Raw genomic sequence first — 72,089 nt, forward strand, 5'->3', positions numbered from 1 at the left:
AGAGCATATAGAGAACCAAACAGAGCTGCAAGCCAATCTAGACGCGGCATTACAAAGATGCCAGGAAATGGAACGACAGAATCAGGCAGCCGAACACAAACGTCAAAGAGCAGAGGAAGAATACAAGAAAATCAGTAAGTCATTGACAGAGGCAGAGAGAGAAAGGGACAACCTGACTCTACCACTTGTTGAAGAGTCCAAAGAGGTGGAAACACTGAGGAATGCCAAGGAAAAGGCTGAGATAGAGCATGAGGTAAGCCAGGATGAAGTGATCGAGCTGAAAGATCAGATGAAAGTAAAAGATCAGACCATCCAAAGGCTAAGAGCATCTCCGGCCAGAGTCCGAGCTGCTAGCTCGACTGGCACGACTTCAGAGACTGAGCTGTATGAAGAATAAATGAAGGAACTCCAAAAGGAGTTAACACTGGAGAAGAGGCAAAGACTGATGCTAGCCAAGGGGTCTCTGGTAATGCAAAACCGTTTGGATAAAGAGAACCAGGCCATGAAAATGAGCTAGAAGCCATAAAAAGAAAGATGGATGAGGATTTTCAGAGATGGCAAGCAAATAACGAAGGCATCAAGAGAAAGCTCGAGGAGGCGGAGAAAGTCAATGCCGATCTGAACGACCTCCTAGTGAATATGGGAGATCAAGCGGAAGAAGCAAAGAAGGCATTTCAACAGCAGATAGATGAGCTAAAAGGCCAGCAGCAAATGGAAGAGCAACAGTTTAGCACCGGGCCAGCAGCAATGGAGGGGATCGACATAGAGAATGTGTCAGATCCAGTGGACTCCACCATGCAAGAGGACATCCTGGTGGGACCCTCACAAGAGCCCCAGGATCTGACACAAGAAGAGGAAGAAAAGCTGTTGAAGGCCATAGAAGCGGCAGTAAAAGACACAGCCAGAGAAGCACTGGAGTGGGAGCAGAGAGTGTTTAAATCAATGACTATTTAGAAGATAGATGCCAATGTCCTTCGGCGTGAATGGCTATAGCCTTCTCTCCCATATCCTCCGCTAAAGTATGAAGCTGCTAAAATCAACAAACGGATAAAAGAGGAGCCAACAGTGCCACTGTACAAAGCAGATATCTCCAAACCTGAAGGGGTCAAGCTAATAGTGGATTCTCAACCCAGGTGGAGAAAGGCATGGCTCACAAAATATCCTCAATATTTAATCCATCTAGTAGAGGCACCTAAAGTCATCAGACACAACCTCAGTTTCTACCCTCTACCAAGAATGAGGACATGGAAAGCCCAAGAGCTGTTGTTGCAGAGAAGCCAAGCCACTTGGCTCAATTACCCGAAGCTATCAGGCTTGAAGGTAGGTGAGAGAATGAGTGAGCAATACATGGTGAAAACCCTAACGGACGCCATCAAATTATTCACTGGCTCGTCTGACCTATCTTGCATCATGATGAGAAAAATATGTAAAACCCTTCTAGCAGTCTTCGAAACCTTCAAACCAGGCCAGATGACAGACAATATCTTTTTCTTTCAAGATACATACAGATATGCATACGATCTATCTGCCCAGCCTTCTCACGAGGTGATCCATGCACTATATCAGAGGATTATGTTTTTGCCTTCTTATCACCTCCAAGCCTTTGAAGAAGCCTTCTACACCGGCTTCTTCACCCATCAACATAGATATATTCGACCGGACATTACTCGCTCAGCATGCGCGCTACAAGTCCCTTCTAAAGATGTGCGAAAGCCTACATTAAAGAAGCAGCTCAAATGCCATGTCGGGGACGACATGAACTAGGAGGGGGGGAGTGTTAGCAGCTGGACACACCCTACGGAGAATGATTGCTCGGCACAATATTATTTTTTGTAATTATTCTTTAATTGAGAAAACCCGTCATTTCACCTTTGTAAATAGTGGGGCTTACAGAAGCTTCCAGATTGTATCTCATTTTTGACATTTAGATTGAGTAGATGGTTAAATTGGAACATTAGGGTTTGAGATTGTAAGGTATTTATACCACTTTTGACCTTAATGAAAAAAACCTTTGTCAATTTTAAAAAGTTCTGTCTGTGTGAGTGAGCGTACTGTGTACGAGAGAGAGTGAGAGTTTCATCTTGACGCTACGCGCGCACCGGCGGGGGTCCAAATCGAGTGTGGAGAAGTGCAGCGTGTTGCCCCCGACGAGAGCTACACGCCAATACCTACATTGCGGGTGTACGGTCTGGTTTTGCGAACTCGACCCACGAGCTACATCTGGTGATTCGGTGAGCATACGTTGTCTGTTTTTTCATTTCAGCATATCCACACAATCGCATTGAGTAGAGCTACACATTAGGCACTTTAGTCTTTGGAAACGACGACTTGCAAAATTTCGACCAGACATCCTACGTGATTTTGCACCAGGTGTTTAGGGTTGGGATTTTGGTTCATGGACCTTAGGGAGAGCGACCTATTGGTGTTAATAGGGTCTCCTTCAAGTTCTGTGGCGTTTTGAGAACGTTTGATGGGTATTTGGCTATTGGAAGCGTTGTAGGAAATCTCCTCTTATGCACTCCTGAAGGCTGTAGCTTAGACATTGGGTAGAGACCTCTGTAGGAAGTAGTCGAGAGTCGGTCGAGTGTAGGTTGTCACCCTATGCTTGCTTCCACGCGCCTGCGGGTCGAGCTTCGTCCTTAGCTAACAAATCTTGTTAGGTGAGTTCTCGCTGTGCTGACGTCCGTCGCGGCGTATCCGCTAACAATCTTGTATGCGTCTAAGAACCAAAAGAGAAGCCCTTGAAAGAGGCTCTATTGGTAAATACAGTCCCTGATACAAGGAAACAGCATGAAAGAGGCATAGTTAGACATGTCTCAAAAATTTAAAATTCTAGAAAGGATATTTCATGAGAAGCTGAATCTAAGAATTTTTTTAGGCAAGGAAAGCATATTGTGACAGTGTAACAGTGCAGTATTTTGGCATCCTCCTTCAACCGGTCAAAAAACTATCATAAGGATCGTGTGAATCTAGCCCCTTCTAGCTCAGACTGATTGTTCCAATAGAGAAACCTGACCTAATGCAATACTGGGAACCTAGTCCTGATCCAATTGTAAGACTATATCTAAGTGCAATTATGTGTGTTTTTTTAATCTACAAATATTACCCACAAACGAACATTTACATGTTCAAAGACCAAGCTTACCCAGATAAAGACAAGGTTTTTGTACAAAATAAACTTAGATAGAAAATTTTTGTACAAATGAATAAAATCAAGTTGGTACAAGTCACCATCCTAAAGGTAGAAATTCCTTCACAAACTTCAAACCAGGAGCCAATCTTCCAAAAAGTAAAGTAACCAAAAAGCTAAACCGAAGAGAGTAGCCACTCGCCTGCACCCATAAAAACAACACAACATTCAGTTAGCATTGGCTCTATATGCAGGTGATGCATGGGCATCCTAGTTGTTATCCATGTCACAAACGGTACAATTTTTTTGTGAAAAACTATCATTGAAAGATAATTTTCATAAGACTTTGGTAGACAATTACACCAAAATAAACAAAACCTTAAAAAACTATTGATGAATAGTTTCATGAGAACGTCCTAGGATTAACACTAGACTTGTTCCTGTGCTAAAATTCTTTATAACTAATCTCCTTATTCTTGCAAGTTCTCTTAAGAAAGACTCTTTTCCTAGTACACGCCATGTTATTAGCCGCAAATGAGGCCATATATTCAGCCCTAGCTACTTTAAGCTTGTCAAGATCTGCGCCCTCTTGATAGGATCAACAATAGTACTCATCCATGCAGTCAGCTTATATTTTTGGTACTTCATGGTAAAAATAGACAATCCGTTTTGGGCATTATCAGTATCAAAAGCCACATATACACAATCCTGTTTTCAAAAAACTCGAGACTGGTGTTGCCTTTATAGTGAACATTGCCAGCAAGCATTATGTTGGATTTCAACAAAAGTCGGAGAAGCTTGTGATCCTCAACAATTAGAAGCTATACGCAATTATCATACAAGCTAAAGTAGGAAATAATCAGCTGAGACAGTTATGTAATATCGTAACATGTAATTATAAAAATATACACTCCGTCAGGCTGGTCCTGTAATTTTTTTGATAAGGATCCCTCTGACCTCTTGTAATAATAGAAAATTGGAAGCAAAGAAACCCCTTATTCAACTTAGAAATACACCAGAACATGTCCATGTACCCGGAGCCATTGACTGTGCATCAAACACAAGCAGATAATGTAGTAAATTAGGTGATTTTTGGGAGTCTAACTCCAGGAAGAATCAACATAGGCAATAGATATAATACACTCATTGGAGATATCCTACATATCTAAAGAAATATGCATAGACTAGTCTTATAAGATACAATATCCATAACACATCATCGGTCCAGTATTCATCAACACTAGCTCAACTGGATCAGCCACCTCCTCACCAAAGTCAGCACCACAGGATGGAATTCTCTATTTTTTTCCAAAGAGGTTCTATTCAAACATGAAGTAAACCTATAGAGTCCTGCAAAGTTTAGGTAACCATGTCATACCAGCGATGCTCACAGGTTGCACTTTCTTACAGTGCAAACTATGTATGATTGTGTGGGGCATTCTAGAGAGCGGTTTTAGCATGGTTTTCTGTAGTCTCATGCAATGTATGCATTTGTGGATACAACTTGAGCTAGGTATAGCTCATAGATAGCAGGTTCATAGGTTTACAACTGTTTTGGACAGGTACAGATCTATAGAGCCACTCGTTCATGAGTGAGCCAGTTTGCCAGGGTTTTTGGCAATGTATGTATACCATTTGTGGATTTGTTTACTGAGACATTGAGGGTGGAATAATGTCACCAAAAATCATTTCTAGTCTTAGCTTAAATGAATTTTCTCTTGCTAGAATTGGCCATTCTAGTGAGAGAAAATAAAAATAGTTAGAGAAGGGCCAATTATGTACAACGGACAAAGGAATGTTTTTGTGAGCTAGAGAGTTCTAAAATTTGAAAGGATTCTTCATAAGAGCCAACAAAATTCTATATGGATTCAATAGGGATCTTATGGGGCAAAGACAGGATATGAGCGAGTCCAAAAGAATCCAAAACGGATCTCGAAAGCCTGCAAAATGAGAAGGATAACAAAAATGTGGGAATGAGAGCCATTGTGCTCTTAGCCACACTTGCCAACCTAAAGCTATGTGGAGATAAGGAATGTGGTTCACAAGCCTCCCATGCAAAAGATGAGATGAGAGGAGTGGCTCTAAAAAGACAAAATTGTTTATTTAGGACCTATGGTGAGTATTTTTTGAAAAGTTCAAAAAAGAAAGCATTAATGAAAAAAGGATCGCTTAGATTATCAAAAACAATGAGATGAACAACCTTGTAGTTCAAAGTTTTTCATTTGAAGACTGCAAGAGGGAGTTTTATGCGTTTTTCTATAGGATTGTGCTGGAGAGAGAATAGAAACTTCTGTGTTTCTATCTCATGAAGTTCCATACAATCCTCACCCAAAAGAAGCTCTCCTCAAAGATCATCATCTTTTATCTCCCTCTTCCACACAGTCTCTATAGCTATGGCTGCTCAAGTTTATACTATTTAACTATACATGTTACCACCTTTTGAACTCATTCCACTTCTCTCTATGGAAACCCCCTCTTGTCAGCAATTCTCAAGTGCACTTTGTGGTGTGAACGACCACTTGATGATCAAAATAAATAAAGCTCCTGTAAAAGCTTTCACTTGAAGCAATCAATCTTGCATGGTAAGGAGTCTTTGTCTCCAAGTACCGGCGGAGCCACTAGAAATAATCTCCCCCTCCATTTTCTCCTCATAGGGCTCCACTTTCAAATTATTAGAAGCTATATATTAGTAAATAAAAGGGGCACTCAATGGATTGTACAACCATGGACCACCTATCTTACAAAAGCAAATAAAAGGGCCTCCTCCTCATTATCACCTCTCCCCACCTTGTCCTCTTCCATCATGGAGCCCCCCCCCGCCCCCCTTCCTTGTCTCCTCTCCCTCTCTCTCTTCCTCAGCCCACCACCTTCTTATCTCTCTCTCCCTCGCACTCTCTCTCTTCATGGCTGAATTCTCACTTTTTTGTCCCTTCTCTCTCTCTCTCTCTCTCTCTCTCTCTCTCTCTCTCTCTCTCTCTCTCTCTCTCTCTCTGATGAACAAAAAACCTTTTTCTCTCTCCGACACACACATACAAATATCTATCTAGATGAAATCTTAGTCCTTCTCTTCTTATAAGGCACTAGAATGTGCTAGCTTGGCTCACACCTAGGCCTAGCTTGTAATTGCTTGGAGGTATCGGTCAGCCCTAGCCTAAAAGCAAGGCCCACATAATAACACACTGGTAAGGGGTCTTTTGTGATAATAACTTTTGACCTCACGTGTTTAAAAAGACTTTGATGCTTAGTACAATTTGGGTAAGGATTGATCTTTCTCTTTGATAGTACAGTTATGTATACTTATCTGCATAATATCGTTCGATGATTTTTGTTGCAAGTGGAATGGATCTGCCTTATTCTAAAATGCATATGTTGGTAGTTCACTTGTCTTCAATCAATGCTAGTGCAGAATGGCAACCTATTGTGGATATTGTGTGGGCCGCGGTGGTGTTGCGTGTGCTTGGATGTGACATTTACTCACTACTTTGCAGATTCAAACCTTTTTAAAGGTGAGGGTTTTCCCTCACTTAGGGGGATTTTGTACTTTCAGTCTTTGGTTGAGTTGTAGTGTTTGTGTTATTTAAGTGACTTTACTCTGTGTGAGATACACTATCGCTAAAGGGAAAGAAACGCAACAATCTTTGAAGGTTCATTCCCTGGCTTCATCTCAGGTGGAGTTCTTTTGCTTGGTGTATAGATATTTGAAGCTGATAACTTTTTGCATGATAAATGATAGCATGGATGTGATCTCTAAATGTATGTGGTTATGAGCTAATGCCATTAGGCGACTCTAGTCTGGTAATGTTATTCTGGATAGAGAGATTGCGATTGTTTGTAACTACCTGAGGAGGCTGGAGCCTCAATTGGTTGAATGTTTCTTATTGGGACTCGATCGGTTGATTGCTTGGTATGTAGTTAGGCTTGTTGGAAATAATATTTCACTTGTTATTCAAGGGGTTATTTGATACGTGCATCTTTTATGTTGAATATTTTTCAAATGGTTTTATTATGATCAAAAGGCCATCACGACAAAAAATGTTTTTTATGTTGTTTGATATCTTGGTTTATGGATGTCTAATGGAATTCTTCTAACTGGAAATATCTCAAAACCAAGTATTTAAATAATTCCTTACCTTTATATTTTGAAGTATTATATGTATCTCTTATGTATGCATTTTTGTTAAAAAAACTAGCCCTTATGTATGACAATTTTCACTTTCTCAATTTTCACTGTCTATCATTCTAATGTTTTTGTACAAGCGATAGTCAAGATACAATGGTCCTAAAGTAGCGAAAGCAATGTTCTTTAATGACAGACAGTAACTAAGCCAAAACATTTCTAATTCTCACTTGCATCATGTAAACAAGACAACAAATTCGTTAGCTTTGAATACGTATTACATGTGTCAAAGAACCTATCAATTGTTATTCATGTCCTATTCAAAATCTTTTTAACTTAAACCTAATATCCTTTAAATAAATTAGAGTATTACATAATGCAAAGTATCAATATCCCTACAAAAATAAGTGGTTAAAACCTAAAGCCATATTTTTCAAATGGTTTTATTATGATCAAAAGGCCATCACCCCTTTTGATCCAAGTGCTTACTAAAAATTATTTAGAGTCTCTATTCTTTGTTATCTCTTTTTGGTTTCATTTTTTTAATTTAAAATTCTATATGAAGTGTGAAGTGTCCAAAACGGGAGACCTTTAAAAAGTAGACCCACCCTCTTTTTTAAAATTCATAAAGGCATCAAAAGGCCATGACCCCTTTTGATGCAAGTGTCTTGAAAAATATTTGATCCAAATATTCAGATTAAGCAATCACACTATAAAATATTGTTCATTCGACACAGCTGGTTGAGCCCTTACTTTGCTAAGCCCAAGAATGGTTAGCATTATGTTTTGAAGCAAAATTACATGTAAAGGTTTTTAAGATATTTGAAAGATGACATGTAAGTCTACCAATCAATCCTTTTTAATGGCCAAAAATAGCAAGCTTTAGACATCTAGCATCATCCCCAATGGCAATACAATAATGAGAGTCCAACACCATATCAAACTTTCAAAATATTTTCTTCATAAGTTTTAGGTTAATTTCAGTAATACACAAATAATTGCTTGGACATTCAAAGCAAATAACCATCACTGAGCCAACCAAGGGAAAAGTGGATTTTACTTGCATTCGATTACCACCGATAAATAATGTATGGCAATGAGAGGCAAATATGTAGGTTAAATGAACTATATCAATGATTACAATCATCGTTGCCACAAGAGATCAGTGAAGCATAACTCATTTAAACCATTCAAGCTAAAAGAGCCACTGTGGATCCATAAACTAATAGTCCGACAATATTACCCTGAGTAGTTTTAGCCTTTTTAGCTTAGTGTACCAGTTAAAACTTGTTTGAAGAATTTTCCACAAAAGAGTCGGCTGCTACAAGCGATCTCACACATTTTTTTGAACATTCTTAGCGAGTAGCGACATCGCATAACAGTAGATCATCCAATAGCTTAATGCAACAAGTTACACATAGTCATGAGATTACGAATGTAGTTGTATAATCACTTGCAGAAACCAGAACCGGGAGTAGAGAGGTACTGCATCAAGTATCAAAGAACTACACTACGACATAGGAATTACACAATGGAGGCCTGTATCTACTTAGCCTGGTGAATCATTCATTTAAACTAGATTTATGTCTAAAAATACCAAGCAACAACAACATTGACATACTCAAAAGGAAAACAAGAGAGCACCTAAGAAGGCGCAAGCTACTCCACAATATTCATATGGAAAATAACGACGGAGCGGTGATAATACCGCGTCCCTCACTCACTTTCAAATACACACATCACAAGCAGAGCAAGGGTAAGTGAGGGAGAAGAGAGACCCTCACCAGGTTTAAATAGGTAGTATGTCTGCACAAAGGAGTCCAATCAGCTACCCTCGAGCAATGAAATCCACATAATCAACTTATAGAATCAACCCGCAATCCAAGTCTGCAGGCACCGCGGCTCCACAAGATTTACAAGACTGCACAGTAGGCCATCCTCAGGATGGTGGCACGAGAGAGAGAGAGAGAGAGAGAGAGAGAGAGAGAGAGAGAGAGAGGGGGGGGGCAGCAGTTGAAAAATATGCAGCAAACGCTTTGGAGAAGGGAGGAATTAAAAGCAACGCAAAGGCCGCATACCCCTCAACGAGTTCGGTGGCGGGATAACTACCCCACTACATTTTTAGTACATTTTTAGCACCAACCAAGTCGCAACACCTACCACGAGCCAAGGTTTTTATAATACGAGATCAAAGGGCAGATCAATCCACAAGACACTAAAACAATCCTCTATGGCCAAGCACAATTGTATAAGGGAGAGATCCCACCCACGGGAGGTAAACCTAGTCCAAGGAAGAGGTCACATTCAAGAGTCAAGGAATTATTCCCAATCAGGGTTTTAGTCTTGGGGAAAAGTAAAAATTAAGCCCCTAGAGACTTGGTGCAATCGAAGTGTTAGTGCGAGTAGATGGCTTTTTTTGCACTAAATCAAAAAATCCAAGTAAAAGGCAGAGGAACTTTCAAGAGATAAATCCTGCCAACAATCCAAAGATTAAAAGTGACCTGTGTGTATGTACACACATACAATTGAGATTCCTACTAATAAAAAGAAAAAAGAAGAAGAAGAAATGGCATACCAACGGATGAAAATTTGACCAAAGATAGTTATATTTTCCAAGCTACCATTGAGAACACTTGATACCAAAAATTTTGGAATATCCTAGCTTACTGCAGGCAATATGGCTTGTGTGTCTGCAAGTATCGTGGAAAACACCCCTTCCTCTGCCAAGTAGCATCAAAAAGATCATTGCCATGATAGAATTTAGCATAGAAGCTCACATATCTTAAAGCCTCCTATTTCCCTGCAGTGTGATGTTTGGCAAGAGACGGGCATTGATTTTGATGAGACTCCTGCTCCCACTTGTCATACCACAACCATTTGTAGCATTTGTGCATAGGCAGCTCATAATGGAAACTTAATGAATCAAGTAATGAGCATGTAGTAGAAGAATTTTAACAAGCCAGCCTCGTGAACATTTGGGTAGGCTTCTTTACATTTACTCCAGTCCCTGCATTTTCATTGCTGACGAGCCACACAGCTTGTAGAGCTGTCATCATCTATTTTCAATGAATTCATCGACTTATGAATCAAATAAGAGCATGTATACAATGAATCAATAATGTACAGCTTGATTACAGAAGGCTGATATGAAGCGCTCTGTAAGAATCCGAATGTTACATCAAAAATGGGGGCTGGGCCTGTCATTGGACATATCTGCGTCGAGTGAGCCTCAATCAAAAACGCGCTCCCCTGTGGAGAACAAGTTCCACACTACAGTCCCACAGAGATAAAGACCAACTGCTACCTTGAACACATCGTCCCAGCATCCTGTGGAAAATAACCTCAAATTTCAAAAAATCCCAAATTACCCTTGTACCAATTTTGGATGGATTGCTCCAATTTCCATATACTATATACATTGTTTATAATAGAGATCTAGCTTGAAGCATAATATATATAAACTTTCATAAATGAGCTTACAAATAGTGGAATTTGTGTCTACAAATAGTGAATTGTTTCATCCTGTGAGCCCATAATGCGATAAATAATTTTTTTGGAGATAATTTTCCAGATTGATAAGGTGGTATTCAAGGAATTATGGGAAAATTTCAAAACATTTTGGGAATTTTTGCCAGAATATGCTGAATATGACAGGTATATTGGGAAGTTTTTTAATTAGAGGGGTATTTTGCAAAATTCCAAAATTTTCAGTGGCATTTCGGTAATTTTCCCAAGATTAATACATAAGGTACACGAGATGTGCATGTAGTTCAGGGCCCCTACACTCAGTTACCGATGTAGCTCACCCTAAGTTAAGATAGAAGAGAGCATTGGAGATAAAGGTGTACCATGCTGGAGTATGTAACCAGTTGCTGCTGTGCCAATAACACCTGCTAGGACACCTGCTGTATTTGATAGACCAAGCAATACCCCCTGTAATACCCCGAAAAAACACGCAGAAAAACTTGTTTATGAATGGAGTACTCGAATTATTTTCTGACACAAAGTACAGCTCAAACCAGATATTCATAATAGAAGCATGCTAAAAATTTGCTGAAGTATTTCACTATCTCCTATTTGAAGAAGAGATAAGACACTCATTTTGCACGCACAGTTAATGTAAGCTCAGTGCTTCTTACAATTCGCTGGCTGGAGGCACATCGCCATATGCAAGGGTAGATTGTTTGTGAGCAATGATGACTGATGACATGTTTCGCTCATCAACATTTCCTCCTACTGCTCTACAATGTCGCATGCCTTAGTGTTTCTTATGTTGCCAAGAAACGCATCTAACTATATTGAAACATACACAAGAAATGATAGTATCCAAAGAACATAACCGGTATCCAAACCATCAGAGTAAGAAAACTAAGCGAACTGAGGCTGTGCATAGCCGTGTTAATCCTGAGAATTTCCCAAAGCTTCAACCTGTAAACCAATCCTTCACTTCTGTTGTCCAATGCCTACCAAAGATGTATCTAGTTAGCGGTACAAGACAAGGGTGGACTAAACAGTCACCCTCTTCCCTCAAAGGGTCGATAGATTAGCCTCCTGTCTGAAAGTGCACGTATATGATAATAAGTCAGAGCCCAGATATGGTAGTTGATAGATTAGCCTCCTGTCTGAAAGTTCACGTATATGATAATAAGTCAGAGCCCAGATATGGTACCCAGTTATCCACGCCAGCATACTAAAAACCTTGGAATATGTTAAAGAGTCCTAGACTCCATCCAAGCATGTAGAGCATGCTACCAACATCCTGTGGCACACAAGACCTGCCCTCACAGTAATTAACAACCACATAAAACAAGCAAAAAAAATCACTGCGTAAAACATCCAGTTTTCAACACTGGCCCCTGGAAGATCCTACGGGCTCCTCTCCAAGCAAATGTTGCAGTCTCACAAGTCCACTCTTAAGTTTAAATGATTCCCTGGCATTCCATCTTTGCCAGCCAGCTTCCAACCTCTAGAGCATAATGTGCAATGAAATCCAAATGTAATGAACCTTATTTACGAGCACCTTGCTTCATGTATGGGTGCGTGAGTACACATTTGTACCTGACCCCTGGTTGCTGCAAACCAGCCTTGCACGGGCAAATCCACTAAAGGGTTTGAGACCCATCCCCTCTCTGATATGGCCCCCAGAACTATACATATTCATCTGAAATACATATTTAGAGAAGGCACCAGGAAAAATACACCTCCTGGTGACACACCCCACCCTTGAAATACTGCAAGCGACCTCGCTTGCATGCCAATAATACATGCGCATATCTCCTGATATCACATATATTCTACGATGGGAATTCAAGATATACATGCTTCCGGAAATGTAGCGTTGGACGATTAGACAATCCCACCAACAAGGCAACCACACATATATCAAGCATAGAAGTATTCTAGTGTAGTCTCAAGCACAAACTTCTCTAGCCAAATTCTGTATGGAAAGAGTAGATACAATTGCTTAACTACTTCTTTGAGCATCATGAACCATGCCCTTACCTTGCTCCATAGGGCTAAATCAAGTCACTGCGGGTTCCATCTGAAAGGCTTCAAGATATAATTGCAATTGCTGAAGCGAATTAATCAATTCAAACTCTTCTATCCATGTGGCATCCAAAGATGGATAGTTCTTGAACTTCACCAGGTAGCGTCTTGCAACCTTTTCTCTAACCTTCCTTTCCTTATGTGCCAATATCTGTTCAGGAACAAGGATCTCATCCAATTCTTCCACTTCGGGTTGTTCCTCATCAAGCATATTCTCTGGCACATCACCGACAAAGGGTCTAAGAAGGCTGACATGAAGAGCATTATGTATTTTCCAGCCTTTTGATAGCTTCAACCTGTAAGCTACATCGCTGATCTTTTCCGAAATCTGAAAAGGACCATAATATCGCATACTGAGCTTAGGAAACAAACGTTCCTTGCCTTTCCTTTTCCTTAACATGGCCTTTTCAAAGCGCAAAAGCACTTAATCACCAAGTGAAAATACAAAGTTCACGACGGTGACAATCAGCAGCTTTCTTTTGCTTAGCATGAGTCTTCTCAAGAGCAATCTTTATCTTCCTGTATGTTTCATCCACATCTTGCATATACTTGTCTGCCTCAAAAATCTTATCCTTAGTGTGCAAAATGGGGGACTTTCTTCCCTCCTTCACTATCTCAAATGGTGCCTTACCTATTGACGTATGCACAGTGTTATTGTAAGCATATTCAACCGGCATGCTTCCTGGAGAAGGTGAAGAGTCTGGAGTACCGGCTTGTATTGTGCTGATGCAATATAAAGAAATACCGAAAGGGGCGCCAAGATTTGGGGCCAATACTCTCTGGGTGGAATTCCACCACTCCGTGTCGTGTGTGTCTCTCTCTTTCAGTTCAGTTGTTATTGAAGTGCTAAAAGTCTGTTCAGTCTGTTCTCTTCTATTGGCACGTGGTGCCGTCTTGTGACATCCGAAGATGGTTCCAAGCGATTCGTATATCCCGTTCGTACTCCCGGGTCAGCAAAGAAGAAATAAAGAGCCTTTTGAATTTCAACCACTTGACTGGAGCTTCTTTCCTCAGAAGAAGAGTGGACCACCATGTTCGAGCATTTCCTTTGAGAAAAGATACAGCCCTCCTAATCTTGGAGTGCTCTGAGTAGCCCCTCCAGCGAAGGCTATGTCAAACTACTCAATGATGGCCAAAGCCCTCGGAGCATCTTGGAATTCAGAGAAGGATTCAAATTTTATCGACTGTCCTCCTCCACCTTCTTTAAATTCTTTTGCTTTCTTGCTCCCGTCTTCAAGGAAGTCACATTGGTTGGCTCTATAGAAGTGCTTCAACCTTTTTCTAAAAACATGTGGTCATCGGAGTCCGAATTGTCAGAGGATGACTCTTCCATAGAGCTATCAGAAACTGGGCGAAATCTGAATTCTTTGCCTTTTTCTTGCCCTTCCCGAAGCTTTGCTTTTTGCTTCGCTTTTTGCCCTTTCTGTCCTCCTCGCCTCGAGTCAGAAGAGCTAGAAGAACTATCGGAAGAAGAGGAAGAAGAACAACTGGGTAGTTCTTTAAAGCATACACGCTTCTTTTGCTTTCTTGCAGATGCAAAAGAAGATTGACGGCCCAAATAACCAGGGTAGTCAATCCCCTTCTTGCGCTTTTTCACTTGCTTTTTGGATTGATTTTGCATGTCCAAAAGCTGACCGATCTGAGTCTGAACCACCTCTTGGAGTTCTTGGTCTGTAAACATCCTCAAAGAAGGAGGTTTCTTGATTGCCGGTTTGATTGGTGGTTCGGTGGCTTCCTGCCACTGAGTGTATACTTCAGCAATGGATTGTTGAGACAAATTTTACAAACTAAGGGTCTTTCGCAAATTTAATCATCTGCATTGTGCACTCGTCAACCTGCTGTCAACGTTCCATCTCTTAAAGTTCGTACTGAGTAGGCCGAGGTGGCCCGTACTCTTCTTTTGTTAAGTCATTTAAATCTTCTACATGATCTCCTCCCGCATCAGCAGATGCAGAGGAAGTCGATTGATTCTTTCTGGAATCCTTGAGTGTCCAAATAAGGGATCAGATTTTCCGGTAGAAGAGAAGTCGGGCGGGCTTTGATACCACTGTAACAAACTTGGACACCCCAAGTCAAAATTTTGTCGCGACACAGCAGAGATTCACTTCAAAACAATTCACAAGAGACAACACAGCCTGGCTTAATTCCGTGCCAAGAGGTATTGGCCCCAAAGACTCGCACTCCTTTCGGTATTTATTTTTATATTAATTTGTGAGCAAAGAACAAAGAGCCCGCATGTGCTCACTCTTAGTCTCTGCGCCCAGATGCCCTGCACAGTGAGGCCCTGGGGCTTATTTATTCTTACAAGGGATGCCCAAAAGCAAAGCCCCAAAAGTTTCGACTCAAAAGCAAACTGTCCAAAAGCAACCAGAAGAGAAAAAGAAGTTTGACCCCAGAAAATGTGGCCGAGAGGCGTAAAAGGGGCTAGGGATTAAAAACCTAACCCCTAGGGACTTGCAGAACTTAAGGAGCACTGCTGTACGGATTTTCACATTTTGCGCTGGCAGGCAAGTGGACAGTTTTGCGTAAGCTTTTGGTTGCAGATGCTTTTGGGTTAAAGTGCTTTTGAATCAGATGCTTTCGGGGATCTGCTTTTGGGCATCCCTTGTACTGTTTATAAGGACCCTTAGGGCCTCACTCTGTAGAGCATCTTGGCGTAGAATCTTGAGAGCTGAGGACCCTCGGGAATTGTACTTTGCGGTGATCAATAATAAAGAAATACCAAAAGGACTCTGCCATGCCGTGTCGACTCTCTCTCCCTCTCTCTAGTAAAGTTCAATGATTTGCAGTTTCTCTTCGTGTGTTGCTATTGATTCCTTGCTTGGAGTGTCCAAGCCTATAACACCCCCCGCCCCTCCCATCTCCCCCATTTCCCCCTTAGCCTCCTCTCCTATATATACCTAGATGAATCGAGGATAAGCCCAGATTCACCCATAAAGGAAAGTGCAAGGTATAGACCCATGGTAGTCACCCACAAGACAATATAACCATCAGCTTCATCATGCATAGTATTGACTAGATACCACGACATCCCCACTAACGTCGTCAGTGCCCAATAGTGGGTGTAGAACTAGGTACTAACATATGCTCCCAAACACGACACCACACACACACACAGACGAGCATACATCAACACAAAGTTCAACGTACTGAGTTTTTGTCATGACTCCGGCGATCAAAGGCAAACTCAGCCATAATGAAGCCTAGCACTAAAAGAAGCATTATATCGGAAAAATTAGCACAAAAATGAGGTAGTTGATAGGGCATACGCAGCACAAAAGATAGAAAGAATTAGCACAATATCAACTGGTCGTAACTCGGACGAAAACTTCACAATGTGAAGTCTGCTTGTCCTCCTCTCCTAGCCCTTCTCATACTCCATCACCAGCCCAGGGGACAGGAGACTCCTCAGCAGCTCGGAGATCTATTGGCAGTGCTTTCGCTATGAGTTGGCTGGCTCGAGAGGGACGACCCTACTTGCAACGCCACTTTTGGTACCGGCTTTTGTCACGGCGACGGGCACCACGTGCCAATAGAAAAGAGCAGACTAAACAACTTTGAGCACTTCAAATAACAACTGAATTGAAAAGAGATAGATGACACATGAGACACGGAGTGGCGGAGTTCCACCCCAAGAGAGCACACCCCAAACCTTGGCGCCCCTTTCGGTATTTCTTTATTTTGCTTGAACTCAGTCCAATGTCGGTACTCGCGCTCTGCACCTTCAGTGTGCGAGAGACTGAGCCCTATGCACATATTTAAAGGCACTTGGCCTTTGGAAAGAAGGTACAGAAAGCTTCAAACTCAAAAGAATCTAGCCTCAAAAACTGGCGCTAAAAGCTGCCAGCACGTTTTGCGAAAATCCGTACAGGCGCTACGTCAGCACAACCAGTGTAAAGCACAGAATTCCATATTGTCTGCCACGTCAGCAGAGCCAACGTAAAGCATAGAATTCCGTACTGTTTGGCACGTCAGCACAGCCAGCGTGAATTACGGAAATCTGTCCATACAATTGCCACATCATCAGCTATTTCGCCTTTATTTTATGCTTTAGGTTCCCTCGGCCCCATTGGATAGGGTCCCATAAGTTGGTGGGAACTCTTCTTTAAAAATAGGCCACTCATCAAGACTGTGCAAGTTGGTGAAACTTCTTCCGCTGCTTCTACTTCTTCTTCAAGGGTTTAGGCCCCTCAACCGGGATCTGTAGATTGGCTCTGTTCTTCAGTGGCTTGACATGTCAGGAGTTTGTGACAGCTTCTCCTTTTGCGACAGTCCCTCGTAGGCTCATCAGTTTCGACATTTGCCGAAGATGAGACTTCTTTGACTACGAATTCGCAGTTTCTTGGTGACCCATCCCCTAACCTCAAAACAGCTTGTTCAAAGTACATGTTCTCTTATTGACAGGTAGAGATACTAAGGCCTTGGATACAGCGCTTGGTTTTTCTTTTCCCCTGTCTGGCACAGATCACACAGACTAGACTCTACATAGAATACTCGATTGGCTCCAGGTCCAGGCTTTTGAGTTCTCACACCACACGGGGAGCTTGAAGTGACAGACTTGTTACAGAAACTTTGGCCGTTAGCCAAGTTTAGTGTGATGCCACCTGATGCAGTAGGTTGTACACACATTGGGATATACTCTTTTGTAGATACCTAGAGAGCTCCTTGCTATGTATTTATACATGAGGATTCCAAGACAGAGGATGTAGCCCTACGGACTGCACGCTCTTCTTGAGCATGGGTTGGAAAGTCACTTCAAGAGCACCACCTTTGTGAGAGCCGTATTCGGAATTGTAAACAAATCTTGCGTGGCCGCTATGAGACTTTTGGTCAACTGCTTATGGGACTAGTGGCATTCATGGAGGTGCATGTCTGACTATTGCAGACTCATGGCCACAAGCCATTGTGGGCAGAGGTATTCTTGTGCCAAGCATGACCCAATAGGTCACCATGCAGATCACTGGTGCATTGGGGGGGATTTCAACATGCTAGAGGATCTTTCGGATAGGATTCGAGGCAGTCATGTTACTGTTCACGATGAGAGCTAGCTGCTTGGGAGCGCCTATGTATGACTTTCAAGATTTCGGATGTATGGCAATATGCAAGCTTGGTATGGCCTTCTGATAGCCTCTCTTTCTCTCGATCTGACCGCAGAGTAGGGGGCGTGAATCTATCCAGGCTAGATTGTATCTACACTAGTGACCACATTTGTGACATGGGCGGTTCAGTATGCGTTTTGGCAAGGACTACTTTTTCAGATCATGCGCCAGTGATTCTTACTATGTTAGATAGACAGAGGAGTTGCAGTGTCATGCTACGAGATCCCAGTGAGGATTTTGATGGATACAGAAAAGGTTGTGACACTTAGGACGACGAGTATGGACACACCAAGGGGACTCTGCTACTAGAGCGGCCTCTAGCCTTGTGGAGCTTAGTCTTTCTTCCTCCAAGAGTCTACCTTTGGTTGAGACCACGAACGAGAAGCAGCAGCTCCAACCGGGCATTGCTTCCCTATAAAGGATGCAGGAGCATCACCCAGGTAGCCCTTGGATGGAGTGGTGGATGCAGTAGGCTCGGCAGGAGCTGATCATCATTGAGGGGCAGCGCCATGAGTTTGCCTCCATCGTCAGAAATCGCACTGGACTCAGGTGGGTGACAAAATTACTAGTGAGTTCTTTGGGAGGGTCCTTGCCATGCGCACACCAGTGTTTGCCAATTGAGAAGGCCCGATGGGTCTATTGCTACAGAGCCCGAGGATATGCACGCAGTTACTACTGACTTTCACCGTGAGTTGGTTTCAGCCGAGCCACAGTCAAAGCATCGAGATGCATGCAGAGAGAAAGTGTGGACACAAATACCTTGTTTAGTTGCTGAGGAGATGCACCAGAGGCTTGAGAGCCCTCTTAAGCCAGAGAAGCTTCAAGAGGCCCTCAAGACATTTCCCAAGGGTAGCTACCAGAGGGAGGATGGTTTGACTCCCCGCTTCTTCTTGAAGTATTGGGAGTTGCTTGGTTGGGACCTTTGTAGTGCTTACCAGCACATTCTGCACACAAGGCCCCTTGGATGAGATTCAGCAATGGCGACGCATCACCATTCTCAACTCAGCCTATAAAATCTTAGCAAAGGCCACTATCCTCGCACGTCTCTGAGGAAAGGATCTCATGGTACTCCTTGATTTTGAGAAGGCGTATGACAGATCCAAACCAACCTGGCAGTCCGAGTAGTGTTCTGAGTCCCTGGGACAGGCTTTGTCAAGGAGCACAGCATCCTTGACAACATTTTCACCTTTTGGGAGGCCACTATCCTCGCACGTCTCTGAGGAAAGGATCTTATGGTACTTGATTTTGAGAAGGCATATGACAGATCCAAACCAACCTGACAGTCCAAGTAGTGTTTTGAGTCCTTGGGGGGACACACCTAAAGCCCTCTCCAGGCGACCAATCGGGTAGGGGAGCACTACCAAACCAAAAATCCACTGTCTTGCGCCAGTTGATCGGTGCTCTAGACGCACAACAGAACCCCTCAAGAGACTACTCACACCTATGCAAGTTGGCCTCTCGGCCCTCCAGAAACATGCCCCGAGTCAGCAGCAGCAAACTCAACAACCAAAAGCTCATGAGACACAAACAGGCTTTGTCAAGGAGCACAACATCCTTGACAACATTTTCACCTTTTGGGAGGCCACTATCCTCGCACGTCTCCGAGAAAAGGATCTTGTGGTATTCCTTGATTTTGAGAAGGCATATGACAAAATTGACTTGGGTCTCTGGTGACAGATCCAAACCAATCTAGCAATCCAAGTAGCATTCTAGAGTCCTTGGGGATATCCAACTAAAGCCCTCTCCAGGCGACCAATCAGGCACGGGAGCACTACCAACCCAAAAAGCCACTGTCTTGCGCCAGTTGATTAGTGCTCTCGACGCACAACAGAACACCTCAAGAGACTGCTCACACCTATGCAAGTTGGCCTCTCGGCCCTCAAGAAACATGCCTCGAGTTAGCAGCAAACTGAGCGTCCAAAAGCTCATCTCCCCCTATAGGCAGCTGCAGTCAACGCAAACCAAACCTCCTGTGAGATCAAAAACCTGTTGATCACCCAACATAAGAGAAATAGGAAGGGGGCAAGAGGGCAGCATTGTCGAATCGATCATGTGAGCATGAAGCATTTTCCTCGTCCCTTTGCCAATAGATCTATCACAAACTGCTAACGTGTCAACAAGCCACTAAAGACCCACCGGGTTAGGGCTCCCCAAGCCTAACCTAGCTAACGTGTCAACGAGCCATTGAAGACCCACCGGGTTAGGGCTCCTCGAGCCTAACCCTAGTTAACCATATCCCGACCAAGGGGCCTAAACCCTAGTAAAAGTAGCAGAAGGAGAAGTTCTCACCAACTTGCATATCCTCACCGAGTGCCCAAATATTAAACAAGGTTAGGATTAAAATCCTAACCCCAAACAATTTCGGGTACACCCATCTGTTGGGGCTTACAGAAAAGCAGGCACACACACAGACACACATTTGTGTAACAAGGTGAAGACGTGGCTGGTAGGCTATACAAACGTCCAGATTTAACGCTGACAGCGACGTGGCACTGTACAGACACCTCTGCAAAACGTGTTGACAGCCTGTACGAATTTCCGCGATATGCATTTACTGCTGACGTGGCCTTGTTGTACAGACAGCCACCAAAGGCCCTAGCTTTTGAAAGACGAGATGCTTTTAGACTATTTGCTTTTCATGTAACGTGCTTCTGAGGACCAAGGGTCTTTAAATATGAACTATGGGCTCTCTCTCTAGCATTCTACCGCGTGCAGACGCAGAGTAGAGCCACACGTGTTGTACTGAGTTGAAGCAATATAAAGAAATACAAAAAGGGGTGCCACAGTTTGGGGCCATTGCATTCTAGGTGTGGAACTACGCACTCCGTGTCTCGTGTGGGCTCTCTCTCTTCCACCTCAATTGTATTGAAGTGTTTAAAAGTCTATTCACTCTGTTCTTTTCCGTTAGAACGTGCTGCCCTCCTCCTACAACACCTAACTATGCACACACATGTAGAGAGTTGACACTCTCCTAATCCATGTATCTTTAAAACCCAGTCTTGCGCATAGTGCCCTCTCTCCTCCTCCCCATCAAGAGGAAACTGCTCCATTGGAGCTCAGCACATCTTTCTCTTGCTGGCAGGGTAGTAGTGTCTGTCACAAGACGGGCACCACGTGCCAATAGAAAAGAACAGACTGAACAAACTTTTAGCACTTCAATAACAACTGAACTGAAAGAGAGAGAGAGAGAACACGCGACATGGAGTGGCGGAATTTCACCCCAGAGAGTATTGGCCCCAAACCTTGGCGCCCCTTTCGGTATTTCTTTATATTGCTGCCGATTCACAAAGTACAACAGCCGAGGAGCACCTGCTCTGCAATCTGCGCGCTAAAAAGTGTCAGAGAGGGCCCCCAAGGCTCATATTTAAAGGCCCAAAGCCTAAAAGCATCAAATATGAAAAGCTGACCCCAAAAAATCACCTTCCTAAAATTTCGGGATTTCCCTAAAAATCCGCCGCGAATTCCGGGACGTCCGTACAGCTGCCACATCATCATATTTTGATGTGCAAAGTCTTTTGAGTGTGTTCTGCTTTATTTTTAATGTCTTTATGTCACTTGGGGCCCCATCGGATGGGGTCCCCATAGTTGGTAGGACTTCTTCTGTTGCTTGTTCTTCTTAGGGTTTCTCGAATTAGGGTTTGCAGGTTTTAGGGTTAGGGTTTCCAGAATTAGGGTTTCAGCATTTAGGGTTTCTGGCAAAAATTAGGGTTAGGGTTTCTGCTCTCGGGCAGCCACATCATCTGTAAGTTGGCTCCATTCTTTAGGCTTTGACACGTCAGCAATTTGTTACATCTCCCCTTCTTGAAAGAGAGTAATCGTCTGCGATTACAGCATATCTACAAAACAACTCAAGTTAGCTCAAAAATTTCCGAGGGTCATTCCGAGGGACAATCAATTTGCTCTTTTTATTAAGGAGTTAGCGTCTCCTTTCTGCTCTTTTGATTAAGGAGTTAGCTGCTACTATCGGCTGTTTTGATCAAGGAGTTAGCTTCTCCTTCCGTCCAGATCGGAACTCTTGATATTCCGGCGTAGTAAAATTAGCCATCACACCCAAACCGTACTGATCTTCCACGGGTGTCTTGATGCACTAAAATTACATACCCAAGCAATCTCATCCAATTAGGAATATTCAGTGGTTGGCACATCACAATGCAACACAAATGCTCACATATGCATGTTACAAGACATAGAAACATAAAGCCGCCGATGAACACTCCCCCCGCAAATAACCATCCAGGTCCGGGCCATGAGCTGTTCAACGACTCCCTCATCACTCCTCCCGCAAATAACCTAAAAAGGTCCGGGCCATGAGATATAGAGGCCTTTTACAACCAAACGCCCCCTAGACCGCAGCGTGCGTCGTTTGGAGGTGCTGAGAGTAACCACTGCTCAGACATCTTAAACTCCTCTCGCATAACCATCCAAGTCCGGGACATGAGTAACAACAACAATACTCCCCTCGTAAATAACCACAAGGGTCCGGGCCATGAGTAACAACAACACTTTTCAATCATTCAATACTCCCCCCACAAATAACCACAAGGGTCCGGGCCATGAGTCACAACAACACTTTTCAATCATTCAATACTCCCCCCGCAAATAACCACAAGGGTCCAGGCCATGAGTATGAACAAGCATTCTCAAACATAACCACAAGGGTCCGGGCCATGAGTAACAACAACACTTTTCAATCATTCAATACTCCCCCCACAAATAACCACAAGGGTCCGGGCCATGAGTCACAACAACACTTTTCAATCATTCAATACTCCCCCCGCAAATAACCACAAGGGTCCAGGCCATGAGTATGAACAAGCATTCTCAAACATAATTTCTCACTACACCCGGGAGTAAAATCACCAATCATTGAAACCAGTATTAAAACCAGAGTCAAACAATTCAAATCGGCACGAAGACAGGTTCAAAACAGATACCATCCATTTCAAACAAATTCCAAACAGGATCACCAAACAAGTTCTCAAACAGATTTCAAACTTAAAAAGCAATCTCGACATCAATCGAGCTTGAAAAGTCGACGGACTTTCCATCCTGGAACCTGCACCAAAAATTAGAGTTAGGTTCATTCCGTAAGGCCGTAGCCGAGCACAGCATGGTCCATCGGCTCTTGGACAGACAGTGTTTCTTTGGCGGCGATGGTAGTCTCAAGATAGCAATCGCACCAAATCTCCAAGATCACCTGCTTGTGCAGAGACATCTACTGAGAGATGTCGAGAAATTTCAAGGTATGATCTGCTAGGGTTTCCATGGCAAGCATTTCAGGATACCCCACTCTGCCAGAAGTTGCACTTTGAAGGAAGATGTCAGAAACCATATAACTTTGGGCAAAAATTTTCTTGAAAGCTTGCCAAGTACTTGGAGTATGCTGCTTGGTAGCTGTAGACATCAACATCTGCATGGCACTGCTTCTGAGAAAAAAAAACAGTGACTTGAAACAAATCTGGATCCTTCTCTTGCAAGTGATCTTAATTGGCTTCTGCCCTATAAGACACTGCGGTGAAGACGGGAGCGCGCCCGATGCGCGATGAAGTATGGGTGGGAATGGCTAATAGGACCGGGTTGGAGGGCGAAGATACCTCACATAATAATTCCAATAGCTCTGTCTACTCTATTGTAGGACCGGTATGCTTTCAAAAAAGCATATGCCTGATGCTCTGATACCACTGTGACAAGACGGGGGCACCACGTGCCAATAGAAAAGAACAGATTGAACAAACTTTTAGCACTTCAATAACAACTGAACTGAAAGAGAGAGAGACGACACGCGACATGGAGTGGCGGAATTTCACCCCAGAGAGTATTGGCCCCAAACCTTGGCACCCCTTTCGGTATTTCTTTATATTGCTGCCGATTCACAAAGTACAACAGCCGAGGAGCACCTGCTCTGCAATCTGCGCGCTAAAAAGTGTCAGAGAGGGCCCCCAAGGCTCATATTTAAAGGCCCAAAGCCTAAAAGCATCAAATATGAAAAGCTGACCCCAAAAAATCACTTTCCTAAAATTTCGGGATTTCCCTAAAAATCCGCCGCGAATTCCGGGACATCCGTACAGCTACCACATCATCATATTTTGATGTGCAAAGTCTTTTGAGTGTGTTCTGCTTTATTTTTAATGTCTTTATGTCACTTGGGGCCCCATCGGACGGGATCCCATAAGTTGGTAGGACTTCTTCTTCTATTGCTTGTTCTTCTTAGGGTTTCTCGAATTAGGGTTTGCAGGTTTTAGGGTTAGGGTTTCCAGAATTAGGGTTTCAGCAGTTAGGGTTTTTGGCAAAAATTAGGGTTAGGGTTTCTGCTCTCGGGCAGCCACATCATCTGTAAGTTGGCTCCATTCTTTAGGCTTTGACACGTCAGCAGTTTGTTACAGTGCCAACCAAGTGCTTTTTGGCTACTATGTGGTACATCATGTCTTGCTCGATTTTCTCGAGCTCTTGCATTAGCCAGCTGGAGAGGTTGATTAGGAACTTCTTGTAATCAGGGCGAGACACCAGTCAGCTGGGCCAAAGTCTCTTGGCAGATCATCACTTTACCTTGCTCTCAAGGAGGGTTGGGGATCATCGGCCCAGCACGGCAAGGTAGAGCCCTCCTTGAGAAGCTTGAGGTCAAAGGACTCTGAGAAGCTTTGCCAAAGTCTCTTGGCAGGTCATCGCTTTACCTTGCTCTCAGGGACAATTGGGGACCAGCGGCCCAACACGGCAAGGTAGAGCCCTCCTTGAGAAGCTTGTGGTCAACCGTCAAAGGACTCTGAGGAGCTTTGGAAGGAGCTATTGTCACACCGGATTCGTGCGCGGGTCCCACAGACGGATGGCCCATGGAGCCCTTCCACCCGCTGGATTTTCATAGAGATGTGCAGAGTAGTCTAAGCAAGAGGTGGGAGGACCACTTTGTTGCAAGCTTGCTTCGGTCTAGTGATCAGCTGTGGGGTGGCCTTGAGCAGCACCAATTCACATGCATTGAGGAGTTTGAGGCAACCACTTGTTTGGAACCCTATCGTCAGCACAGTGCACACAGCGAGACCACATGGCTGGTAGCAAACCTCATGTCTGTTGGGGTCTGTCACAAACTGCTACGTGTCAAGTCACTGAAGAACAAATCCAACCTTCATATCCCGGCCAAGGGGCCAAAACGCTAAGAAGAAGCAGCAGCAGAAGAAGAAGAAGAAGAAGAAGTTTTACAGACTTACAAAGTCTTACGAGTGGACTATTTTTTAAGAAGAGTTCCCAACTTACGGGATCCCGTCTCATGGGGCCCAAGTGACATAAAGGCATTAAAAATAAAGCAGAACACACTCAGAAGACTTTGCACAACAATATATGATGACGTGGCTCCTGTACGGACGTTCCGTAATTCGCTACAGATTTTTAGGAAAATCCCAAGATTTAGGAAAGTGTTTTTTTAGAGTCAGCTTTTCATATTTGATGCTATTAGGCTTTGGGCCTTTAAATATGAGCCTTGGGGGCCCTCTCTGGCACTCTTCAGCGTGCAAATTGCAGAGGAGGTGCTCCCTGGCTGTCGTACTTTGCAAATCAACCATAATAAAGAAATATCGAAAGAGGCGCCAACATTTGGGACCAGTGCTCTCTTGGGGTGGAACTTCGCCACTCCCCATATCGTGTCGTGCATCTTTTTCAGTTCAGTTGTTATTTGAAGTGCTTAAAGTTTTTTTTTTCCGAGAAAAAGATCCTTCTATTAGTTAATGAAAACTGCCCATAGGGCTACATCCACCTCTACAAGAGAGGGCTACAACAAGCATGATGGGGAGACTCTCCCAATGAAAAAACAGCATATATACAATGAGGCTAGATCAAGAGATGGGAGGAGGGAAGAGCCACACAGGTGGACAGTAGTGCCATCTGAGCACTCCTTGGACTATGGTGTAGAAAGGCCCAGGGCGCCAGAGTCGAAGGAAAGACTCGCGGCGCTCCCGCATGCGGTCGGAGCTGCCCTGTAGTCCCTCAAGATGTCCTCTGAGAGTATGGATCAGCTCTAGCCAAAAGTCACGAACAGTCTCTGCTGGTGGCACAGGGCGAGCCTCAAAGATGCGGAAACAGCGAGCCTGCCAGATGAACCAAAGTGTCAGGCCACTGATGAGCTCCCAACACTCCTCTCTCTCACTGCACCACTCCTGTGGAGTAAGCTCTGTAGCAGGCTGGAGTGTAGGTCGCCCCCCCCCTGCATCACTATCATCCTGCTGGTGGAAGATAGCTCAAACTGAAGTGTCGGGCCCGTGAGTGTGGACCAGGCCGCTGCCCCCCAAGTGTGCTGTCGAGCCGTGGAGAGAGCAGGCATCAGCCGAAGAACTCGTAGACATCCCTGATGGGCCGAGGGACAGTCCCAAAGACAATGACGCTGACTCTCCACCAACTGGTCACAGGTTGCACATGCGGCCGAGAGACCACTGTGCACAAGCCAACTCCCTATTGTTGTGGCTCTGTGTGCAACCAGCCACTGAAACAAAGTGACGCGCCTCGGCTGTCTGGAGTCCCACAGCCTCTGCCAAAAGGCTGCCAAGAACTCGACTGTGAGGCCCTCCTCCTGCCAATGACGTGCTGCAGTGGAGCGGGCCTCTCTCTGTGCTGCAAGTATATGACGTCCAAGCCGAACAGTGTACTGAAAGAAGGGGACTCCTGGGCGGTCTGCAGAAGAGAAGGGGTCCCTCCATAGCCACTCACCAGGATCCCACTGTACTCGTGCCAGTGGACAACTGAAGTGCTTAAAGTTGTTCAGTCTGTTCTTTTCTATTGGCACGTGGTGCCCGTCTTGTGACAATGGTATCAGAGCACCAAGCGTGTGCTTTTCTGAAAGCATACCCGTCCTACAAAAGAGAAGACAGAGCAAACCAAAGACTACTGAAATTTTATCTGAAGTATCTTTTGGTCCTGACCCCGGACTTATTAGGCACTCCCACACTTAGTTCATCTCGCATCGAGCACGCTCCTGTCTTCATCGCTCATGTCTTACAGGGCATAAGCCAAAAAGACCACTTGCAAGAGAAGGATCCAAGATTTGTTTTGAGTCACTGTCTTTCTCAAAAGCAGTGCCATGCAGATGTTGATGTCTATAGCTACCAAGCCGCACACTCCAAGGACTTGGCAAGCTTTCAAGAAAATTTTTGCTCGAAGTTATATGGTTTCTGACATCTTCCTTCGGAGTGCAACTTCTGGCAGAGTGGGGTATCTTGAAATGCTTGCCATGGAAACCCTAGCAGATTATAACTTGAAATTTCTAGACATCTCTCAGCAGGTGTCTCTTGTTGAAAACCTCGGAGAACTTGTGTGACTGCTATGTCTTGGGACTACCATCACCGCCACAGGAACACTGTCTATCCAAGAGCTTATGAACCATGGTGTGGTCGGCCACGACCTTATGTAAGGAACCTAACCCTAATTTTTTTGGTGTAGGTTTCAGGATGGGAAGTCAGTCGACTTTTCGAGCTCTGCTAATGTCAAGATTGCTTTTTAAGTTTGAGTTCTGTTGAGAACTTGTTTGATGATCCTATTTGGAATTTGTTTGAAATGGATAGTATATGTTTTGAACCTGTCTTGGTGCCGATTTGAATTGTTGACTCTGGTTTTAATACTGGTTTCAATGATTGGTGATTTTACTCCCGGGAGGAGTAGTGAGAAATGATGTTTGAGAATGCTTGTTCATACTCATGGCCCGGACCCTTGTGGTTATTTGCGGTGGAAGTATTGAATGATTGAAAAGTTTTGTTTTTACTCATGGCCGGGACCCTTGTGGTTATTTACGGCGGGAGTAATGTTGTTGTTACTCATGGCCCGGGCCCTTCTGGGTATTTAAAAGGGGAGTATTAAGAAATCTGAGCAATGGATACTCTCAGCACCTCCAAACGATGCAGGCTACGGTCTGGGGAGCGTTTGGTTGTAAAAGGCCTCTATATCTCATGGCCCGGGCCTTTTTAGGTTATTTGCGGGAGGAGTGATGAGGGAGTCGTTGAACAGCTCATGGCCCGGACTTGGATGGTTATTTGCGGGGGAAACGTTCATCGGCGGCTTTATGTTTCTATGTCTTGTAACATGCATATGTGAGTATTTGTGTTGCATTGTGCCAACCACTGAATATTCCTAATTGGATGAGATTGTCTAGGTATGTAATTTTAGTGCATCAAGACACCAGTGTGATGGTGTGATGGCTAATTTTACTACGCCGGAATATCAAGAGCTCCGATCTGAACGAAAGGAGAAGCCAACTCCTTAACAAAAAAAAGAGCAAACTGATTGTCCCTCGGAACGACCCTCGGAAATTTTTGAGCTAACTTGAGTTTTGGAGATATCTTGTAATGGCGGACGATTACTTTCTTTCAAGAAGGGGTGGATGTCACAAACTGCTGACGTGTCAAGCCACTGAAGAACGGAGCCAACCTTCAGATCCCGGCCAAGGGGCCAAAACCCTAAGAAGAAGCAGAAGAAGAAGAAGAAGAAGTAGAAGTTTTGCAGACTTACAAAGTCTTGACGAGTGGCCTATTTTTAAAGAAGAGTTCCCACCAACTTACGGGACCCCGTCCGATGGGGCCCAAGTGACAAAGGCATTAAAAATAAAGTAGAACACACTTAAAAGACTTTGCACAGCAAAATATGATGACATGGAACCTGTACGGGCGTTCTGCAATTCGCGGCGGATTTTTAGGGAAATCCCAAAATTTTAGGGAAGAGTTTTTTTGGGATCAACTTTTCATATTTGATGCTATTAGGCTTTGGGCCTTTAAATATGAACCTTGGGGGGCCCTCTCTGGCACTCTTTAGCGAATTGCAGAGGAGGTGCTCCTCGGCTATTGTACTTTGCGAATCAGTCATAATAAAGAAATACCAAAAGCGGGGCCAGCATTTGGGGCCAGTGCACTGTTGGGGTGGAACTTCGCCACTCCCCGTCTTGTGTCATGCAGCTTTTTCAGTTCAGTTGTTATTTGAAGTGCTTAAAGTTGTTCAGTCTGTTCTTATCTATTGACACGTGGTGCCCGTCTTGTGACAGGGTCCCATGGCAAAGGGTCTACCTTGCACTTTTGGGGACTATGGCTACAGTTTACAGTACTTTCTGAGGAGATTCAGAGAGCATGTGTCAGGATATTGTCAAGCCTATACGTGCAGAGTGGCACACCCCTCTTGAGCTAGCAGCTCCATGCTAGATAGGGGCTTTCACGCGGCTGGAGGTCTTGTTCAGACACATTCTTTGAGGTTCAGAGGGAGGGTCGTCTGCATAGAGCCACAATCGAGGCACCAAAGGTGGCCGAATTTTTCTTTCAACAGATCAGAGTTGTGGGGCATCAGTGGGAGGACTCGTGTCATAGACCCCAATCCATTAAATCTTTAGTCAAGACACTAGTAGCTTAGGGCTTTCGGCCCTTTGGTGCAAGTGCAATGGGACCCAGAGAGTATCCTTTACTCCAGCCAATCACCGAGGGATCCCCTTCTTCCAGTACACACCTTGGCTGCATCGCCACAACTAACAGCAGGGAGAGAGGCTTGTCCTGCTGCAGCAACTCACTAGCAGGCAAAGGGTCTCACATTCGAGTTCTTGGCAGGATTTTGGGAGAGTTTGTGGGACAACAGACAAACGAGGAGAGTCACCATGTTCCCGTGGCTAGTTGCACATTGAGCTACTGCAGTCGGGAGTTGCTTGGTGCACAGTGGCCTCTCGACCGTATGTGCCGCCTGTGACCACACACTCGAGACCCGACGTCACTGTCTGTGGACTGCACCATGGCACAGAAGGTTTAGCTTCAGATTCTTTGGCTGATGCCTGCACTTTCTACGGCCAGCCAGGACACTTGGGGTGTTGCAGCTTGGTCCACACTCACGGCCCAGCACTTTGTCTTGAGATAGCTTCAATCAGCGGGATGATTATGATACACGAGGGCCAGCCTACACTCCAACCCGCTACAGAGCTCGTCCCTCAGTAGTGGAGCTGAGATAGAGAGTGGTGTTGAGAGCTCATCTGCAATCTGATACTATGGTTCATCTGGCAAGCCCACTGCTTCCGCATTTTCGAGGCTCAACTCGTCCCACCGGCAGAGACTGTTCGTGACATTTGGCTGGAGTTGATCCATACACTCAAGGGCCAGTTTGAGAGACTCCAGAGAAGCTCTGACCACATGCGGGAGCACCACAAGGCCTTATTGCGACTTTGGCGCGCAGGGCCCTTCTTCATCATTGTTCATGGCACGTCTAGATGGCAATACCGCCCACCAGTGTGGTTGTTTCCTCCTCCCATCTCCTGATTTAGCCATCAATGTACATATCTCGTCTTTAAATTGAGGAAGTCTCCCCACATTTTGATGTAGCCCTCTCTAGCAGGGCAGATTGTAGCCCATTGGGCAGTTTTCTTAATTAATGGAAGGATTTTTTAAAAAAATAATTGGCACCTTTAAAAAAATCATTTCCCTACATGTACCACAAGACCAAGAAATGGAATGTACAAACGTTCCTGAATTTAAAAGACAGAACAGTGTACCGCGTATCGAGGCCCAATGTCTTGGTGATTGGAATAGAGGCCAGACTGTGAGAATGCATCAAAGCCCTGAGAAAGAGCCATGAAAGAAGATTCACAAATCATATTCACTATCAGGAAAATGTTCTCTTTGAATTCAAAAGTAATCTCTTAAGAATAATATGAATCCCCAGTAAAGTAACTAGCTTATCACTCACCTGAGAGCACATCATGCATAGAACAGCTTGAAAGGGGGAGCTGACATGACTAAGCTGCGTAAGGAAAAATGCTGGTCCAAGAAACCCCAAAGTTTGCATCAACTGTAAAACCAAATGACACCATTCAGATTTTCTCCCATGAGTAAGCACAAATGTCATTCCCTATCCTAAGCTCCAATCTCTACCCCCCCCCCCCCCCCCCCCCCCCCCGCAAAAACAAACAGCCGACAAAAAGAAAGCCGATGCTTCTGGGAAAGGACACCAAAGGAACAACACACTGTGTATGCTTGCAAAAATACCAAGTCCTGTTCAAGGGAACCATATATTGACTTAGAACACAAAAATGTAACTACTAGGAAATTTCACGAATCCCAAGGCTTCTCCCTCATTCTAATGTTAGCAGCTCAATTATAAAGCTTTGTTCGGTCCAAATTTTGTCGAGGTATAAACCTCTTTGGAAACATAACCTTGCGGACAAAGGTCACTGATACACCCTTGCTGACGAGTGTATCTGCAATCCATCCACCGAGATTTGCAGCTATCGCCATTGTAAACCAAGGTAAAACCGAAAACAGTCCAGACTCTGTCAGGTTGAACTTCAAAACCTGGTTGGAAAAATATTAACAGCATGAAGGCAGACGATTAAACACACCTAAATTCATCCTTATAAAAACGACTCACATAAAAATTCTCTAGGAATCACTATTAACATCACACCTGGCAGTAGTATGTTGGCATCCAGGTAAGTAAAATAAATGTTCCCCAATTATGACAAAAGTGGGACACAATGAGAGCCCACACCGGTGCCTTTGAAAGTAAAAGCCTCCACGGAATTTCTGTTACAGGCTCTTTTTTTAAATTATTACCTAAGATAAGTTTCTTTTCTTCAGCAGAGATCCCTGTATCTTCAAGCGGCGAACTTGAGGCCTGTGGTCATAAAAATGAATCAAATTGTGAGATTAGAACTTCTAAAGACCTTGCTTGAAGGACAAAAGCAAACAGAACTTACAAGCCGTTCCCAAGCAAAATACCAGAAAGCCCCCAGAGAACCAAAGGACCAGAAAACAGAGGGCCAACTAAATTTGTGGATAAGAGAAGGGGAAAATGCAAGCCCAGTCACAGACCCAAGATACATTCCGCTGTAAACAAGCGCCAAAGATCTGCTTCTTTCACTTACAGGAACCCACTTGGATAATAGATTGTTCATTGCAGGCATTGCAACTCCCTGCAAGAAGCAAGAATAACAAGACTATCTTTAAATGCAGACACTTTTTCAAGGACATTCAAAAAGCCATTGAAAGACGATACTGACGGACTCAGCAAACTGTAAGAAAAAGAAAATGTGACTTTGATACCTCGCCAATCCCCATACATGCTCGAACAAGGAGTAAAAATGGCAGTCCAAGCTTTGCTGCAAATGGTGTGGCCATAGTTGCCAATGACCACCAAATTACTCCAAAACCCAAAACCTGCTTCCCACCAATGCTGTCTGCCCAAATTCCTCCTGCAATCTAGCTCACAAAGCATTGAATGTTCACACACAAGCACATACCCGCGAAAAGGTACAGAAGTAAACCTATGTGATGCCAGAGAGCGTGTAAATACTAGAGACCCTAAAGCAAAGCATGAAAAATAACAAAACCCTACACAGAAACTGGCTAGTACAGAAAATTTGACCCCACAGTTTTGTTTATTTGCCCCAACTAAAAATGAGACTTTACCTGAGTGAGGAGATATCCCCAGAAAAAAGAAGACTGCACCAAACCCACAGTTGTATGGTCCCAGTTGTACTCAGCAGACATAGGCAGAATAGCTATACTCATGTTTACCTGTAATCAAAAATGGAAAACAGCATGATAAACCCCTAACTCTCAGCTAGCTCATACATCCAGAGCAAAAGCAGAAATCCTGGGGACAGTCTCTACCCGATCCATGTTGCACAGGAGAAAAGCAAAGAAGCATAGAATCACAATGACCCAACGTTTAGGGAGCTGCTGTGGCCATGATGCTGCAACTTTGCTTCCTGCACTCTCAGTCGAAAGAGTTTCTTCTTCATGTGAGGCCCCATTGGTACCCTTCTGAGGAACCAAATCAGCTGTAGATGCCTGACTTACTGACACATCTGTACCAAGTACTTCTGCATGAGACTCGTATTTCCTCTCTCCAAGTCCAACACTATCAAAGTGTGGACCATGGCCATGGCACAAGACATTGAGCTTCTCATATTTTAAGTTCTTAAAAGAGGTGTTGCTCATAGACTCAGACATTAGAAAGCACTTTATTCCTGAAAAACTGGCTTGTGAAATATCAACAGAGCCACTTAGGGAAGACAGCCTCGCAGTAGAGAGTAGTTTCTCCGTAAAAAGTTTGCCATCAACACTTGAATCAGGCACACCAGTCGCACAGTTTCTGCCAAACAAGCTGCTTGAAATTCGATGGCGAGAGGAAAGAGACCTCCAGGAGGCCCTTCCAATAAAACTGGATGTGTCCATCCTCTTACTTTGCAGGCATTGACAACACTCTTGAGGTTCTATGAGGCATTGCCCTGCAAGATTACACATTAAGAACAAAAGGACAATCAGGACACACAGATCAAATAAAAAAATGAAAACACGGCTTAATATAGCAATTAACTACAATGCAAGACAGCACTTTTTCTTTACCCCACGTTGCGCCATCAATTGGAAGTGACTTAAGCGGGAAAGCATGACCAGGAGTGAGTGAATACAGAGGACTATGAGGAGTGGTACTGGGAAGTTAAGCCCTTGGATATGGCATTATTTCTCTGAGTGCTCTAGAAATCTTAAAGCGCACAGCGCAGTAGGGAAGATTTGGAAAGCTTCAAGGATGACTCAATGGGCATGCATGTAAAATATTGGCGTCCATTTAGCCAAATTCCAACTCTGACAGGTGTTTTACATGTAGAAAATTGCCATCAATCTAATTGAACTCGTTACAAATGATCTTTTTGGGCCAAAATGTATTGACTGTAGGCATTGTAAATATATCATTTTGAGAAAGGTGTGTGTGTGTGTGTGTGTTGGGGGGGGGATTATGATAAAAATCACCACATTTTGTTATTTTACAGATAAATACAAGGCGCCCTCTCAAGCTCATGTAATCAAGTCCCCTATTAGTAGGTAACACATTTCTTTACGATGCACGAAGCATGTAATGAAATTTGTTTAGCCTTCCCCTCCGGAGCTTTAGATGTCTCTGCTTTGTTTCCTCCTTTGTGGGAAACTTTGAGAATATATGTCCTTGCTCATCACCAAATGTGAAGCACTTTTCCTGCTTGAACCATCCCAGTTTCTGTCTTCGGCTGATGTCACAAGACGGGCACCACGTGCCAATAGAAAAGAACAGACTGAACAGACTTTTAGCACTTCAATAACAACTGAACTGAAAGAGAGAGACGACACGCGACACGAAGTGGCGGAATTCCACCCCAGAGAGTATTGGCCCCAAACCTTGGCGCCCCTTTAGGTATTTCTTTATATTGCATCAACACAGTACAATCCGGTACTCCAGACTCTGCACCTTCTCCAAGAAGCATGCCAAAGAATGAGCCCTAGCCTCATATTTAAAGGACCTTGGCCTAAAAAGCAGTTACAGTGAAAAGCCTTCAAAACTCAAAAGCTTCTGGTCCAAAAACAATGCCAAAAAGCTGCCAACGTAAATCACGAAAATCCGTACAATCCTACCTCGTCAACACTACCAGTGTAAAAAGCGGAAATCCGTACACTTCAACCACATCAGCAGTCAGCGGAATTTTCGGAAATCTGCCACGTCATCAATTTTTGGCTCTTTGTGGGTCCTGCTTTATTTTAATCCTTTATGTCACTTGGGGCCCCATCGGACGGGGTCCCCATAAGTTGGTAGGACTTCTTCTTCTATTACTTGTTCTTCTTAGGTTTAGGCCCCTCGGCCGGCATCTGCAAGTTGGCTTTATTCTTCAGGGCTTTGACACGTCAGCCATAGTTACAAGGAATGGCCATTTTCAGGTCTCCATTCCCCGTTCCCATTCCAACTTCCCATTCCGAATCCCCATTCCATGTTTTAGACGTGAGTATCCATATGAGGGTCATTCTGAGAGACAATCAGTTTTCTCTCTTTGTTAAGGAGTTGGCTTCTCTTTTCGGCTCTTTTGATCAAGGAGTTGGCTTCTCCTCTCGTCCAGATCGAAACTCTTGATATTCCGGCGTAGTAAAATTAGCCATCACACCCAGACCGCACTGATCTTCCACAGGTGTCTTCATGCACTAAACTTACATACCCAGGCAATCTCATCCAATTAGGAATATTCAGTGGTTGGCACATCACAATGCAACACAAATGCTCACATATGCATGTTACAAGACATAGAAACATAAAGCTGCCAATGAACACTCCTCCCGCATAACCTAACAAGGTCCGGGCAGGGAGATAGTCAACGACTCCCTCATCACTCCTCCCGCATAACCTATAAAGGTCCGGGCCGGGGGATATAGAGGCCTTTTACAACCAAACGCCCCCCAGACCACAGCCCCGTCGTTTGGAGGTGCTGAGAGTAACCACTACTCAGACTTTCTTAATACTCCTCCCGCATAACCATCCAGGTCCAGGCCGGGAGTCAAAACAACAATACTCCCCCCGTAAATAACCACAAGGGTCCGGGCCATAAGTAAAAACAACACTTTTCTATCATTCAATACTCCCCTCGCAAACAACCACAAGGGTCTGGGCCATGAGTATGAGCAAGCATTCTCAAACATCATTTCTCACTACTCCACTTGAGATTAAAATCACCAATCATAGAAACCAGTATTAAAACCAGAGTCAAACAATTCAAATCGGCACCAAGACAGGTTCAAAATAGATACCATCCATTTCAAACAAATTCCAAACAAGATCACCAAACAAGTTCTCAAACAGATTTCAAACTTAAAAATCAATCTCGACATCAGTTGAGCTCGAAAGGTCGACTGACTTTCCATCCTGAAACCTGCACCAAAAAAAATTAGGGTTAGGTTCATTCCATAGGGTCGTAGCTGACTGCACCATGGTCCATAAGCTCTTGGACAGACAATGTTCCTTTGGCAACGATGGTCGTCCGAAGACATAGCAATCACACTGGACCTCCAAGGTTATCAACTCGAGAACAGACATCTACTGAGACATGTCAAGAAATTTCAAGATATAATCTGCTAAGTTTCTATGGCAAGCATTTCAGAATACCCCACTCTGCCAAAAGTTGCACACCGAAGGAAGATGTCAGAAATCCATATTACTTCGGGCAAAAAGAATTCTTGAAAGCTTGCCAAGTACTTGGAGTAAGCTGCTTGGTAGCTATCAACATCTGCATGGCACTGCCTCTGAGAAAAACAGCAACTCGAAACAAATCTTGGATCCTTCTCTTGTAAGTGATCTTTATGGCTTATGCCCTGTAAGACATGAGCGGTGAAGACGGGAGCGCGTCCAAGGCACGATGAAGTAAGGGTGGGAGTGGCTAATAAGTCCGGGATCGGAGCACAAACCTTCTTCAAATCAAATTCCAGCAGTCTCTAGACTACTCTGTCTGCTCTTTTGTAGGACCGGTATGCTTTCAAAAAAGCACACGCCTGATGCTCTGATACCATTGTCACAAGACACGCACCCACATGCCAATAGAAAAGAATAGATTGAACAGACTTTAAGCAATTCAATAATAACAAAATTGAGAGAGAGAGAGAGAGAGAGAGAGACGATACGCGACACGGAGTGACGGAATTCCACCCCAGAGAGTGATGGCCCCAAACCTTGGCGCCCCTTTCGGTATTTCTTTATATTGCATCAACACAGTACAAGCCAGTACTCCAGAATCTACACCTTCTCCAGGAAGCATGCCAAAGAATGAGCCCTAGCCTTATATTTAAAGGCCCTTGGCCTAAAATGCAGTTACAGTGAAAAGCCTTCAAAACTCAAAAGCTTCTGGTCCAAAAGCAATTGCCAAAAAGCTGCCAGCGTAAATCACGGAAATCCATACAGTCCTGCCACGTCAGCACTGCCCGCGTAAAAAGTGGAAATCCGTACGGTTCTGCCACGTTAGCAGTCAACGGAATTTTCGGAAATCTGCCACGTCATCAGTTTTTAGCTCTTTGTGGGTCCTGCTTTATGTTGATCCTTTATGTCACTTGGGGCCCCATCGGACAGGGTCCCCATAAGTTGGTAGGACTTCTTCTTCTGTTACTTGTTCTTCTTAGGGTTTAGGCCCCTCGGTCAGCATCTGCAAGTTGGCTTTATTCTTCAGGGCTTTTACACATCAACAGTTTGTGACAGCTGACTACTACTTCTGCTTGCCTAATGGCTTGTGACAGCCTGATGACATGGCATAGCCCACTGTGCAAGAAGAAAGAAATGAAATGAAAGGAAATGTTTGTCAGTTTCTGCAAAAGGCCTAAAAGACATATGAGACCAAAACATCACATCATCGCCGTATGATCCAAATGTCGAGTATAGAAAATACAAAAGAGTAAAGTAACCGCTAAAATGTGAACAAATAAGTGAGCGAGTAGAGCCAGCCAAGCCTAGTCTCCTCAATGGGCTGCTTCTCTAAGCTCTGAGTACCATAACATGAAGTTTCTCATGGGCCGCTGCATCATGGTGCCAATCTCCTCCTCTATAAAGAACCTCAAAGAATCTGCTCTGTGCCTCTCAATAATGGACCGGATGGGCGATGATAGATATGTTGGTGACATGGCCTACGAGAGGCGCGAGGTCGTCAAGATCTATTGATATTTGTAGCTCTATCTAGGACAGTCCCATGAGCTGGAAACTGACATGTCCAAGGGTGCTAAGGAAGGAATCTGACACCTGCCTCTGAATCAAACCTGTGCTAGGGCTTGAAGAACTCCATAAAAAGGATATATGCCTGCACAAGTCCAGCGAGAATAGCCCAAGACATCTTGGATCACCATAATCCATCATCCTGGACGGAGGCCAGAATAACTGCATGAAGAGACAATGAAATCATCCACGTATCTCATAATATACTGGGCACTGGCATATGTAATGCTCCTTTGCTATCCACAGCCGATGGGAGGCGGTACAAAGCTGTCCTATGACACATCGCAGCCCGTGAGAGAGGAGTGGATCCATGTATCTGGGCCGTACAATAAATCTATCCTCAGTAATGTGAAGAAAAAGCTTTCCGAAAAAAGCCATTTTCTCCTCAAATCCCGAGGAGAAGTCATCCCTCTCCCTGTATCAATCTGCATGAGATCCTGTCTGATAATCTTGTTGATCTCTAAACATGTGAATGCCCCTGAGTGCCTAGATGTAATGAAAGGGTAAGAATCTGTGCATAGCAAAGCCATGCAATGGAAACCAGGCTAACATTTTTGCATACCAACATCTAGAGTTTCCCCCCATGGTGAGTTGTCGAGACGACTTGATGGCCAATTTAGTATAGCGATGACCTAGAAGCACCACAAGAAAATGCAAGACATATCTGTCACAAGTTTGTAATGTGGCATGCCCAACTTAAAAGATGGGCCGAGAGGACCAGAAGGTTAGAGTTTCAAAACTCTAACCATGAACAACTTGAAGATTATGGCCGAGGAGCCTTAACCCTAAAAATTCAGAGCGTAAGGGCTGGGGCAGAAATTCCATAAATCACGCTGAGCTGCCATGTGGCACTATTGTAAAGACCCCCGCGTTTTGTGCTGGCTGAAAATCTCGCAGGTTTTCTGTATGCTTTTGGGCAGATTCTCTTGAATGCAAGAGTGTCACAAACTGCTAACTTGTCAAGCCACTGAAGACTCGGCGGGTTGGGGTTTCCCATACCCAACCATAGCCTACCTGCAGATCCCGGCCGAGGGGCCTAAACCCTAAGCAACAAAAGAAGCAAAAGCAGCAGAAGAAGTTTTACCAATTTGCAAAGTCTTGCCGAGTGGCCTATTCTTAAAAGAAGAGTTCCCACCAACTTATGGGACCCCATTTGATGGGTCCCAAGTGACCTAAGGACAAAATAAATCAGGACCTACACACATACAACTTACCTTGCATAAATTGCTAATGACGTGGCAGCTATACGGACACCCACGTTTCACGCTAATGGCGTGACAACTGCACGGATTTCCGCGAACGCGCTGGCAGCTTTGGGCATCAGCATTTTGGACCAGAAGCTTTTGAGTTTTAATGCTTTTAATGTAAACTGCTTTCAAAGGCCAAGGGCCTTTAAATATGACCCATGGACTCTCACTCTAGTAGTCTACCTACGGGAGATGCAAGGCAGAGCCATGGGAGTTGTACTTTGGTGAAGCAATATAAAGAAATATCAAAAGGAGCGCCAGGGTTGGGGGCCAGTGCTCTCTTGGGGTGGAACTCCGACACTCCCCGTTTCATGTGTCGTGCATCTCTTTCACTTCATTGTTATTGAAGTGCTTAAAGTTGTTCAGTCTGTTCTTTTCCGTTGGCACAGGGTGCTGCTTCCGTTAGAAAGAGCTTTTAGACTTGCTTTTGGGGCTCTGCTTTTGGGCAACCCTTGTACAGTTTATAAGAGTCCTTTGGGGATCACTCTCAGAGAGCATCTAGACGTGGAGTCTTGGAGAGCTCGACCCTGGTAGAGTTGTGCCTTTATGATCGGCAATCAATAAAGAAATACCAGCAGGGCGCTAGTCTTTAGGGCCTACGCATCTAGGGGAACTCCGCCGTTCCATGTCGACTCTCTTCTTGCTCTCTCTCTCTATTCAAGTTCATTTCGTGTGTTGCTATTGATTTCTTGCTCGGAGTGTCCAAGCCTGTAACAGTGGTATCACAGCTTAGACCCTTCTTCTTCTGCGGAGGATCCAATCCTTTTCTGCACCACTCATGGGTTCTAGCAGTGAATTTGATAGAGGCGACACCCTTCCAACTACTCGTCTACGGGGAGATGAAGAAAACCCTGATCTCAGCCGGGGAACAAAATAAACCAACAGAGATAAGCAAGGCTCGTTCCGATGATTCAGGAGACCATGGCAAATTTCCGATAGGGAATCTAGACATGACGAGGTACTGACGTCAATTGCAAGTTCACACGTGTGAAAAGATTGATCAAGTACTCCTAGGACCCAAAGTATTTGAAGCACCTCAAGAATCATTCCCTTGCTGAGGTTCACTCTAGATGGCGGGAAGCCGTCCATTCACCTCTGAAGTAGGCAATGAAGCAGAAAGTAAAGCGGAGTGCAGAAAAGTAGAAACTGTACTTGCAGAGAGAGTTTAATGAAGCTCTTGACAATAAGGTCAATCAATTGATGAAAAGCACAAAGCACTCTTGACAAGATGGTCAATCGGTTGATGAAAAGCACGAAGCACTCTCGTAAGAAAAGTAAATCAACAGATTACCCCGCAACGGTTCCAGCAGTTCCTCTTTCTCTAGATCTAGTGAGGACAAAAAAAGCGGTAGAAGTAGAGTAGGACCAAGAAACGTAGATCCAAAGAAAAGGTCTAGAAAGCGAAGAAAGCAATCTAGCAATCCAGAGGAGGAGACCTCGTCCTCTTCTTACAGTTCAGACAACGGGAAAAAGAGAAAGAAGACTAAGGAGTTCAAGGATGGGGGTCAAAAAATTAAGTTTGATGCATTTTCACGCTACAAGGATATCCCTTGCTTTCATATAGTAGTTGACGTCGTCTTTTTGGGAGGTTCTTTCTCGCAAGTCTCCAAGGTGCGAAGGGGAGCATCTTATCTGAAAGAGAGCCCTCATGCATGGTGGTCTACTCTGCTATTGCATAAGAAGCACCTAAGAAGTGGATAAAATTCAAGAGGAGTTTCACTTCAGCATGGTTGACAGAAGAATATGAAGAAGATGTCATCACAGCTTGACATCATTTGAGAATGAAGAAGGAAGAAACTTTCGTTGACTATTGCTAGAGTTTGGATATCTTTTTACCAGTATCTTCTTTTTGGAAGATCACCTTTTTAAGCAACACGTTGAGCGGTTTTTTTGCGGCCTCTCAAAGAGACTCGGCGATGTTGTGGTTTTGTTGCGGCCTCTCAAAGAGACTCGGCAATGTTGCCTGAAGCACAAGCCCAACTCCATTCAAAGACTTATGGGGCATGCCAAGGAAGGCTTTGGTATACATGCTGGCACCCTAACCTATCCTACAGACAAGTTAGTGTCCACCTCAATGGGGCAAGAATCTTCCAAGGGAAAGCAGAATCAAAAAAAGAAATCCACAGGGCCCAAATTGACAGAAGAGCAACATGCTAAGCACTTCAAAGAAGGCAAGCGTTATGGCTGTTGTGAACAAGGGCGCATCTTCACGAAGTGTCCAAAGAAAGAACCGAGGGAACCAGCTGATAATTCATCAGAAAGTTCCAACCATTTGGAATGATGTGTGGTAGATAGGGGAGAAAGACCAGCAACCAACAAGTCCTAGGGCACAAGAAAAAGAACAAACAAGTAAGCTAGGTCCACCAATATTTTGGTCAAGAGCAGGATTTTTCCAGAACTCGATGCAAAGCGGATAGAGAAGGAGAACTTGCAAATTCTCTTCAATTTTGAGTTGCATCTTCAAGGCTTTTGGAATTTTAGCAATGTCTATTCCTCTATTCCTCAAGTGACGTCGAATATGGTGCAATGCGTGCTGCACAACAAGGGAGCCATTCCACTCCTTTGTCGTAGGTTGCCTAGATTGAATAAAGTCGCTAATTTCATTAAGGGTCTTAGAAACGAAATACTAAAAAAAGACCTTTATTTGAAGGATTTTGCTTCTCTAGAAGGAGTAACAAAAGAAGCCTTGTATGCCTCAACCACCCAAAACACGTTCTATAGCAAGTGAAACTGCAATCGGAAAAACCAACACAGCCCAGCCACTAGCCAATGTCGAACAACTAATTGATGAGGCAAGAATTTGGTTTTCAAATAAGCGCAGAATGTAAGACAATCTCAAAAGAGGAAGTGTGACATCTACGGGGGCGATCACCCTACCACTCAATGCTACACCCAACCAAGACCTGTAGTGCCAAATGTAACTCAACAACAAGACTTAGGGATATAGATGGTATGTGTTACAAGCTTGGACACTCCAAGCGAGAAATCAATAGCAACACACGAACATAAACTTCAAAATCACTGAACTTTACTAGAGAGAGAGAGAGAGAGAGAGAGAGAGAGAGAGAGAGTCGACACGGCACGGCGGGCTTCTGCACCCAAAACGCTGGCCCCAAAGACTGGCGCCGCTTTCGGTATTTCTTTATTATTGCTCACAGCAAAGTACAACTCCCGAGGGTCTTCTACTCTCAGACTTTGCGTCCGGATGCTCTGCAGGGTGAGAGACCCAAGGGCTCTTTTAAAGTTACAAGGGATGCAAATCCCCAAAAGCTATCAATTCAAAAGCACTTCTTCCCAAAAGCATCTGCTCTCAAAGCTAGCGCTAGGATCTCCCAAAAGCAAACTGCGTAATTTATGGAAATCCGTACAGCCTGCCACATGGCACCAGCAACGCAAAAGCGGAGATTCCGTACTATCCTGCCACATCAGCATGTTAGCGTATTTACTGAAATCCTCCTCAGAGTTGATAGGGTTTTAGGCCCCTCAGCCAGTCCTTCCTAGGTTCAGAACTTCCTTAGTTTTTCGGATTCCCTTTCTCTTGTCCACTCGACCATTTCTCTTACACTTGGGCATGCCACGTCATCACTTTGTAACATTCCCCCTCTCGAAAGAATTGTAATTGCCCTCGATTACGCCTGCAAAACAGCCAAAGGACAGAAACCTTCTTCAGGAGACACCGATTCTATGTACTCATGCACCAGACTCCACAAATCCAGCACTTCTACAAAGACATCAATCACTGATCAATCACATTTCTGTCGATGGTCTCACATACAAATCCTGACCGTTGTAACCATTATTTAGCAATGACATCCAAACCACGCTGATCTTTTCACGGACCTTGATCTACTAAGTCTTGTTATTAACACATTCATATCCATTTCACATTTCAATCAAGCAAAACATGCCCATGACCATCCACACAAGACAGTACATACACATAGCATGCAATGCACAAAATCACACATTCAATCTAGCCATCTCATTCCGTCCAGAACTCTTGTTGCAGCTATAGCATTTTGTAGCCATCTCATCCTTCCGGAACTCTTGATGGACTCAAAATAGTATCCAGTCATCCCATCCAGATAGACATCTTGATGCACTCGAATCTCATTCAGTTCACATTCACTTAGCCATCACATCCGGATCTCACTGATCTCTAACAGGTGTCTAGATGCAATGAGTTCCAATCATTCATCAAACAAAATGCTGCAGACATTTCTTCTCTCTCTACATGTCTCTAACAATACACACATAAAAGAGCACATGTTTTCAGTTCAATCAAGGAAATTTCCATTTCAGTGCACACAGTCCATAAAGTCATTCCGCAAAATATTGTCAGCCCGACAGTATCCTAAAATCTCACACAGAAATCAGTGACTATATTCAATCTAGGCAATCTGTGACAAAGTGGCTCCCCTCTTGTGCAATCCGGACTGCACCAGATTCAACCTGTTGATATCGGTAAGTTTTGGCATAGACACTGCTAATAGCGCAAAAGCTTCAAGGTACAGCTCTCTCTGAAGAGAATTTGCGAGGTTCTCTTCCTCCATCCACTTTGTATCGAGGGCTAAAAAGTACCCTTGACCAAATTATCCGGTCAACCTAGCTTACCTTTCTGTTCTTTTCTCGTGCCCTGGAACCTAAGGGTAACTCACCTCCCAACCCATGTGTACTCTTGGGTTCTTTATGGCTTATGCCCTTCACAATAGAGTGATGAAGATGGGAGCACACCCGATGCGTGATGGACTAAGGGTGGGAGTTGAGACCGGCCGTAGGGCGGGAGGCGTTGGCTTTCACCCGAAATTCTTTACTTTAGACACACACACAGAGCACTTTGCAGAGGTAACCTGTAAAAGAATAAAGAAATACCGAAAGGGGCGCCAATTTTGGGGCCTACAGGTTGTCGGTGTCCGCTTGGAGCATTCTAGCTTCCGAGCCGTGTGTGTACTTAGGTGTTAATCCTCATTACAGGAGTGGCTAGTAAGTCTAGGGCAGGGACACGAAGCTTCTTTGACAAACAAAATTCTCTTAACTCCTCTGTCAGATTCTCCTCAAGAATCTATGTGTGTTGTAGAAGGGATCAAATCCTCCGTAGAAGAAGAATCTTTATGAGCTCTCATACCATTGTTACAAGCTTAGACACTCCAAGCGGAAAATCAATAGCAACACACGAACGGAAACTTCAAAATTACTGAAATTTACTAGAGATAGAGAGAGTCGACACAGCACACGGAGTTCCGTGCTCAGAAGCACTAGCCCCAAAGACTGGCGCCACGGGAGTGCGCCCGATGCGCGATGGACTAAGGGTGAGAGTGGCTAGTAAGACCGGGGCAGGGACACGAAGATTCTAAGTTCTCTCGACTGCTTTGTCAGATTCTCCTCGAGAATCTGTGTGCTGCAGAAGGGATCGGATCCTTCGTAGAAGAAGAATCTTTCTGAGCTCTGATACCATTGTTACATGCTTGGACACTCCAAGCGAGAAATCAATAGCAACACACTAACAGAAACTTCAAAATCACTGACCTTTATGAGAGAGAGAGAGAGAGAGAGAGAGAATCCACACGGCATGGCAGAGTTCCGCACCCGGAAGCACCAGGTCCCTTTCAGTATTTCTTTATTAGTGCTCACAGCAAAGTACAACTCCCGAGGGTCCTCTGCTCTCACTCTACGTCCAAATGCTCTGTAGAGTGAGAGACCCAAGGGCTCTTTCAAAGTTACAAGGGATGCCTAAAAGCAGAGCCCCAAAAGCTATCAATTCAAAAGCACTTATTCCCAAAAGCGTTTGATCTTAAAAGCTAGCGCCAGGATCTCTCAAAAGCAGCCACCGTAATTTGCAAAAATCCGTACAGCTTGCCACGTGGCATCAGCAACGCAAAACGCAAAAATTCTGTATTGTCCTACCACGTCATCATCCATACGGATTGCCACATCTACATGTCAACGCATTTTGCAAAAATCTTCCTCAGACTAAGCTTTTGATCTTTAAGGTTTTAGGCACCTCCGCCAGTCCTTCCTGGGTTCAAAACTTCCTTAGTTCTCTTTGGATTCCATTTCTCTTGTCCACTCAAACTGTTTCTCTTCCAGTTGGGCATGCCACATCATCACTCTGCGACAGTCTGGCAGGATAGCAATTAAAATACGCATATTTTATTTAGAATATGGACGTCCCATATCGAAATGTACAGTACGTCTCATAACGTTTCTATTCTAGCGTTTTTTTGCTCAAAACATATTATATTCTAATGTCTTTTGCTAGCTCATCAAGTGTCTTTTAGAGGTTCATGGTGCTTGTTTATGTATGACATGGTTAAGCATTCACAAGTCATTGAGGGGGTGCATGACCCGCTTCATTTGTCCTTATTAAAGTATCATCTTTAAAAAAGTTGACGTAATTTGTTTTTTATTCTCAAAAATACATCTAGTATGCATGTTGTACACCGCGTATAAACGTCCTATCCCGTATCTGCAGATTGACTTTATGAAAATATGTACATTGAATTGGAAATTTCCTAGATTGAATTGATTATATGTGCTCTTCCACCTGTGTATTGTTAGAGTATCTGTAGAGAGAGATGAAACGTCTGCAAAATAACGGGACGGCACCACATGCAAACGAAAAAGAGCAGACTGAACAACTTTAAGCACTTCAAATAACAACTAAACTGCAAGAGATGCACGACAGACGAGATGCGGAGTGGTAGAGTTCCACCCCAAGAGAGCATTGGCCCCAAACCCTCGCGCCCCTTACGGTATTTCTTTATAGTGCTTCAACAAGGTACAATCCCTACAACTCAGCTTTGCTTCTTCCACTCGGTAGAATGCCAAAGCAAGAGCCCACGCCACATATTTAAAGGCCCTTGGCCTCTAGAAGCAGTACAAGAAAAGCATCAAGTTTTAAAAGCATCTGATCCCCAAAAACTTGCGAAAAAAGGGATGTTCGTACTCTGCCACATTATCAACACTCAGCATGATTTGCAGAAATCTGTACAGTATGCCACGATCATCAACATCGCAGTCCGTTTAGCTGCCACAACATCAAGTTTTTATGCCAAAATTTTGTGTGTGTGTGTGTGTGTGTGTGTGTGTGTGTGTGTGTGTGTGTGTGTGTGCTGGCTTGATTTTTAATGGCTTAGGCCCTTTGGCCCCATCAGAGGGGGTCCCATAAGCTAGTGGGAACTTCCAATAAAAATTGGGCCACACAACAAGACTTCGTATGTTGATAAAACTTTTTCTGTTGCTTCTTCTCTTCGGGTTTAGGCCCCATTGGCCAGGATTTGCAAGTCGGCTAAGGTTAGGCTTGGAGAGCCCTAGCCCGCCTGATCTTTAGTGGCTTGACACATCAGCAGTTTGTGACGTGCAGCATTTTTTCTAATGAATGATTTGATAAATTTAGTACATCTAGACATCTGCTAGAGATCAACGAGATCTGGACATGATGGCTAAGTGAATGTGCTTCTCGTGCATCAAGATTTCTATCTAAATGAGATGATTGGATGCTGTTGTGAGTGCATCAAGAGTTTTGGAAGGATGAGATGACTACACAGAGGTCTAGGTACATTAAGAGTTTTGGACTAAGTGAGATGACTAGATTGAAAGATTGCACCTCGGTGTCCATTGTAAACTAAGTGTTTGATTTGTGAACTGCATGCTCTGTGAATGTAGTGTCTTGTGAGGATGGTCATGGACATGGTTCGCTTGAAATGTGTGAAGATATGAATCTAATAGTGACAAAAATTAGTGGATCAAGACATTCGTGAAAAGATAAGCACAGTCTAAATAGGTTACAATAATGATGATTTGCATCTAGGACCCTCGATGGAAATGTGATTGATCAATGAGTATGTTTTTTTGCAAGTACTAGACGTGTGTAGTTTAGTACATGGGCACATAGAGTCAACATCTACTTAAGAAAGTTTTTGGCCTTTGTCTATTTGCACCTGTAATCAAGGGCGATTATAATTCTTTCGAGAGGGGGGTATGCCACAAGTTTGTGTCGTGGCATGCCCAATTAAAAGGATGGGCCGGGAGGAACAGGGGGTTAAGAGTTTAAAAACTCTAACCCTTATCAACTTGAAGATTATGGTTGAGGGGCCTAAACCCTAAAGCGTAAGGGCTGGGCTGAAATTCCATAAATCACACCGAGCTGCCATATGGCACTATTTTACGGGCACCCACGTTTTGTGTTGGCTGAAAAGCTGGCAGGTTTTGTGCATGCTTTTGGGAGCAGATGCTTTTGGATGCAAGAGCTTTAAGACTTGGTGCTTTTGGGAAAACCTTGAACAGTTTATAAGAGTCCTTCGGGCGTCACTCTCCAAGAGCATCTGGACACAAAGTCTCAAAGAGCTGGACCCTTGGGGAGTTGTACCTTTATGATCAGCAATCAATAAAGAAATATCGGAAGCGGCACCAGTCTTTGGGGCCAGTGCATTTGGGGACAGAACTCCGTTGTTCCGTGTCCACTCTCTTCTTATACTCTTTCTCTCTCTATGCAAGTTCGGTTCATTTATTTGCAGTTTCTATTCATGTGTTGCTATTGATTTCTCGCTTGGAGTGTCCAAGCCTATAACTTTATCTGGTAAGTGCCTCAACCACAATCAATGTAGCTCCCAATCCCACTCTGACGACCTCATGGGGAACAGCAGCCTTACATCGGATCATCCTAAAGATCGTAGCAACTAGTGGTCTCTCCATATTTCTCCATCCATCACACCTCCGACGAGATCGAATACCATGGTCTAGACTAAGTCCCGATATTTGTACCCCATACAAATAGTGTGGATGTCACCAATGTATGAAACAACCACAGCTTAGTGCAAGGCTCTTGACACTATACAAACGAGCACATCTACTACAGCCGTGCAAGGGTTGCATATCCTCATGTCAATCTCGAAGCTGCCTCTCGCATAGAGAAGGCGTGTCCTAAAAAATGACTCCCAGATGTGTAGGACTACATGCTCATCCACAAGGATTTTAAGGCCATTTGATTTTTGAGCCGATTTGTCATAAGGAAATAGCTTTCAAATCGCGTTTTGTACACAATCGATAAGTATGTAGTTAGAGAGACTTGATAGAATACAAGATTTGTGTTCCTTGAGACCTCGTTGGTGCAATGAAGATCGAAAGCTTCAAGCACCAAGATTATGCCCTTAACTATCTTACCAAAGCATTAACTTGTCCCCGGCCTCAATCCCAAAACCTCAAACACCTTCGAAGGTGGAGAGAGCGGCAGGGAATGAGGGTAGGGAAGAGGAAGAAGAAGTAACATACGAGAAAGACACAGACTCCTCACTTGACATCTCTTGTTGCTTAGCGTAGCATAATAGCATACTAATGGAGATGGCAAGCATGCACTTTGGAGCATGGCTCTTGGTTGGACTTGCATTCCATAGCCAAGAGTTGTTGGTGTAGGCTGGGTTGTGGGTGTCTAGCCCCACTATTTAGTTCAAGTGCTTGTACTATTCTTTTCCCCATCACTAAAGGTACTCGGGTCATGGGGTTTTGAAAAAGGGGAAGGGCGGGGGGGGGGGGGAGCAGCAGCCCATCGTCTTGCCCCAATTTCGTGTTGATTCTATTTATCTCCTATTCTCCCAAGTAATACTTAGTTTGTAAGGTGCAGCGGAAGTGAATGTTGAACTTTGCTCACGATGAGTGCTCCGAACTGTGCTCAAGGGTTCCTTTTACTTATGAAAGGGAGAGGCTTCCGTTCCTTTAGTGAGAGAGTGCAATGGACACAAACAAAGTGGATGAACACTGTGAATGAAGGTGCTAAGACTGAGAGATAGAGAGAGAAGAGAAACGACACCAGAGATGTTGTAAACTCTCCTCCAAGGGCCCCACTCTCGATGGCGAGAGTGGTCTACTATCGATTGCACAATCTAGTACAAGATGCTGATGCAAATCTAATGACTATGTCGAGGCTGACAGTGATGACGACGAGGACGAGACTATGGCTGAAAACTAAATGCTTCGAACTGGTTCTTGTCGGGCTATTCCTTCTTATCTGCTTTGGCTGAATTTGCTGATGTAATTCTGGTTCGGGCTGCCACAAACGCTGGTCATAGGCTGTGCAAAAACGCTACTGAAGGCTGGCTGTTTTGCTGGGTTTCCTTGCTGAATTTGTTGCTGCAACCACTGCTGAAAACGCTGGTTCAAGGGCCTGAAAAACGCTATACAGCACGTTGAAAAACGCCATGCTCTATGGCTGAAAAACGCCATATGGAATTGTCTCCAAAAACGCTGGCAGGGCTATCCCTTTGCTGGCTGAAATCGCCCAAGGCTCAATGCTGGAGACGCTAGGGAGCTTGTGGTAAAAACACTCGGATTGCTGGGGAAAGATGCCGGGGGAAGTCTTGCTTGAGAGAGGTTCTTGTTCTTGTTGAGAGTTGGCCTGTTGAGCGCTGCTCCTGCTGCCTCATCTCCCAGAAAGTGCTAGCTTTGGTTTGCTTATATATTATCTTAGCAAAATTGCCCTACCAACAAAAGTCACTTAATAAATAAGTGAAAAATGTCGAAAACAAGGAAAATAGGTTTTAATGCACTGGAAAATTCCCCTAATGGATTCTGATGGGAATGCTGATGATCATGTTGTGTGCAACCGGAGGATATGCATCTAATCTAAGTGTCTGGTCATGCACGGTCTGCGAACAGACTCACAAAAGTGCCAGATCACTTCCTATTCTAGACTGACTTGACTGAACTGAACCCTGGTCATGCTGTAGCTTGTCCACGGACACATAGAATTGGATGTGTCACGTGATATCCCCTCCTTTTCAAAGTGAGGTATTGGTACCGAACTGTATGGTGTCGAGGGAGATCGTTAACAGCAACCGGAATCCTGGAAGGGACTCTTCGCCAGCCCACTCTGATGTGTGGGTCATGCGGTACTTGAACTTCATAATGGTCTGCAAAGCTTGCTTCTTTGGGCCGTGCCGAAAGCGACACAAAGTCTTTTGTGGCTCCTTCGATGCTTCAACTTCGTCTAGAGTCATGCTTCTTCCTTCTTCAAGAATCTCCATGGCTGAAAATTCCTGAAACCGCTTCCAACACAAGAACATGAACATACCTATTCCATGTAAAGTGACTGAAAAAAATATAGTCTTCCTCAAAGACTGTGCATGCAATGTAGATGAACAAAGAGACGGAGTGCCAAACCGTTCACCACACACACGCAAACAATGAGATTGAATCTTGTCGTGCTGATCTAAATCAATCCACTGTGGCAAAACACAATGAATGACCATGCTTGGTACTCATACTTTCATGTGCTCTTTCTACAACTGTGTCGTGCCAAGAAAGAGACATGGAATGTGACTTCCTTGAATGCATACTTTTCAGCTTTTCATCAAAAATCCGCATACATCCGTGCTCATTCATGAGTGAAACGTGCTGAACGTACAAGATGTCATGCGTAGGAAAAGGGATCAAATAAAGAGGTTGACTAAAATACAGGAAACGATCACAAATGAAACACTTGAACAATGCGTGTTGACTAAGCATGCGAACACATAGTACTTCCTGTAAGGGTTCTTTGGACCTAGGCTCGAGAGCCAAGATCAGTTCTTTGTGTTTGATCGAATCTGCCTGGGGGGGGGGGGGGGGGGGTTTTGTGGACCTCGACTCGAAAGCCAAGATCGATTCTTCGTGATTGATCGAATCTGCAACGAGGTTAGCTTCGCTAGAAAAAGCATCAACTAAACCATCATCCTTGTGAACAATCACGTCTGGATCATACAAATCATCATACTTGTGAGAAATCACATCGTGGTCATTATGCAAATCATCATGCTTGTCAGTGTCATCCAAATCATCATGCTCATCATTATCATTCAAATCATCATGCAAATCCTGTGGATCATGCTTTGGAGAAGACGAGACCGAAAGAGTCTCCTTCTCCTGAATCCGTTCAATTTTCGCTTGCACATTAGAAATGAGCAATGGAGAATGAAAAACTTGCTCTCCACGAATGACAATGGGAGAGTCACTTTTTGCATTGAAAGTGAACGTATTTTTCGCCGAATCAATGAGAGGGTCATGCTCACGAAACCATCGAATGTCCAAAACCATATCACATCTGGAAAGAGGAGAGACTCAAAATTTTCTATGGAAAGCAGCTTGTTGAACTGTAAACAACACATCAAAGCACTCCTTCATAATGAGAGAATCCATACCAGGAGCGAAGCCAAAGACCTCAAGAGGAGATTTCTGACTAACCTCTAGGCGGGCTATCACACTGCCCCGTCATATGACCATAACATTTAATGAGAGACTATCAATGGGAGGGTCATGAGAAACTTGGGGCACACTCGTGTTGTCATTGATTGCAATTGACACAGGAAGTGGGTTCTGTGGATTCATTAGATTCAAGCTTAGGACATATTCTTTTTATGTGACCCTTAATGTGACAATGAAAACGACGACCTTCCTTAGAATAAGTACTTTGCTCTTCCGACGTGATGTATCCTCCTAAAATTCCTTGTGCTACCTTTTCATCTGGAGTGAGCTTAGGTTTAGCAATTGTGTTATCTTTACCCTTAGGTTCATTAGAAGAGTTCTTCTCTAAGAGACTATTGGAATATTGGTTAGAAGAGTTACCGTTCTTAGGGTTCTGAGAGGTTTGAGAGGTACTTCTGGAAGTCTTGTTTTCCTTAGGCTTTCCCTTGTTGTGCTTCATCTCTTGTGCGAGAGCAATCGCTACCGCCTTGTTGAAATCGATTGGATCGAACACCTCCACATCATACGTGATATACTCGTCCAATCCATAAAGGAATGCCTCTTTGAGCTCATCATTCAACTTTTCTAATTGGGTACCTAGCTGCAAAACACGATTAGAGAAATACATAACTGCATACCATTTTGTTTGAGAGCGCGCCAATCATCCTTCAATCGTGCGAGGTACTAAAACCGCGTATTGAGCTTGTCTTGGAAATCAGCCCAACTGAAGGAAAGGGGCGTGAATTCGTCGGCTACCTCTAGGTGCGCGGCTAATTGTGGCTCTTGCCATGCGTGGTACCAAATGATGGCATCATCGGCAAGGTACATAGCTACCGTCAAAACCTTGCTATTTCCTGTCTTCTTAGTTGTCGCAAAATAAGCAATTAATTGATGCAACCAAGAATGAATAACCGTAGCATCCATCTTACCATCATACTTACTGAACTGGATCTTCTCTGTGACTGGGTTGTTGGAGTCCGAATCTCGGCTTGCGCCACTTGATGAACTACCAACATCTTTGGCTGGCTCGGACTTCGAGGCGAAAATATGTCGTACAAACTCTTGCATGCGTTGTTCACTCTGTGTCGCCCGCTCTGCCTGTCGTTCTTCAGCCGCCAAGCGCGCTTGCTCACGCTCACGGTCAAAGGTGTCTTGTCTGAGTTGGCGTTCACGCTCCAAGGCTTCTTGTCTTTCTGCTTTTCTTTCTAGTTGTGCCATCGCAACGCGAATCGTTTCTTGTTGCTGTGCCATCATCTCCAACATCAACTTGACCACCGCCTCCATAGGATTTGGTACAATCCGTGGTGTAGATGGGGAAGGGAGAGGGTCCGAAAAACCTCCTGGTGGGAAGAATTCTTCTTCGCCTCTCTCATGCTCATCACTTCCAAGCGAAGTATCCATTCCGCTTCGAGGTGATGACCATACACTGTAATCTTGGTTCTTAAGTTCATGAGGAACTTGGGTTCTTGTGGGTCTTGGGTTCTTGGGGGCCTTGAGTGCTTGAGGTTCTTGAGGGTCTTGAGGTTCTCGAGGTTCTTCTTTCACTTGCAATCTGTATTAGAGAAGGATCTTCTCTTCACCCAAGTTCTGCTCTTTTCCGCGGGCGCACCCCTTGGCGGCCTTCGCTCACACCAAGGTTGCTTTTTCCCACCTCACGTCGATTGGCCGGCCGCTAAGTGCACGGTCCGCTCTCAATGAGTGAAAAGAGGCACAAGGGGAGGCTGGACAAGCCCTTCTTTCTTGGGATTCCTGTCACTCTTCAAAACACGATTAGGAATCGACACGCCCAAGGAATCTTGGGTTACGTGCGACCGCAACAAGCAAAAAAATTTATGTGGTTCTTGTAGTTCTTTCCTTGAGTGATACAGAACGTTGCCAAAGCTCTGATACCAATGTAAGGTGCAGTGGAAGTGAATGTTGAACTTTCCTCAAGATGAGTACTCCGAACTGTGCTCAAGGATTCCTTTTACTTACGAAAGGGAGAGGCTTCCGTTCCTTTAGTGAGAGAGTGCAATGGACACAAACAAAGTGGATGAACACTGTGAATGAAGGTGCAGAGACTGAGAGATAGAGAGAGAAGAGAATACGACACCAGACATTGTAAAACCCTCCTCCAAGGGCCCCACTCTCGATGGCGAGAGTGGTCTACTATCGATTGCACAATCTGGTACAAGATGCTAATGCAAATCTAATGACTATGTCGAGGCCGACGGTGATGACGACGAGGACGAGACTATGGCTGAAAACTGAATGCTTCGAACTGGTTCTTGTCGGGCTATTCCTTCTTATCTGCTTTGGCTGAATTTGGTGATGTAAAGTGCTGGTTCGGGCTGCCACAAACGTTGGTCATAGGCTGTGCAAAAACGCTATTGAAGGCTGGCTGTTTTGCTGAGTTTCCTTGCTGAATTTGCTGCTGCAACCACTGCTGAAAACGCTGGTTCAAGGGCCTGAAAAACACTGTACAGCAGGTTGAAAAACGCTATGCTCTATGGCTGAAAAACGCCAGATGGAATTGTCTCCAAAAACGCTGGCAAGGCTATCCCTTTGCTGGCTGAAATCGCCCAAGGCTCAAGGCTAGAGACGCTAGGGAGCTTGTGGTAAAAACGCTGGGATTGCTGGGGAAAGACATCACCAAGGGGGAAGTCTTGCTTGAGAGAGGTTCTTGTTCTTGTTGAGATTTGGCCTGTTGCGCAGTGCTCCTGCTGCCTCATCTGCCAGAAAGTGCTATATATATTATCTTAGCAAAATTACCCTACCTAGTTCCCAACAAAAGTCACTTAATAAATAAGTGAAAAATGTCAAAAACAGGGAAAATAGGTTTTAATGCACTAGAAAATTCCCCTGATGGATTCTGATGGATTTTGATGGGAATGCTGATGATCATGTTGTGTGCAACCGGAGGATATGCATCTAATCTAAGCGTCTGGTCATGCACGGTCTGCGAACAGACTCACAAAAGTGCCAAATCACTTCCTATTCTAGACTGACTTGACTGAACTGATCCCTGGTCATGCTGTAGCTTGTCCACGGACACATAGGGTTGGATGTGTCACATGACATAGTTCTATTGAGTTCCAATTGCTCCACTTACTCGGGAGTCACTACTCATATATTCAACAGCGCACTAGTAGGAGGCCTTCAGCAAAGTGGACTACGCAGTGCGCACACCATTGTACCCATCCAAAACAAGGAGAGATGATGGATGCAAATAGCTAGGGGACTTCCATGATATGAAACACATTGGGAAACAATATGGAGAAATGTTCAAGGCAGCTTTGAGAACATACTCATAGAGAGAGCCATTGCGAGTATGTGGAGAAAGTGAAGAAGTCTCCTCCTCACTTGTTCCCCCTAGGAAAATAGAAACTATTTGAGTGACAATCACAGCAACCACATGTTGTGGAGTCTTAAGAGAACTTGAACCCATACAAGACATATAATTCTCATTGAGCTGATTTGTAAGGGATATTTTCATGCTTGCATTTCTACTTCGAGTAAACATTGAAAATACCCATGGACTATGTAATTGCATACATGAATCCAGGTAAAGTACTAGACCCTGTTATAAAGATAAGCCGAGTTAAAACTTATTTGTGGTCATCCACAAAACAATTCAAACATCTCTTCCATGAGTAGTATTGACTAGATAGTCAATGACCGCCTTACTAACTTCAACATAAGCCAATAGAAGGTGTAGAACCATGTACTATGGAGCGCGAGTGGCGCATCAGGTTAGCATGCAAAAAGTGCACCATGGTGCCAATAGCATGGGAATGGAGTCCAATGGCTGGATAGTGGGCCACTTCAGAGTGCCCTATGAGGCTATGGACAGCCCCAAAGGTGTGTAGCCCAACGCACCATGGGCTTGGGTTATGTTTGCTACTATCCAACCAAAAATGAATGGTCAGGCTTACCTATGTGGTGGGGTGGATAATTCTAATTTCGTGCTCCCAATTACACAGCTCCTGTATGAAAAGCCTGCCCCAAGAGACCTTGGATATGACGCCCACATCTCACTATCAATATATGCTGATCTACCACCTTAAAGAAGAGACAGACACCCATTAAGCATCATCATGGATTTAATTGTTGCTCCTTGGGAAGCAATGTGTCTCAAGAAGAAGCACTCATTCCTATGCTTGCGAAGGAGATTAACTTTTTCTAAAAGCTACACTACGACAGCCATAACCACTAATACCACTGAAGAAAGCAAGCCAAATTCCCTACTTCCATTGTGCGTGTTCACATCATAAAACGTGGTAAAAGTTGCGACCAAAACCAATTGTGTTCCTCACTTTATCCACAATTCACAATACCAACCTCCAAAAAGTCTCGTTGAAGCATTCCTTGATTCTCTAATAGCTTCTAGTGAAAAGGTAACGTAGGATTCATCTTCAACCCTATGGTGGCATAGCCAATACCATTATACAATCAAGAACAGCTGCTGAACTTGAAGGGAAAACTCTCCTCTAGGTTTCAACTTCAACACTATGGTGGCATAGACTATACCATTATACAATCAAAACAGCTGCTGAATTTGAAGGGAAAACCCTCCTCTACTAAAATTAAAAACTCTCATCTTCAAGTCATATGACTCTTTATTAAAAAAAAAATCTTCTCCTGCTCAACGAACTTTCACAACAAAAAACCTTCCTATACTCATACCTGAGGCCAGCCACACCTCCGCATGAAACAGTTCAACTAACTGAAGCTTCTCAGCGCCAAAAACTAATGTGTTGCATGGAGTGTGCCACTGATTTGACTTTAACCCAGACTTCACATAAAATTAAGTTCACTTGTGCGATAACCAACCTGAAAGTGCTGCAATGCTGGTATTGAATTGAACGATGATTGCTCCAATAGTCATGGTGAAATGCGGTGTCAACAATTGAAATCACCTCCAAGCAAGGGCTGCTTGCTTACGTTTCAGGCGCATCAGAATGCTTAACTATTGACAGCATTTGCATGAGCGCTGGGAGGAGCAATTGGGTCTTGTGTGCATGTAGATGATGAAAATTGGAATTCAGGAGCCTGAATGAGCAATTGTCTTGCGCGAATGAAGAAACTCAACGTACATGCATGCCTTTTTTCTCTCTGCTCGAAGGCTGCTGTAAAAATGGCTCTTCTAGTAGGCTATGTCCCGAAATGGGTGCACGCGCGTCCGTGCGTATGTGCGTTGGGTGCTAAAACGTGCGTGGATTTAGTGCAGGGAGCTCTCCTGCGAGGGTCGCAAGCGGAACTCCTGGCATTGCAGCTCCGTTATCCTTTGCCAATGAGCTTCGATATTTTACTCGAGACCGCCTGTGGCCGGTCAATTTCGGGCACCAGTAGTATGTTCCATTAACGTGACCGGTAAGTCGGAGCCCACGTGGCACATTTTTTGCGGCACCTTTTAAAGGTTCCATAACCTTATGTTTTCCAACAAAAGTCGGCCTCCAACATTTTGCCACCTATCAAAAATCTTGGCTTGATTGACATAGAGCCTGGTCGCATGAGCGGAGGAGCCTGCTCGTCAGCTGGTTACTAGCAAGTTAAAAAGAGAGAGAAGGTGCTCATCCGTCAAGTCACATCATCTCAAAAGGCAGGCGAGGACATATATCTTCCCTCGTAATCAGTAAAATATCCACTTATTGCCTCAAAATCACCAAGATTTCCATAAAATGGGAGCAACCAGGGTAACTCACTCTATTTTCCAACCCTCCCTCACAAAAATTGACCCACTATTTTTTCTAATCATTGGATTTTTCCTTCATAGCTCACCGGGCAGTATAGTTGTGAACAAGGAAGATGCGACCAGGCTCATAGGCTAGTATCTGCATATGATCCTAAAAAATTAATTTCATTACACGAATCTCAGAAGATGCACTCTCTAATATTAGCGGCGGAAGGAGCACAGCATCAAGCGACGAGCCAATAACGAGCGACGGAAGGAGCACGGATGTCAGTGCCGCAATGCCGCACGCAAGCAGGGACTTAGGGAGCATTGTTTGCGTCTACAAAGGGAAGCCACGCCACCATGCAGCTACACGAGGGGGTAAAGGCCAGGTGAAGTTGTTGCCATGTGTCTCTCCCTCTCTCCATTATATGTGGTTGTCATGCCGATGTTCTCTCTCTCTCTTCCGAGAATTCCCTTGTACTGTTCCGACGATGTAAGGAGACCTGACTTCTCCCTCTCTCGACAACAAGGATGGTCGAGTGCTCTTCCCCCCTCTGGTCATTGTTCGTTCTTACTAGATAGTCCCATGTCCTCCTCATGCAGCTCTCATTTGCAGTCATGTGCTAGTGTGCCCTTCTCTGCCTTGCAGCACTCTTGTGCTTTGTCTCGAACCTGCGTCATCTTATCTTACCTATGCCTAACTATGAACACTCCATGCATGTGCTTTATCTCGCACTTGGACCCTCTCGAGGTCGTTTAGGTTTGTAGAGGGGGAGCAGGGGCAAAGAGACGGTCAGTGTACTCTCTCTCTCTCTCTCTCTCTCTCTCTCTCTCTCTCTCTCTCTCTCTCTCTCTCTCTCTCTCTCTCTCTATCTATCTATCTATCTATCTATCTATCTATCTTAGAGAGTAATACTGGGGGAGTATTTTAAAAGCAACTTTATTTTCATTTTAGTATGTGAGTATGTATTGGCCTTAAGAAATCTCAAACTGAGAGAAATGATCAAATAATGAGCTACACAAAAAGTGGTGTGTATCTCTCTCTCTTGAGCGTCAGGTCTAGAGTTTAAAACTCGTCAGATATATCTTTGAGGTCTCTTGAGATTGTTCCTATGACGTTAAAGCTTCTCTTCTCCTCCTCCTCCTTCTTACCCTATATATACATATATGTATATGTATATTATATATGTGTGTGTGTGTGTGTGTGGGTGTGTGGGTGTGTGTGTGTGTGTGTGTGTGTTTAGGTGAATGATACCCCTCCCTAAGGGTCTGCGCGAGAATTATACAATTTACGCTTTTATAAAATTTCAATATACATCAAAGTTGCGGAAGTATATGTATAGGGGAGGAGTTCTTAGCACCCGACCTAGCATGGAGTTTAAGCCATGAGCCAGACTGCATCCAGAGGTACCTAGCATGACTAGTGCTACCCCTAAATGTATATGAATGAAAGCGTACTCAAGAAAATGATCAAGTGGAGGGTGAATATACATTGCGGGAAGAGAGAGAGAGAGAGAGAGAGAGAGAGAGAGAGAGAGAGAAGGGAGGGGGGGGGGGGATACAGTGCATAAAGACAAAAGAGAAACTTTAAATAGCCCATCTAAAAGAAACACGCAAACCATGAATTAATGCAATAACAAAAGCTAGGTATACCATAGCTTCAAAACTATAAACAACTAAGTAGAAGCATCGGACATTGTGTGTTGGGGTATAAAGCCCAATGTGGTCGCCCAGGTAAGTGGGATGGCCGCCAGGTATGTACACATATTCTTTTGTAAAAAGCTAATAAGAACTCACTATGCTCTACACATTACAGTAGAGCGAGTTCACCATATCGTCGTGCTCTTCTTCTCGCACTCTCTCTCGCGTCGCACTTCCGCTCGTACTCCTTCAACTGGTATCAGAGCTCAGATCACGGCTCGGGGCAGCACTGCAGGAGGCTAGAGTCACCAGCTCAGATTGGAGTTAAATTCGACAGGCGAAGACACGGCCCCAAATCCTGTGGGCGAGCCCAAAGGGCTCGGTGTTCTCAGAATTTCATTCTGAGGTCATCTCGGCCACCGTTCGGCTTCGACAAAGGTCTGCGCAGGCCATTTTCGACTATGTGGTCTCGACGGGTGCAGATCCGACTCTGCAAATTTGGGGTTTTCGGCCTACGACTGTAGGTGCTGAGGATATCGACACTCCCAGAGTGTTGATTTGTGGCTGTCTACACATCGAAGGACGGCTCACAGTTCTTGGAGGCGTGTCACATATGACACGGGCGCATGTGCACACATACTATAGGCAACATCCACTAGTTCATCAGGTAGCTTGTGTTTGCTGCTTGATATTCCAGATTTCATCCTGACATTGTAGGTACTTCCACATGGGATGTATTGTCAGAGATGATGTATGTTTGTTGAGGGTTTGCTGGTTGTGAGTCACGCAGCAAACAACCGCCGATACGGTTACAGCATATAGTGGGAAATTTGTTGATCTATGACTTTGTGGGAAGTCTATGTACTGTCATATTTACTGCAGCCTTTGTTCAGGGTCGAGTGAGGTTTTATTGAGCTGGGGGATTCTCGAATGTTGAGATCCTTTCGGTGATACAGGTCTTGGAGCGATCCCTCGAGCACCCTTAGATAGGCAGCTAGGATGTATTGACTGTGAGTTAGACAGTTGGGATTGCATCTTTGCTTTACTGCCGTTGAGGCATTGTCACAGTCTATGCTTACAGGACAGTGACAGACAGTACAGATGCAGGACAGGTTTACCCGCAGCTTACAGTGTCAGAGAGACAGTGTTTTTTGAGCTGTTTTTTGGTCTGTTTTTGAGTACACCAGAGCCATTTTACAAAGGAGACTCTGCCGAAATTTATGCAGAACTGAAGCTTTCTTGGTTCATTTGACAGGTTGATATTGGTTCAGAGGTCAGTTTACAGGGGAAACTCTACCGAATTTTTCCCAAGAAAGTAAACCACTGTGAAGCATAGCTATGGCTGGATCACAGGACACTGCTCTTTACAATATCAAGAAGCTGGATGGAAACAATTTCCCATTGTGGAAGAAGCAAATTTGGCACGTGTTGGTACAAAAGAAGCAGATAAAACCTATAAAGCTCAAGGGGATAAAACCAGAAGATATGGACAAAGATGAATGGAGCGAAATGGATGAATTGGCACTTTCTACCATTATGCTGACTTTGGCAGAAAGCGTTTACTTCAATGTAGCAGACGAGATGTTGGCTTATCAAGCATGGTTAAAGCTGAGTGATCTTTATGAGAAGCAGAGTGCAGCTTCACAGGTATACTGGCTTAAGAAGCTTGTTGACTTGAAGATGAAAGAAGGGACACCTATGTCCAATCATCTGAATGAATTCAACACAATCTACAGTCAGTTGTCAGCTCAAGGTGTCAAGTTTGATGAACCTGTTAGAGCTATGTTCCTGTTGCTCACATTGCCGGAAAGTTGGGACACTTTTCGCACAGCTTTGAGTAATTCTGCACCTCCAGATGGTTTGAACATAGCAGGTGTAGAAGGAAGTCTGCTTACTGAAGAAACCAATAGAAAGACAATGGAGAAAGGCAAAGGAACAGCCTTAGTTGTCAGGGGAAGGACCAAAGAAAAGTACAAAGGTGGAAAGAGGAATCAGTCTCGTAGCAAGTCCCGCAGTGCTAAAGGCAAGAGTGACATAGAATGCTACCATTGTGGCAAGAAGGGTCACATGAAAAGAGACTGCAGAGAATGGAAAGCAGAAAAAGGCAAAGAGAAAGCTGAAGACCATGGTGAGAAGAACAAGTCCTCAGTGAAGATTCAAGAAATAAATGTGACAAACATTGTTGCAGAGGATGACAGTCTAGTGTCAGGAGACATCTACTTCTTCAAGAATACAATGGACTCAGCTCTTCTTACAGCATCTGATGGAAATGCACTGAGTGACTGGATTATAGACTCAGGGGCATCACTTCATGTGTCTCCAAACAAGGAGTGGTTTACCTCTTATGTGCCCACTAAAGATCATGTTTGGCTAGGCAATGGGCAGACATGTGAGATCTTAGGTGTTGGAGATGTTCAATTGAAGTTTCAGAATGGCTCTTCTTTCACGCTGAAGGATGTGAGACATGTTCCCGCAATTACAAAGAGCTTGATCAGCACAGGTTTACTTGATGATGCTGGCTACGTCACCACTTTTGGACAGAACATGTGGAAGATATCCAAGGGTTCTATGACAGTAGCACATGGAGTAAAGTCTAGAGGACTTTACATGATTTATGTATCAAATGTCTCTAAAAATGTAATCAATGTAATCGAGCAGCCGAACGTTTCTTTGTGGCATAGCCGGTTAGGACATATGTCCAAGAAGGGAATGGAAATCTTGTCTCGTTCTGGTTATTTGCCTGGCTTTTCATTTAATGATTTTGAATTCTATGAACATTGTCTGTATGGTAAGCAAACACAGCAGCCACATAAGCATAGAAGCAGTAGAAGAGATACACAATTGGCACTTGTTCATAGTGATTTGTGTGGACCTATGCCTAACCTATCTCTAGGGGGAGCTTCTTACTTTATGACATTTATAGATGATTACTCGAGGAAAGTATGGGTTTACTTTCTCAAGCACAAGGATGAAGCGTTTAGTGTTTTCAAAACGTTTGTGACACTTGTAGAAAATCAGAGTGGCAAGAAGCTTAAATGCTTACGCACTGACAATGGTGGAGAGTATGTTTCAAAGGCCTTTCAGGACTTTTGTGAGTCAAAAGGTATAAAACATGAACTTACTGCTCCTTACAATCCTCCTCAAAATGGTGTTGCTGAGAGGATGAATAGGACCATACAAGAGAAGGTCAGAAGTATGTTGTCTAATGCACAGCTGCCAAATGGGTTTTGGGCTGAAGCTGTATCAACAGCTGTTCATCTTGTAAATAGATCTCCTAGCAAGGTTTTGCAGAAGGATTCAGTGCAAGAGATGGTATGGTCAGGCAAAATTCCCTCATACAAGCATCTCAGAGTCTTTGGCTGTGAGGCATATACTCACGTTCCAAAGGAATTTAGGAACAAACTTGAGCCAAAGAGTAGAAAGTGCATCTTTCTAGGCTATGGTAATTCTGATGAGATGGGGTACAGACTTTGGGATCCCGAATCCAGAAAGGTTGTCCGCAGCAATGATGTTCACTTTAATGAATCCAAATATCATTCTAAACAAGAGAGGGTTGAGGAGATTAGAAGAGTTGTCTTCCAAGAAGATGGACCTGCACGTGCAAGACAAATTGTCAGGGCTCAAGAGGAGCAAGGACAGGATAGAGTGGAACCACAGGTTGTGGCTTAGCCTGAGCCACCTATTGTGCGTAGATCTGGACGTGTCACGCGACCTCCTGATAGGTTTGTTCCATCTATGAACTATGTCATGTTGACTGATTGCAATGAGCCTTCATGTTACAAGGAAGCAGTGCAAATGAAGGACTCCGGGAATTGGCAATTGGCCATGCAGTCAGAGATGACAGCTCTGCATAAAAACAAGACATGGAAGCTAGTAAATTACCACAGGGCAAAAAGGCTCTACCTTGTAAATGGGTTTACAGGTATAAGATCACCGCTCATGATAGTCAGCCAAAGTACAAAGCAAGGCTTGCTGCCAAGGGCTTTAAGCAAGAACAAGGCATTGACTTTGATGAAGTCTTCTCTCCGGTGGTCAAGATGACTACATTGAGATGCTTTCTTGCATTGGTTGCCATATTAGATTTGGTGTTGCACCAAATGGATGTCAAGACAGCGTTCTTGCATGGTGATTTAGATGTGGAAATTTACATGCAACAGCCAAAAGGGTTTGTTGAGAAAGGCAAGGAAGATTGGGTATGCCAGTTGTTAAAGAGTCTTTAGGGCTTAAAACAATCACCGAGGGCATGGTACCATAAATTCCACAAGTTTATGTTTTGTCAAGGCTACAAACGTAGTGAGTTCGATCACTGTCTATATACAAAGAAGGCTAAGGATGGTAGTTGGCTGATCCTTATTTTGTATGTGGATGACATGTTGATTGCTGGCAAGCAGTTGGAAGAAATTTCAGCTTTAAAGTCAAAGATGGCAAAATCGTTTGACATGAAAGACATGCGTGAGGCAAGTCATATACTTGGTATGCGCATTGAGAGAGACAGATCAAAGAAGTTGATTTGGTTATCTCAAACAGAGTATATTTACAAGGTTTTGCAACGTTTCAATATGGAGAAGGGAAAGGCACTGAGTGTTCCATTGCCACCATATGTGAAACTTAGCAAACAAGATTGTCCTGTGTCTGAGGAAGAACAGGCTGAAATGGATAAGATTCCATATGCGTCTGCAGTGGGTAGTTTGATGTATGCAATGATTGCTACTCGCCCAGACATTGCATTTGCAGTGGGAGTAGTAAGTCGATACATGTCAAACCCAGGCAAGAAACATTGGGAGGCAGTGAAAGGAATATTGAGATACCTTAAAGCTACAAAGAGTATGCGTATATGCTATGGGAGTCAGGAGCTAAGTGTAAAGGGTTTTACAGACTCAGATTATGCAGGTGACTTAGACAACCGAAGGTCTACGTCAGGGTATGTCTTTACATTGGCTGGTGGAGCAGTATCATGGCGTTCTAGATTACAAGATTGTGTTACTCAGTCTAGTACAGAGGCTGAATATGTTGCAGCATCAGAGGCATGCAAAGAATCAATTTGGCTTAATCGACTAGTAACAGATTTGGGAATCAAAGAAGAGATGCCTGTGTTATATTGTGATAGTCAAAGTGCTATACAATTGGCTCGCACTCCAGTTTATCACTCAAAGACAAAGCATGTGGATGTGAAGTATCATTTCATCAGGGAAATGCTTGAGGATAAGCAACTTCAGCTTGTCAAAGTTCACTTCACAGAAAATCCTGCTGATCTACTTACAAAAGGACTTCCCTCACAGAGCTTTGCGCATTTTCGCAAGCAGTTAGGTGTAGGGTAGTACGTCACTTCTCTACATCTCTTGTATATTAGCTTGTATAGTAGCTTCTCTCACACTTAAAGTACCACATTGGACTTTAGTGGGAGGTTGTTGGGGTATAAAGCCCAATGTGGTCGCCCAGGTAAGTGGGCGGGCCGCCAGGTATGTACACATATTCTTTTGTAAAAACCTAATAAGAACTCACTATGCTCTACACATTACAGTAGAGCGAGTTCACCATATCGTCGTGCTCTTCTTCTCGCACTCTCTCTCGCGTCGCACTTCCGCTCGTACTCCTTCATTGTGTGCTACAAACGGGAGCGCGGAGAGCACTACAAATATTAAGAAAAACATAATACAATCCATAAAATTGACAGATCTGCATACCTGGAACATCCACAATCACGTAATCAAAGCTATATGAGAACAGAGAGAGACAGCGAGCAAGATAGAGCGAGAGAGCATATGCAGGTGCACCTCCTAGAGCAGAGTGCTACATTGGTACAGCAAGAGAGAGGAGAGGAGAGAAGAAAGACACAAGCACTGGATGCAATCTCCCCCGTGCAAGAGTGAGCATTTTCCTCTTGCAAGTGTTTAGTTATAGATTTCTGAATGCTCAAAAAAGAATACACATTCTCCGCTCAGACATAAAGTGACTATAGCTCACAAAGAGCTCTTTATAATACAATGGTAATGAATTTGATGTCCTTTGCACATTTCATAGAGTAGCTATGCATTTTCCACATGTCATCTTCTATAAATACGATTTACCTTTTCCATTACATACCTCTCCGTTAGAAAGCAATTGTCCTCAGTTGCGAAGATAAGAATCTGGAAACCATAGAGAAACCATACTTGTCAAAAACAATGATTAGTATTTCGTATCAAAAGTATGACACACTGAAAGCAAATTTCAAAATATTAAACAACAATGCTTATGCATGCCGTCATTCACATACTACCTATTTTAGCGTCCCATACCACTAAAATAAGTAGTATATGTCATACCCTGATGAATCATGATATCATTGGTCACACTCATCGTTCAATAATTAATGCTTATAAATTCCAAGTCCAATTCCATAAATACTGTCGTGACAAAAAATCATCATATACCAAATCCAATTTCAATTCCAAATCCAAAATATAAATCCAAATCCAAATATCTGCCAACATAGACCCGGGTAACAAAATCATACTAGGGATAGTGGTGGCCAGCCAGTGCAACATGATTTTGTGATCAGTGTTGCCTAAATCGGCAAATCTACACCATTAAGATGTGTCGCTTAAATCGACGAATCTGTACTAGTGCTGCCTAAATCGACTGATCTGCATTTATTTTTATTTAAAATAATGAATTTGTAATTTGTCGATGTGCTGCCTAAATCAGCGGATTTGCACTCATGCTGCCTAAATCGGCGTATCTATACGAGGATGAGGATGTACCACACTGCCTAAATCAACGAATTTGTGTGCATGTGACCAATGGACTAGACAAGGCATAAAAGAGAAAAATATTTACTATCTATTTAACACAACTTTGGAGTATAGAAAAGGACTTACAAATTTTTGTTTATGAATTCCAAATACCTTAGCTCATGTGAGTAGCTATATAATGTCAGATGATCTCAATAAAAAATCCATTTAGTGCATACGTAGAAGATAACTTGAAAAGAGGAGGGAGGTAGTTAATGTACGTATCTGGGTGACATAATATATTGGAAAATATATACACTATGTGCGTGTACAGAGAGGTACAAATAGGAGAGAGATGCAACTATCAAACTTACACCATAGTAGAGTAAACAAATCCAAAATGTGTTAATTTTGTGTTAATAATTGGCCATGAAATAAAAGAAAACTTTGCCTTATTAGTTTATATGTGTGAGAAGGATAGGATGGTACCACACTTAGTATCTAGAATTTGATTGATTGTGAGTGTTTGATTGCACAACATTTAAGACAATGCAGATAAACAAAATATGAAAAGAGGAGTGATGTATTTGATGTACATACCTGGAGGGTGTGGTGCATTTGAAAAAGTATGCACCTGTGTGTGCGTGCAGAGAGAGCTAAAATTGAAAGAGTCATAATTTGGATCGGGGGGGGGGGGGGGGGGGTGTCGTAAATAGAATTTCCTGGAGGTTCAACTAAGAAATAGCTTATTATCAAGGTGATATGCAATCTAGCTAAGTTGAGTTTGTTTCCCTGTTTGAATAGGAGCTATTGCCATAAGGAAGAGTTTGGGCACAATCTTGTGTAAGAGGGTTAGTCTACTCAACTGAATAGGCACTCAACCAAAGTTGTAAAATAATGTTGCAAAATCAAAACAAAGACAGGAGTTATTGAATTGTTGTAGTCGACACAAGTTTGTCCTGAATAGTGTACTTAAAATAAACTTAAAAAGAAAATAGTCCACATTATGGCCTGCGGAACTCTTTGGGAATTATTAGACACAAAACAAGCTAGGAAAATAATAAAAAAATAAAATTTGAAGACGATGATCAAATGATGTGGGTAAGTGCAGGCTAGCCAAATAGTTGTATTGCCCTAAAAGTGTCATAAAGATAATGGTGTTGACCATATTTACTATAATTAAGAAGTAGAAAAATATGAAAATGATTAATTTAGCAAGAAAAATTTCATCAATTTGTAAGTACGTCAAAGTTTAATCCCTACAAATGTGTTCATGACTTTTTATAACCTAAATGAATGAAATAAATCACTGAAGACCATGTAGTATCACCATACATGTTGTAGAAAGTGGTTATAGCTCAAGCTTATAGTAGGAGTATTTGTAGATATGAGCATATGCTAAGTAAAAGCATTAACCAACTTAAAATAGAATGTTGACAAGATTGCTAGAAAGAGCAAAGGATTCGAGAATATGGTGTTGCGTACGTACTGAAAAAAAAACATGAAAATCATGTTTTATTTCTTGTGCTACAAGAGGTGTTGACAACAGGAGAAAATGGTAATTGACAGTAAACCAAGAGACAACTTATGAATCACAGCATAAGAGATATGATAGAGATGGTGCAATACCCTAAAAAGATTTGTGCTACATTAGAGATCTATCGAAAAAAGGGCAGAAGGAAGCATGTATAGGCTTATTACAATAAAAATTGGTCTTTGCCATAGGGTGGAGAAAAGTAGAGCTAGGGGAGGCCGAGACGAGGTTTCTTGGTATGTCAATGGAGGATCCACGTCCGAGGAGGTGTTCGGAGAGGTTGATTAAAATGGAGTTGAGGTTGTTGATAGAGGTTTGCACGTCTAGAAGTCGAAAGTAAAGCTTTTGAAAACGGTTTTCCAAGCAATCATAGTCTCGACGAAGTTGTGTGAGCTCATCCTGCAAGGACAGGAGGGTATCAGGGATGACGGTTGCTTCGCGGGGCGAAGACAAAGCCATAGGTGTTGGTGTAAGAGTGAGAAGCCGTGGAAGAGAGAAATCGCGAATTGAACTGATGGAGAGGTGGTACTAATGCCCGATGGTGTCAGGAGAACTTGCCAATATGTGACTAGGCTGATACTCCTTGTGGATCTAATCCAATGTCTAGGTATGAACAAAGGTGGTTGTGCGGGAGAGTATTGAACTGGTCTCGCTGAAGAGCTTCATCAATGTCTACTTTTGTCGGTAGTTGTATTGGGAAAGAGAGAAGAAGAAGAGTATTTCAACGTCGTGGGAAACTATCCCAAGAGACCTCAAAGATCTATCCGACTCTGAAGGTAGTCGTACTGGAGAGAGAGAGAGAGAGAGAGAGAGAGAGAGAGAGAGAGAGAGAGAGAGAGAGAGAGAGAGAGAGAGAGAGAGAGAAAGTTGTGAGGGATTGGTGTGTGGTGTAAATGAGGGGCAGAGAGAGACACGCTCGCATGTCTACCGGTTGACAGAGAGAAACTTTGCATGATTGGTTGACAATTAGGACTGGGTGTGTGTTCAATTGTGTAGTAAATGAGGGGTACAGAGAGAGAGTTGGATTGCAAAGGGAATGGCCGACAGCCTCTTGTGTGTGTGTGTGTGTGTGTGTGTGTGTGTGTGTGTGTGTGTGTGTGTGTGTGTGTGTGTGTGTGTGTGTGTGTGTGTGTGTGTGTGTGTGTGTGTGTGAGTGAGAGAGAGAGAGAAAGATGGCGACTCAAAAGTCTGGTGGTTGGCAGCTTAAGGCTACACTGTGTGGGCATGTGACGGCGAAAGAGAGAGAAAGAGTCACAAAAAGACATGTTGTGCGTGTGTGTGGCTATTGACGAGGGAGAGACAGAAAGTATTACTAGGTGGTCAAAGTGGTGTGCAATAGCGGCGGTACATCATCTAAAAAAAAGGTGCAACAATGACTTTGCATGCTAGTAAAAATAGCAAAAATTAAATATAAAAATTGCAAGCACAGTATTCTAGCCACTAAGGCCGTTACTGCTATGTGGCGTGAGTGAGTGCAGTTGCCATGCAAATATTTGATGTCGTGCATGATACTAAGGGTGGGTGGCATGCAAATAGAGAGCCACCATGCATGGTTTATTGCAAGTGCATTGTTGGCGCATGTGAAGCCGTCGTTAAGGGATGTCGTGGCATGAGCTACAGAGGAAGAGCACTATGCTGACCATGCCCAAGCTTCTAATGGCGGTGACGACAATGCTGAGCGCCGCAAGGTGATGGTGCATTCGCTCACCAATTTATTGGGAGGTGAGCCTTTGCGGTCTCCCTCAGATTTTTTTTAAAAATAAAAGTAACAATTTTCCAACTATTCCTGCAGCCTTCCCATGCCGCTTCTACTTCTACTTCCTTGTCAAGTACATTCCTATAGTTGTTATAACTTCCTGTCGTTCTACATCTTTCATAGAGATCACCCATGTATGGTAGAAGGGGGGCAACACCCCTCAAATCAAGTTTCACATGATATACTTTTTTTAAAGTTTATTTTATTTTTAAGTTTTAATGGGGGATTGATCTCACAATGGAAATACCCGTTCTCTTCTCTTCTCCCTCTAAAGCAATTTCTCCTATGTCTTCGCCTCCCCTCCAAGAAAAAGGTATGGGGGTGTGTTACTACGTCATTAGAGACGTCTAAGATTCTTCTTCTCCTATCTGTTGCACTCATTATAAGCTCGCCTATTAGTAATCTCTCTACCATGATTATTCATGTGCAAGATACTCTAATTGCAACCACACATGCACTAATTACTAATCATAGTATTCAACCTATTTGAGTTTTTCCTAGTATACATCTACTAAAAGCAGCTAATTCCTCTATTATGCAGTTCAAAGCGCTATATCTAGATATGAATTGATCACAAATCGATTAGGTATAGACTAGTCAAAGCATAAACATTTTATGACAAAGAAAGAGGACATAATTATTTAAAATTTAGAGTGAAAAAGGTGACAACCCTTAGCTTTGATAAAGTTTGCCATATCCGTAATCATTGCTTAACCACGAGCGTAGCCACAAATATGATACCATTGCTACACACAGGAGCGCGGAGAGCCCTACAAATATCAATAAAAACATAATACAATCCATAAAATTGACAAATCTGCATACCTGGCACATCCACAATCATTTAATCAAAGCTATACGCAAACAGAGAGAGACAAAGAGTGAGATAGAGCGAGAGAGCACGTGTAGTTGCACCTCCTAGAGCGGAGTGCTACACTAGCACGACGAGAGAGAGGAGAGGAGAGGAGGGAAGAAAGACACAAACATTGGCTACAATCTCACCCCTAGCAAGAGTGAGCATTTTCCTCTTGCACGTATTTGCTTATAGATTTATTAATGCTAAAAAATGAATACACATTGTTTGCCCATACATAAAGTGACTATAGCTCACAAAGAGCTCTTTTATAATACAATGATAATGATATGTTGTCCTTTACACATTCCATAGAGTAGCTATGCATTTTCCACATGTTAGCTGCAATAAATACAATCTACCATTTCCATTACATTGTGTGGGATCGACCGGTCCATCCATTCAATTCTGATCCTACTACGGAGAGAGAGGATTGAACTTCACCGGGAGCGAGCCACAACATCTTCAACTTACCCCAGCCAGACATAAGTTGAGACCGCTTCGCCTCCCTTCATGAACTCGAGCTCTGAAAGGATTCCAAATACCAGCACGCGGTAGGAAATCAACACCGACCATACCAGTTTAGTCTTCAGTGCCACATTGGGTGTTTAAGCAAAGCCAAGGCAAGATCCCCTACTCGTTAGCCATGTAGATCATTCAACCTTTCATGCACTAACTGTGTCGATGAGCCTAACAAAATGACGAAGATCTAGGAAACACACCCAATCCAACAAAGCCCCAGGTCATCATCCCTTTCATCTAAGGCTAAGCGATGTAGGTCATTCTATTGTATCGACACTGTCATGACAAACATAACACATGAGTCCAATCAAAATAACATCTTTCATATGCACAAAGAATCCTTTTCAAACCAGTCGGATTGTACAGGGTCTCTATTCTTACACATCTGTCGTAATCCATCAAAACAACTTCATAACCCAATCCAAAGATAATAAACCATAATCCAATCTCACCACGTGTAATCATCTCTACCCTTACACATCTACCATAATCCATCCACTTCATAATCCGATCCAAATATAATAAACCATAATCCAATCCCACCACATGGGGGAGCACTCCACCCTACATTGGGTGATGCACTTCCAATCTACAAAACCACTTTAGCACATGACATGGTTGTAAAAATTAGAATTTCAACTACATGGTCATAACAACAAAAAAAAAAAAAACGATCTGGGAGCCACATAGACTTCCAAAAAATAAAATCACAGCCAAACCCATGAGGATCTCAGCTCTTGACCATAAATATACTTGTCACTGAACCAACTCGGACACTTGGAGTTTTGACTATACCACGCTGCAGCCAAATCGAGCCAACACACACAGCCCTTAAAGAACAAACTTATATGTGTAAAAAGAAGTCCAACCGACGACCAAACATGATCTCAAAATCCCATTTCGATAATGTTTAACCATGAATAAGTGATGACCGCACCTCGCCCTCCTTGCATATAGAGCTACTTTTCACCTAGACTTTTGCCCTAGAAGGGTGGAAAGTGATATACACATGCACATGAATCATCCACATCCATCCATGAGGTTCCATGCATTATATGATATCACCACATCAATCCAATTATGATGCAAAACAGCCCGACCACTTTGATCAAATGAATGCCTCAGTTTCACATGTAGATGAAAAACAACTTTTTTCTATTTTTGGGACAAGAGAAAGAGAGTATTTGACCCCATATCTATGCATCAAGCTTGGCCCTATAACAAACACTAACACCTTATCAAGCATCAAAAACTTGAAAATAATCCCCGTAAAAATTTTGTTTAATCCTGGCGTTTTTCACCCAAAGGGTGACTAAAAATATTAATTTTGGGTTTACATAATTTAAAAAAGCACATTGCTTTTCGAAAACGCCAAAAAACACAAAAAGCTAAAAATAGTGTTAAAAAAAAAAACTAAAATTGAACCACGGTTCTTTCTTGTCTACTCAAACTAGAAAATAGACTCATTTTCCTTTAAAAGCACTGAAAATCGTAAAAAGCTAAAAATATTGTGAAAAGTACTCAAAAGTGCGAAAAGCACTCAGAAAGCGAATTTTCACAAAATTGAACTCGAACTTCTCCGAGACTCATAAATTAAGGATCCGGCCTTGCTTTTCAAGAAAAAGCACCAAAATTCAAAAAAAGCTTTTAAAAAACAATTTTTTTCAAAATTGAACCAAACGTTCGTGTGACCTATCCAAACATAAATACGACCTTGCTTTTCATTTTAAAACCTTTCAACCTCGCACAACGAGAATTAAAGAGAAAAAAATAAAATAACATACATTGAATTCTATTTTTTTAATTTTTAAAAGAGACCTAAAAATCAGGAATCTTACATCCTCCCACACCTGAAAAATTCAGGGTTTTCTCACCTTGACATAAATATCAAATAAGTAAGCTCAAAACGCTCGATAAATATAAGTTCAATTGACTATTTCGTAAGATAATCAATTATGATCTTGTCCTATAGAGATTTCAATTACAACAATATGGAATAATGTTGGAGCATTAGACATTTCAAAAGGAATCAAAAGTTCTTCATTTGTTTCATGAGCTCTAATTGCTTTATGAGCACGAACATTTGATTTTTTTTCTCCACAACAAGCATTCTAAGTTTTGTTGGCTTGATCTCCACGTTTAGGTCCTTCATTTTCTCCTAAACGAGGTGGTCTATTGTATGGTCCATTTCTTGTAAAGATTGGATTCACAGGTCTAAAATTCCCTTGGTTTTGTGGTGGTCTTTGATCCCGACACAAGTTGTGTTGTGCCGCATTAGATCTAGGCTGTGATTTTGTTAAATTTATAGTGGGATTATTGTTTATAGCTCCAACATTATTTTGTCTTGCAAGTTCATAATTTGTTGGATCATTAAATGGATAGTTGAAGGATACATGGTCAGGCTCAAAGCAATTAAAGCAAAGTTGATCTATGATTGCCTTCCTATGTAACATGGCTTCTCAAGTTTGAGAATGTGAAGATCTAGACCCATCCTCTAGTCGACCTCTTTTTTTACCATTTGATATTTCGAGCTCAATGGGCTTATCCGCATCAAGAACAACACATTCAATAAAATTTAT

The 72,089-nt window shown here is 43.4% G+C and overlaps 1 protein-coding gene and 1 long non-coding RNA gene across 2 annotated transcripts; both read right to left on the reverse strand.

Moving 5' to 3' along the window:
* Positions 1-1,836: 1,836 nt before the first annotated feature.
* LOC147434530 (uncharacterized) lies at positions 1,837-9,259 on the reverse strand. Its single transcript, XR_015185367.1, has 3 exons — positions 9,032-9,259; positions 3,232-3,332; positions 1,837-2,772 (listed from the first exon to the last, which is right to left on the reverse strand). It is a non-coding gene; the product is annotated as an uncharacterized LOC147434530 (long non-coding RNA).
* A 1,043-nt stretch (positions 9,260-10,302) lies between these two features.
* On the reverse strand, positions 10,303-56,114 carry LOC147434531 (sodium-dependent phosphate transport protein 1, chloroplastic-like). Its single transcript, XM_086490978.1, has 11 exons — positions 55,648-56,114; positions 32,497-33,116; positions 32,293-32,400; positions 31,927-32,082; positions 31,581-31,796; positions 31,289-31,498; positions 31,039-31,176; positions 30,572-30,673; positions 30,378-30,443; positions 11,096-11,180; positions 10,303-10,574 (listed from the first exon to the last, which is right to left on the reverse strand). The coding sequence occupies exons 1-11, from the start codon at positions 55,700-55,702 to the stop codon at positions 10,477-10,479; spliced, it is 1,854 nt and encodes a 617-aa protein (XP_086347104.1). The 5' UTR covers positions 55,703-56,114; the 3' UTR covers positions 10,303-10,476.
* Between the last annotated feature and the right edge of the window lie 15,975 nt (positions 56,115-72,089).

The sequence above is a fragment of the Adiantum capillus-veneris genome, chromosome 19 (genome assembly GCF_014529385.1).
Source record: "Adiantum capillus-veneris isolate H3 chromosome 19, ASM1452938v2, whole genome shotgun sequence".
Taxonomy (NCBI): domain Eukaryota; kingdom Viridiplantae; phylum Streptophyta; class Polypodiopsida; order Polypodiales; family Pteridaceae; genus Adiantum; species Adiantum capillus-veneris.

Bases quoted from the DNA above. Each gene is read 5' to 3' on its own strand.
- LOC147434531 (XM_086490978.1), bottom strand. From the start codon at position 55,702: ATGACTATTGGAGCAATCATCGTTCAATTCAATACCAGCATTGCAGCA. The intron at 33,117-55,647 runs GTTGGTTATCGC...GTAATCTTGCAG, and splicing joins CAGCATTGCAGCACTTTCAG to GGCAATGCCTCATAGAACCT. The intron at 31,177-31,288 runs GTGTGATGTTAA...TTTTCCAACCAG, and splicing joins TGCCAACATACTACTGCCAG to GTTTTGAAGTTCAACCTGAC.